Source organism: Cajanus cajan, chromosome 4 (assembly GCF_000230855.2).
Source record: "Cajanus cajan strain Asha chromosome 4, NIPB_CcT2T_4, whole genome shotgun sequence".
NCBI lineage: Eukaryota > Viridiplantae > Streptophyta > Magnoliopsida > Fabales > Fabaceae > Cajanus > Cajanus cajan.
The window spans coordinates 58,673,029-58,745,117 of NC_138520.1; the positions used below are offsets into that span (position 1 = coordinate 58,673,029).

A 72,089-nucleotide genomic window follows, 5' to 3' on the forward strand; every position below is an offset into this window, starting at 1 on the left:
TGAAACTAGTAATATAAAAATAATAGTTCAAATATTTTTTCCCATTTACCTTGCTTGTTTTATATGTAAATATTTATTTTTTTGGCTTTGATATCTGGATGTTTGTTTAAATTTTGCACCTGTTTGAAATAAACAAGTGTACATGAACTTGTGCACACAATAGTTTCCCCTATACTCAAGGGCATGAGCATATAAATCATAGGGAGTGATTGACATACAGTCAACCCTAGAATGGCCTTGAGCCTGTAGATCTTGTTGAAAATCACACTCAAGGTGATAAGTGGTTACTTTAGCCCAAAATATTGTGTTAGACCCTAAAGTCTACCAGGTGACAGTGACAAAGATATTGGGTCTCTATAATGGAGGCACCTTGGGGGGCTTTAAATACTAGTGAGAACAGTTAGAGCCGTCTTATACAACGCACTTTCTTTGACAGGGACCCCAACCCATGGATTAGAACGTGACAGTCCATGGATTTACATTGCTTGAGCATTTGTTTGTTGCATTTGTTTGTGCACATTGATTGTTTCAATAAGGAGCGGATTGGAATTTTAAAACACGCAAACAAATAATAAAGAAAGAACAAATAATAAATAAAGAAATTAATACCCTTTTGTATATTCTTAGGTCATCATCTCATTAAGCATCATATAGTTAGTTTTTTTTAATAAAAAAAATATTCACACCTTTATCATGCATCATCTCTCCATAGATAATAAGAACATGATAAAGTATAGGCAAAAAAATGTGATGCATTCTTAGGCTAGCTCATTACTCCATCATGCATTTATTTTTCATAAGTTATGGAAGGATTAGGTAGTGACATGTATAGAAAGTTAAGAAAAGTGAATGTTCTAATATATGATCCGCACTCTAAAGAAAAGCCTAAATCAATTTTTAAAATACTATGGTTGGGCCCTCACTTTGATATGTCTGGTGAAATAAGTCTTCTTAGAATCTAATATGCACTATTTGCAAAATTCCAACTATGACAAAAAAATGTTTTATTAATAAAATTTTTTGGGGCAAACTACAAGTCCACTAAGACGAAAATCTTGAACAAAAAAAAAATAGTGCAGACTTAGGCATTTATAAGACGTGTTTCATACAGGCATCAACCACCTTAAAATTTCTTTAGATTCTCACTTGATACTGTCAAAATCTATTTAAGCATTCACCGATAAACAAATCAATGAATTCTTAAATTTCTCTGCATGACATTTATCTAGAGCATTATTCCTTCCTTGTAAATAAATAGATAAGAATAAAAAAGGGAAATTGACCTATGCACGTTAATTATGGAAAGTAAGACACTGGTAATTAAGCCTGCACTTTGGAGCGAGGCATGTTTAAAAAGTTAAATTAGCTACAATCCAAGTGGGTAATGGGAAAGAAATGTCGAAATAGTTAACTATCAAGACATCAAGCCTTTCCCCATATGACAAGGATAAAGTCGTGTCACGAGTCTACGGAATCAAGGTGTCATCAATCAAAGACCTATCTGACATCACTAGGATAAAAGGAATAACTAGGAGCGGATGGATCCACACTCCTAGTAAGCTACAAGATAAAATCTCTAAAGAGAAGGAGAAGTCCAAAGAAGAAAGGAAAAGAACTTGAGGAGGAGCATGAACTTCTCAAATGTGCAAGGTGGAGTGAATAGATCTTTCTAAAGATAAGTCCAAGATGGGGAAGAGGCATTATAATTGGAGGCATTGCTAAAAGCTTGCTAGGATGAAAACTCGCAAAGGTGTTCTAGGAAAAAAATTAGGGTAAGAACAAAAAAAAAGGCTAAAATCCCGATAGGATATACATCCTATGTAAGAGTTAGGGATAAAAAGACAAAAAAAAAATTTAACATAAGGAAATGCTACTGATTTGAAAAATGAAACAACCAATCCTAAATAATGTTTTTAACATGAGATTAGTAATGGAATTAATTGATAATGATATTGATTCGTAATTTAATTATTATTTTTATTTGTTTTGATACTATGATGTTAATAGAAATATTTATTGATTTTGTCAAAAATTAGTCTACCTTGAGATCTTGAATAGTAAAGCTATTCTTTCTAGTATCATTTTTTTTTATCAAATCCAAAGTTTGAGTTGAGACTTGAGAACCAACCATATAATTTAATGATATTGATTTCCAATTTAACTATTTAATAACCACAATTCAATATGATGAAATTAATGGTGATTAAATATATATAATGTATATGTTTAATTAAAAAAAACAATTTCCTATATACATCATAGCGTTTCCATTTAGCAAATTTAAGCATGATATTTTTTTTTTGTTCGTCCCTGGAGTATTCACCGCCGATAGCAGTGATTTAAGCATGATATTTTGCCCGTTCACGGAATATATAAAATATTTTATATATTAGAAATATTTTAATGTAATATAATATTAAAGTTTTAATTATAATAAAATGGTTTTACATAATATTCAATAACTAATGTATAATATGCGATTTTTTTATATTGTATATACAAATATAATTTTTTTTACAACAAATAAAGAAAAATAAAAATACGAAAATAGAACAATTAATATAATAAGAAGAAATAAAAAAATTAACATAGTTGAATATGTATAAAATAACATTTTTTTACACCAATGTATAAAACAAACTTGTAAATATACGATAAAATAAAAGTTTTAGACACAAATTTTTTAACATCAAGGGAAGTACATAAACAATATAGAAATTAAGAAACGAAAATAAGGTCACGAATAAAAGTATCGAACATAGTAAAAGGTAGAACTACATAAACATGAAAAAATAGTCGATGTTCTGTTCTCAGCCCTACAAGTTTATCAGCTGCACACTTTTTTAAAAAACTACTTATTAATAGTAAAATTTTATTTAAAATTATAAAATTTAGATGTCTCGTTTCTTATTTAGTGTGATTTTGTAATTTTAATAACTTTTAATCGACCATAAAAAATGAGTTAAAAATATATTATTAAATAATCATGTAACTTATCCATACTTAGATTCAGGAGTTACATATTTCGATTCACATTACAGTTTTTTTTTTTATACTAACTATTAAATATGATTGCGCAATAAGTTGATGTTTTAAAATGAATTATGTTGAAATTAGCGACCTAATTTAATATTATGTTAAAAAATATTTTTTTAATCTCTATATTTTTATTTATTTAACCTTTTATTTTTTATAATTTAAATTAGACATTTTTGGTCCTTATATTTATTTATATCAATAAGTTTTAATTTCTGTATAAAATTTAAAATATATCATTTTAACTTTTATACATACCTTTTTTTAATCTTTTTCAATTTTTATTGTTAATTCTTTTATAACATCATCTCTTTTGTGTTAATATGATAGAGGTTTTTAATTTTGTAAGGGTAAAAATATGTATTTCAATAATGGGCATCGAAGGTGAGGATAAAAAAAAAGTGTCAAAGCTAAGTCTAACAAAAGCAAATTCAATATTAAAACCACAAAGTTGAATATACCTCTATTAGGTCAATATAAAAAAGACAGTGTTAAAAAAACGAATAACAACATTAGCTAAAAAGATTAAAAAAATTATATGTATAAGAATTAAAAAGATCTATCTTAAATTATAGAGACTAAAAAAATTAAAAAGATAAGTATATGAACTAAACATGTCTATTTTAAATTATAAAGACAAAAATGTAAAGTAAGTAAAATTATATACATACTATAAAAGTATTTTAACCTTTATTTATTTATTTATTTATTATCAATGAGTATCAACACAAGGACTCATCTTTTTTAGAGATTAACAAGTACTTAATAGGCAGACATCTCTTTCCGGCTTGCATTTCCTGATACATAAGAATCTAAATTTAAAGCTGAGCCACTTGATTATGTAACTATTTGAGAGCACACTTTTATAAAAACACAAAGCAACTGATAAAGAATTTTTCTATCCTATGTTTTCATGCAAAGCAAAACCATGACACACATGCTACCATCATAATATAATCGTCACTATCAACATCACCATCTCTACTATCATCACATTACTGTAGCCATCACCATCACCATTACACTTTTCTACTCTGAAGGATTATAAATAAATATTTTAAAAAAACCAATTAAATTAAATAGATATTATAAGATAATTAATCATCACTTTAAAGCAAGAGGATTGACAATTCTTTTAAAATAAAAAATATTTAATAAAAGGTAACCAAATAATGTATAAATTCAAAAACAAGGCACAAATCATTTATTTACACAAACTTCCAACTTAAAACATAAAATGACATAAAAATGGAATAAACGCTATTTGTAACTAAGGAATGCATAAATCTCTCTAATTGCGATGTAACACCATCAAAGCAAGATCACGAAACAACCGTCAAAGCACTAGACTTCACCTTTATCAAACTCATTATGACACCCTCTACCCCAACATACATATAGAAAAATTATAAAAAATAAAATAAAATTCTTCATCATTAATAACCAAATCTCCAACCACATAAGGTAAAGAGTTCACATTCATAAACTTAATCCAAATAACATGTCAGGGAAATTACAAGAAAATAAAACTGAGTTTTCAAATAGTTTAATGGAAATAGCATCCTGAACTAAGCCTAGCTATGCCCCGATGTCACATATCCTATCAGAGCATGCCCAACTGAAGCCTAAGCCTCATCACCAACATCCTCATGCTGATAATCACCTGCAACACAATTTAAACACAAACAAAGAACAACAAGGGAGTGAGAAACATCTCAGTCGGTTCCAGATGTAGAAATAACAGTTAGGTAACACACACATAAATCATACATACACAGTCATTCATTATGCAAGGATGTCATGGACTCGACTCATAAATATATATGCATGTGGCGCTAGTCACGTATCTCATGATCACATTTATCATCATATTATCTCATCATATCATCATGTTACATCGTGGGTGACCCTAAGGTATACCTTGTTAGCATGTTACATCACCAGTGATCCTAAGGTACACCTTGTTAGCATGTTACGTCGTGGGTGACCCTAAGGTGCAACTTGTTAGCATGTTACATCAATAGTGGTCCTAAGCTACACCTTGTTAGCTTGTTACATCACCAGTGACCCTAAGGTACACCTTGTTAGCATGTTATGTCGTGAGTGACCCTAAGGTACACCTTGTTAGCATGTTACATCACCAGTGACCCTGAGATACACCTTGTTAGCATGTTACATCACCAGTGACCCTAAGGTACACCTTGTTAGCTCATATATGCACATGATGCATGTCACGCGTTGACAAACTCATGGACTCATCACTTCACTTGTCATGGAATTTCATGTCTTATCACATTTCACATTCTCATGGTCATAACTTATCTCATCTCATCACATTTCACATCCCCATAGTCATAAAGTTCACATTAGCACATTCTCATTCACATCATGTCTCATGTCATTTGTTCATATTGCACACAGTCTTATTCATAATTTTTCCTTATAGGGTTTCGCACAGGAACCCACAGAGCGTTATAATTCATATCAAAACATATTTTCAAAATCAATCTCATATTCATACATCACATCCAATAAGGAACACAACAAAAGAATCAGAAAGCAAAATAGAAAATATTCCTATTTTGCTTGTTTCTCCTAGGGTTTCCCGAAGGAACCCATAGAGTACTCTAATACATATCAAAACATGATCATTATCAAAATCAATCACATATATACACATCACATCTAACAAGAAGCCCAACAGAACAATAAGGAGGCAAAACAGAAAACGTTCATATGTTGCCTGTTCCTAGAAGTATGCATGCAGGAAAGGGATTGGGGGCCAATCCTACTACCCAACAATTTTTCCACACCCGCGAGTGAGGTTTCTCACTCCCTCCTTACCTGGATAAGTAGAAGATGAAGCTAGAGCGAAATCTGGTCGATCTCCTTCTCCTGGTTATCCTTGGTCTCTAGAGAGTGTGTCTAGAAACACTGCCAAAGTGCTCTATTTATAGATTTCAGGAGTGGCCAGAACGGCCAGTTTCAAATCTGGAATGACCCATTCTGGATCCTTTCATCATATGTTAAATTCTCATCTGGAACGGCCCGTTCTAAAACCAGAACAACCCGTTCTGAAGTTGCACTTTAACTCACAACGGCCATGTTTGGAACGTCCCGTTCTAAATCCAGAACGACCCGTTCTCAACTAGGATTACAAGCCTTTTGGGTGGTTTGGAACGCCCCATTCCCATCTAGAATTTGTAGGCCATTTTAGTAGTTTAGAACGGCCTGTTCCAATTTGTGAACGGGCCATTCTGGGCTACTAAATCACGCTTGTTTTAGTAGTTTGGAACGGCCCCTTCTGGCTACTAACTCACACTAAAAATCACTAAATTACCCTCATCAAAAAGCATGAAAACTGGGGTGTTACACTCATCTTTTTGTACATGGTCTACTCTTGCAATGACAATCAGCACAAGCAAAACACAACAACAAACATAGGGAGTAAGAATATATTTCATCCATGTACAACACATATAAGGCATAAGGATAGTACTAAAAGTACATACTTCATACTTAAACCTCATACATACACCTATATTCATCTCCAATATCCAAGGAAATAATCATCTCAATAACAATAATCCTTCTACATGGATATGGTATCAATCTCCTCATCATTGCCAACTTAAGGCAGCCTAGGACTCATGGACTAGTTCACCACATATTGGATGACCCTCTCAATCCACTCTTAACTAGGGGATATCTACCAAAATCCAATTGAAGCATTATAGTCGACCATGGTTACCTCACACCCTCCATTAGAGGCTCCTTATCATAACACTATCAAGGTCTAAGTAGATGACTATAGAGATCCTCGTACATAGATTCAAACTACCTTTCCAAAAAGGTTTGAATGCATGGAATCCATACATAACAATGCCACATTACAACAAATACAATGACCACTTGGTGATTTTATTGCTAGACTGAATAGTCTAAACTTCTCTACAACAAATAAAGCTTTACTTGGATTTCATCATTTTCATTTGTAGCTTAGTCTTACACATCTCATCTTATCATCACCATCATCATCATTTCATACATCATACTATCACATACATCATCATCATAACATCATCTCACATCATAACATTGTATATTACCATTATTCAAACTCTCATCGTCATCAATGATTATCATCTCACATATTTTCATTCGCCAACATGTCAAATATTACACACAATATTCTAAATTCAAACATCAACATTATATATCATATCATTTACAACCACCTCATACCACATAGAGGCAATTAAAGAATAAAACAACTCACCAGTATAACTCACAGAATTATCTCTTATAATCTTAAGCTTTTATGACGTTATGTGGCCTAAACCTGATATTTACAATTGTACCTATGTTATCAAGTTAATCTTAATTTGATTAAAAAATTGAGATAATTATCTAAAACTTCTATGTTGACCTCAAGTGTTTATTTTACCATCTACTACTTTTAAAAATTAAAAAATTGTAGTATTTAGGCCTAATTATGACAACTTGACCTTTACTCACTAATTTGATCATAATATATGTTCTATACCTCATTTTTGATGATTTCAATTGTAACACCCCGATTTTCACAAATTATATGAAGGCTCAAGGCCCAAATAATGGTGATTTAGTAGCCTAGTATAGGTCGTTCCCAAACTGGAATGGGCTGTTCAAAACTACTAAAAAGGCCCATAAACCCTAGTTGGGGACGGGCCGTTCCCAAATTCGAATGGGTCGTTCCAACCCAGGCTGTTATGAGTGAAATTCGAACCCAGAATGGGTCGTTCCACTTTGGGAACGGGCCATTCCAAACATGGCCATTATGAGTTAAACTCAACCCGAGAACGGGCCGTTCTGGCTTAAGAAAAGGTCATTCTAGATATGAATTTTACACATGACGAATGAGTCCAGAACGACCCGTTCTAGATCTGAAACGGGCCGTTGTGGCCACTCTTGACATCTGTAAATAGCATGCTCTGGCACTCCCAAAAGCATATTTTTCACTTCTGACTTCTTTTTCTTTTACACTCTCTAAAGACCAAGGGGAACCTAGAGGAGGAGACCAGCAAGATCCTGCTTTAGTTTCATCTCCTACTTATCGAGGTAAAAGGGGAGTGAGAAACCTCGCTCTATGTGTGGGAATGTATGTTGGGTAGTGGGATTGGCCCCCAATCCTATGTTTGTTATATGCTCATGTATGAGGGGTTTTTCCTAATTGTATCTGTTTCATCTCTGTTTCTCCCTGAATGTTCTAATTGATGTAATTAGTATGTATGTATGTATGAGTAGTGTTTGTGTTTGGATTATAATTGCAGACTTTGGTGTTCCTATGGGTTCCTATGGGAAACCCTAAGGGAATGCATTGGTGATTGTAATAGGAGATTGTTTGAAGAGGCAATTATATGAGTAAATTGTATTGTTTTAAATGTTTATTGTATGAATTAGAGTGCTCTGTGGGTTCTTGAGAAACCCTATGACAAACAGGAAAAATATGAATATTTTTTGTTTTGCTTTCTGATTGTTCTGTTATGTTCCTTGTTGGGTGAAATGTACGAATATGTGTTTAATTTCGCAAAAAAAACACGTTTTGATATGAATAAAAGTACTATGTGGAGACTATGTGAATATGATGAGATAATGTAAAAGTGAATATGAGACATGAGATATGAGGATAAGTGATAATGAGACATGATAATGTTATATGATAATGAGACATGATAATGTTATATGATAATGAGACATGATAATGTTATATGATAATGAGACATGATAATGTTATATGATAATGAGACATGATAATGTGATATGAGTTTGCATAGAGTCTTGATTTACATGCATCATTTGCCTAAATTTTTTTAAGGGTACGATATGGAATACACCGCTAGGGAAGGCCCCTTTGTGTAAAAGCTTGGGGATTAGTCCTTGAGGATAGCTTCATTTGGAAGTCCCAGTCTCGCCCATTGTGTGCATGGGATGTATCTTGCGTAGGCTTAGCTATCCCGACTAAACCCAGGTAGTATGTCCTTCTAGTGAGAGTGCGTAGAGGGTGTGACTCGGCATGTACTCCTAGACTACTCTCATGTATTGCTAGTGGCAATACACCATATGATATGTGTTATTGGTGCCACATGCATGATATTATGTAGTCCGTGTCCATTGCATGTGCATTTTAATGTTATATATTAAAGTGGTTTTTTAATGTCTTTGATGAGTGGAATGATTGTTGTTAATCTATCTATGCTATGTACATATATACATGTTTGTTTTTGTTTGGCTATCCGGTGTGTATTCCTACATCGTGAGCCAGAATGAAATATTTCTCACTCCCTTTTCTTTTGTGTTATTTTCCTTTGATTGTTATACAGGTAATTATCAGCATGAGGCCGATGATGTTGGTGAATAAGCTTAGGCTTCAATGTTGAGCTTTGCACTGATAGGACATGTGACATCGGGGCATAGATAAGATTAGATTAGGATGTTGTTCTTATTATTTTGGAAACTTTGGCATTATATCTTTGCAATTTCCGTTGATTAAGTTATTTGTTTAAGTCATGGATGTGTTATTCAAATTTTATTATTTATGTGTTATGGTATGCGGGGTAGAGGGTGTCACATCAGTGTCATCGAAAAGCTAACGTCCAAGGCTACATTTCTTATAAAGACATAAAAAGGTAATTCATATTTTAAAAGGATGCACAAGCGTGCACAAATTAAGCATAGGTGTGCTTTACTAAAATCAAGCATGCACGAGCATGGTTCATTAAGCAAAAGTGTGGTTATTCCCTCAAATTTGGCCACGCACAAGTGTGCTTTCTTAAGCATAGTTGTGGTGCTTCCTGCACTGGCATGTTCCCTTAACCATGGTCATGCTTATCAGTCTAGAGTCATATAATTGCATCAAACTCAACTAATTCCCACACAATTATTACCCTCTTCTTCTCTATCTTGCATCATGAAATTATCGATTTGATACTAATATAATCATTTCAAAATTAAACATCATATTGCAATAAGTTTTAGAGTTTAAACAAATCACACCAGAACCCTAAATCATACATATAACCTTAACCCTCAAACAATTAAATTTCACACATGATCAATTTGGCCAAAAATTCATATTATAGGTGTTAACTAAAATCCAACCAACAACTTAAAAGGCTTAGGGACTATCTTACTACCCATTCCCTCATATGTGCTCATAAATGAGACATTCTCTCCCTTTTACATAGAGTGACAATCTTCGTAGCACTCCCACTAGGTTTTCCTTTATTGTTGCTCTTAGGATTTAGAACAAATGCACATGAATGACCTACCCCTTATTTTTTCTTGTTTTTAAATAAGCTTTCAGATTGGACTTAAGAGTCCAACCCAAACCTCCTTTTTTCACTACAACCCCCTTTTAGTTTATTTTAGTTAATAAAATATTTTAATTATATTAATAATCCAATTAATTTAATTAATTAAGTTAGAAAATATAATTATTTTATTAAACACTTGTTTTTATTTTATTTATGATTAAATTAACGTAATATTTTTATTGTAGTAAAATATTCTTTTTAACTCAAGAATGTTAGATTACCACCTATCCCATAAGAACAATTTGATGGAAAACTTGTATAAAAAACATTTATGAAAAATCATGTTTCCTAGGAATGTTATTTTTTAGATGATATATCAAATGTGAGAAGCTAACATTCTCAACTTCAGATTTTTGACAAAGTAAAAGCAGATAGTGTACAAACCATCGCCTATATTTTGTGAAAATGATTATGAATTTTCTATCTTTAGAAAACCCTTATATGTGTTCTCTATTCTTAGTTAATTTTGATCTCAACTCTAATAACCCTAAACAACTTAATTTTTAACTTGATATATTACATCGGTTATTTCATTACCAAAGTTGTATAACACACATTATAAGTGGTTAAAAGTTATAACATAAATTAACACCTAAACTTTTAACCAATGTATAGTATGGAACTTTTGACAGGAGTTCTTGTTAACTCAGTTTCAAATTAAGGTAAGTTGTAGTTCATAAATGTTTTATTTGAATTTGATACATGTTTAGCATATACAAGTGCTCATTTGAAACAACAACACTGGACTTCCTCGAGATGAATTATCTCGCATGAACCTCCTTTCTCAAAACCTTTTTTACGACAACTGTCTGGGCATGCCCACGGATCAACTTGTGCGCATTCGTCTGATCCTTTTTGGCATATTTGTTTTTCTCCTTCTCCTACATATTCAACATAGTTAAATAAATAAATAAAAACATATCTTTGGTTTTTTTTTTTTTTTTGCAAAAATCATTCTTTAGATATACATTATTCATGAGATCTATTTATCTGAATGACATCTATCTTTATAATTTAAAAAGAAAGTTATAATTTTTTAGAGAAAAAAAAAACTTGTTTAATCATATCTAACGACTGAAAACCATGTTTACCCGATCAAAAATAGATATGCAACTTAACTATTTTCTTTTTACCTGAATCCAAAAGCAATGCGATGCATAATAGTCCCAAAAGGAAAATTTGATTGGTGCGGGAAGCCATTTTGCAATTTTCACCTCCTGTACTTTTGAGAAGATTGATATGGGAATATTTTGAATTTTTATCAATTGTTGTAAGGATATATATACCTGTTAAAATTAAATAAAATTAATTAATTATTTAAATATACCATTTAATATATTGAATACTTTTAACATTTTCTTAATTCTTTTTATTTTTGACCAAGATTTAATATACTGAATAATGTTAACCACTTAAAGTTTTCTTAATTTTTTTTTAATAGGCAACAATGTTTTAAAATCAATAACAAATATTTAACAAATAAAATTATTTATTAAAATACAACATATAATACATTGAATATTTCAATATTTTAATGTTTTCTTAACACTTTTTATTTTTTAAATAGTCAATAAATGTTTTAAAAACATTTGTTAATGTTTATCATATATTAATAAAATATTTCAATTGAAAGCATGTCATTATTTTCTAGAATGATTTGACCGAGTGATATTAACTTTATATAAATACATTATTAATATAATAATAATAATAATAATAATAATAATAATAATTTGTGTTAATGTATTTAATACTTATTTTTATAAACCACTAATAAGTAATTTTTTTGGTGTGTACCAAAATAAAATGATTCTTTTTTTTGTGATCGTGAACAATGAACACAAAATTTACAATCTCAAGTAAATTGTTCAAATTTCACAATTAATTGTAAATTATCCAAATTTCACAATCACTAAAAGGAAAATTCACTTTTGGTAGTTTTGGTAGTTATTAATATGTCCTTTAGTGATCTTAAAGTATATCTAATTAATAGTGATTGTGATTTGATGGTGTGATGTATCTTATTAATAAGCAATATGATGTTTATTAACATCTTTTTATTGGAATGTAATAATATAAAATATTATTTAAAAATTAGTAGCAATTCTTAAATAAGTTTTGTTGTTTATGAATTAAAAAATAATATTTTTTGGTTTTGATTCTTTCAACAAACAATAGAGAACACAATCTCACAGATAAAAAAAGTACTTGAGTCATCAATCTTTCAACACCCATGAATATAGAAAATTAGTTATCCATCATCGTTATATATTTTTCATGAATGTAATTTCTTTACTTTTATTATTTAATATTTTATATATGCACTAAATTAATTATGTAATTTTTTTATTAGTTAAAATATTATTTATTATATTTAATTAAATTAATATTGAATTATAATATTTAATTTAATTTTTTAAGTTGTAAAACATGAAGTGTATATAAAAAATTATAAAAGTGTGGGTTACTTATAAGATCTCACTATCAGAGTCAAATTTGTAAAAATATAGTATAAATTCCTTATGAATGATGTGACAAAACGAATCGTATTTAAAATAAAAAAGAACCGTAATAAATTACTTATAAGAACTACAATAGAAGAATCTCTAAACAACTGTTTATGGTGGAATTAGTTTTTATGAGTTCTTTTTATTTAGACTAGCACAGAAATATTTCAATTTAGGTATTTATTGCTTTGAATTTTGCAGAAATGAGAAAAGAAGGAGCAGAAAGATTAATAATTACTTGTTTCTAAGACTTCCTCGATAATTAACAAGTAGCAATTTCCACACATGTAAATACTCAGATGAACAGAATGAACAATATATATGTTTGCAATACAGATCATGGTTCCATGTATTTAACATTCAAACGTTACAAGATGAAAGTCTAAAGCTATAAGTAAAAGAAGACCTACACTAATCCTAATCCTAAAAAGAGAACAGAAATGTGGCCGAGAAGTAATCATACCCAAAGATAATTCCTCGCGCAGAAGCCATGTGTGCAGGCAGAGAATGCTTGAAGGTTAAAGTTGAAGTATGAGTTTTCCGACCTCGTTCAAGACTGAAATTGATGTATTTATAGAGTTCTTCAAGGGCAGTTTTTCTTTACGTGTAAGCATCGTGGGTGTGCAACCGCTTCCCATATTATACACGTGTTTATAACTTCCACCACCAACTCCTGATAACTGTCGTTCCCACGTGTTTTATTCTTGAATTTTAATAACCGCTCTAGCGCGCCATCTTCGAGCACTTTTAACTGTTTCTAAAGAAATCACTTTATCTGGCATTCTACAGCAATTTCCACCTATTCGAGCACCTCTGGATTCGACTTGGCTCCTTGATTCAAGTACACCTCGAGTACAGATGACTTAAGTATTTGATACCTTGAACCTCATGAATGTGCCCCATTTCAAGTTGTTTGCTTTTTTTCTGAGTCATCACAGATCTTCGAGTAAGCCTAACAGATGCCCCCCTAGGAATTCAATCTTGATATTCATTTTAGAAAGATTCGAGTTCCTATCTAGGCATATTCCCTCTCGATGAAACCTTATTTTGCCTGGTACTCAAATTTGCATTTAATTCACATGACCGTTGAGGCGACATTAATGGCATATACGGCGCGTGTTTCTGTTTTTTTTACTGTTACCAAAATATTTTGGCGACTGTTACAATCATTAAATTTTGAATTCATTTAGTAGGCCCATTTTACTTCAAACCCATTAACCCGTTAACCCTCTTCTCTCTTTTTACCCTAGAGTTAAAACTACTTTCACTGTTTATTCCCTTCGCGCTCAAGTCTCCTTGCTTTCTCTTCTGTTACCTTAACTATCATGGCCTCCTCTGCTGCTTCAACCTCTGCCGCCGTAGCTTCAACTGTGTCTCCTACTACTGATGCTGCGTCATCTCCAGTCTTGTCCACGATTATGGCTACTTCTGCTATGACCACCATGGCTACTGCAACTTCTACTCAAGCAGGATCTTTGTTGATGGCTAACGCACAAGTACACACTATCCCGGAGGGCAGTGAGACCATTGTGCCCATTCCCGGCATGGAAGAAGCCAGCCTCAAGATTTTCAATTCTCAGGTACTCCTTCCCTTCTCTCTTGAGAATGGTAGTATGCATGCTTTCCTAGGGCCGTTCATGGGTCAAAACAAGAAAAAATTTGGTAACACTTTACTTCCTGAGGATTCCTCTACTTTGCCTTTCATCCATTCGCCCTCAATAGATCTTTCTTTGTTTAAAGATACAACTAAGATTTTTAGAGCCTTTCCACCCACCAAAGATAGACATCTCCAATGGTTATTGCGCGTGGAAAATGCCATGAGTTCTTCTTGGGTCGAAACGGGTATTTTGGAATTTATCCAGCTTGCGAAGTTCGATTTACATCTTTTCGACCCTCAGATGCTCCTTTCTGCGATTTTCTTCTAGAACAGAGAAACGAGGGCTTTCGAGTTTCCTTGTGGGTTTGTTTGCCCCACTCTATTGGATATTGCTGCTATAACTGGTTTGTCCCCGTTAGGAGATAGATTTTATCCTGATGTTTTTGAAGATGAAATTTCGATCAAAGATCTTTCTATTACCTGGGACAAGAAAACCTACCTAGCTTTTATAAACGCACACGTAGGACAACCTGGGACCCCTGTTTCACCTTCCGAACACATTGCCTTTTTACTATATTGGTTATCTGCCTGTGTCTTTTGCACGCCCTCTCTTCAAGTGCCAAAGTATTATTATGCTCTTGATCAGGCTTTACATCTGAAGAAAAAGGTTTGTCTAAGTAAATTATTATTGGCTTCCTTGTACTCCTGCCTCGACGAAGCTTCAGAAAGCTTATTTCGTGAATCGGGTCCTCGAAATCTCTCTAGTCCACTATGGTTGCTTCAGTTATGGCTCAATGCTATCTTTGAGAGAAAGCTTTCTCTTTCTTCGATCTTCAATTCTCCTTGTGAACTCGAAGGAGCTCGACTGACAACTTTGACCCCTCGAAAACGTTCTGTAGATAATTTTGGAACCTATGTAAACGCCATTCTTAGCTTCAAAGAATTTAGTGAAGATTTAGCTCCTTTTATTCGACCTACTCTAATAGGTCCCTCCTGGCTTCGACAGAACAACCAAGTTGGGAATATTGCCTCAGATATGATAGACATTTGGCTTGGATTCTTGTCATGGGACTTGATTTTTTCTGGTATGAGGCAAAAAGATGTTCGAGTTTACCCTTACCACCCTCAACTATTTGCTCGACAATTCGGGCTATGCCAAATGAAACCTCTCCCTCTTCGTCGAAAAGAAGGCATCGATGCTGATATCTGTGTCAAAACTGGGAACTATGAAGAAATTTTAAAGTTTATTTTGCGTCCCGACAAAGAACTCACGCTCACCCCATGCAGTTTCTCACCCTCTTTCTTAGTTTCTCGATGCTACCTTCGATGGTGGTGTCAGTACTGCACTGATAAACTTCTCTCTTTCGATGTGTTTTTGAAGAAGCTGATCAATTCTCCTCTCTCTTCTTCGTAGGGGCCCAAGCAATCAGGTACTTTCAAGAATCAACTTATAATTTATCAATTTGAAAATTTTTTTAAGGTTTGTTATCGACCTGACAATGTGCACCGAACCATCTTTGACGCTTCGGTATCCTTATCGAAAATGGTACAACAGAATATCCGCGCGAAAAAGGTAGTAAACCCTCAAGGTAAAACTGATTTCGAAAATTTTTGTCCAAAGCACATACCTCCCCTTCCAAATGCTCTTTTTGGTCTAGTTAAACATTTATCTCACCCTCCTTGGGTGAAGACACTCGACCCGTTTTACCTTGAGCGCAAAGAGGTTCCTGTAAAGAATCGGGTTACTTACGCGAGATGTTTTGTGTATGATTTTCCCCGAAGAAAATGGTGGCCATTATGTTGGGTCAATAACGTTAACCCTCCTCCTGGTAAATGTCTTTTCGCTTATCCCTTCTTCGAGTTTGTCTTAACTGGTCTCATCTCTTTTCTCGAATTTTGCAGCTGCCATACCTCAGCGTGTCCCACAACATGCTGAGCAAACTCCCGACTAGGAAAGTGAGGATGATGAAGACAAGGAGTCTTCTAAGAAAGGCCGAAAGAGAAAGACTGCTGCTGAGAAGGTTTCTCTTCGCTCTAAGGTACATTTCTTTTCGACTTTTCTTTTCTTAAACTCGAAGTATTTTATTTTACGCTCTTTTATCCTTGATTCTTTCCTCGCAGAGCCTTGAGACTTCGAAAAAGCAAAAAGTAGGTTCAGAAAACACTAAAACTGTAAGTGAATTACCAAAATATCAAAGTTATCTTCTTATTCGTAATTCATAACCAATTCATTATCTTCATTGTCAGGTCTCCACTACGAAAAAGCATGACAAAGGGAAAGGAAAGATGGTCATTTCCTTTTCCAAGAAACCTCCAAAACCTTCTGGCGAGAAACTCCTCAAGGATGCCATGAAGTCTGTCCCCAAGGTATGTCGAACTTTTCTTTAATCTAGTACTTCCCTTGTGCTTTCTTCTAGCACACTATCTTAATAGGATGTTGAGGTCATCCAATTAGACTCCTCTAGAGAAATATCTCGAGAGGTGCAACAAGACGTTCCTCCGGTTATCGAGGCAACCCAACAGGTGCATTATCTCGCAATATTTTTCGATTTCAGTTCACTTAGATTCTCTCTTGATATCTAACCTTACTTCTTTTTTTTCATTAGTTGTCTACTCCTCAAGTAGATACTGTGGTGCTTGCCTCAGTTATGGCTTCAATTGAAATTCCTCCTCAGGTCGAAGGGCAATCAAAGCCTTTGGTCGATATGGAGGCGCAGCAAGATTCTGCTCAAGGTGAACTCTCTTTTGAGCTACAACCTCCCTTGAGTCTAAACAAGGGTATATTCCTTTCGACTTCATGCTCTGTGATAATTTTTTAGGGAATTTTCTCATCTATTTTCTTTTGTGTAGGTTCAACTGAGTCTCCAAAGCCATTTACTACCTCTCCTTCGACCCAAGGGGGTGCTACCTCTTCAGTCCAGGGTCTCTCATCAATCCCCTCTCCAGACCTGGATTTGGTGAGCTTTTTTAATGACGAGGGTGAAGATCTTTCCAGTATCTTCGAGGTTTTGGATAACTGGACCAGTGGCCCTTCTGGGTCAGAGCTAGACAAGGATAAAGTTATCGAGCAAGTATCCAAGGCCTCATCCTATTAGCCCTTGCTCGAGAATTTTCGGTCGAGGGCATATGTTGATGTAGACCCCTAAAATTGTCCGGGTCGGAAATAAGACTCGAAGACTATCAAAGATCAATGGAAAGTCAGCCAGAAGGACTCTCAGAAGACCATAGGATGACTATCTGTAGGTTTAGAGGTCTTAGAGTAGCTAAAAATAAGAAAGTGAGAGGAGTAGAGCTCAATACGGCCTCTTTGGAGCTCAGTACGGCCCGTATTGCATTTTTGAACTGCAATACGGCCGTACTGAAACCAATACGGCCGTATTGATGTTTTTGAAACTCAATACGGCCGTATTGAATTCAATACGGCCGTATTGAAGTTCAAAACTTCAATACGGGCCGTATTGACACCAGGGACCGTACTGCGCCTCATTCCTATAAATAGGATGTCATTTGGACGTCATTACACACTTTTTCACACTTCTTGGACTCTCTTCTTGAGTATTCTGGGGTTTTTGAGCAGTGTTCTGCCCTAGAATTCTCTCCGAGAGCCGATCCGACGAAGTTCTTGAGTTCTAAGCATTTAGCTTGAGAATTCGAACTAGTCGAAGGGAAATCTTTTTGATTTCTATAGTAAAGATTAATTTTTAGGGAAGGAGCGAGCGAGCGTGTAGTGCGAGGGAGCGCCAAAAAGCCTCCTAACATCTGTTTAGATATATAAAAACACGCTTCAAAAGGTTTTTCTTAAAATCCCTTCTTTTATTGCTTTCTGATTGTCGCATATTTAATTTTGTCATCATGTAGATATTTAATTTATAATCGTTTATAATAAATAGGGGTAATTTAGTAATTTTACACTGTTATTTATGAAATAATCCGTCATAGGGAACCCTAATGGGGCGTTGTGGGGTGCTAACACCTTCCCCGCACGTAACCGACTCCCTTACCCAACTCTGGTTGTAATGGCCAAGGTTGATTTATAAAATCAATTGCCTTAAATCTTTTTCCAATGTTTTGAGTAAAACATTGGTGGCGACTCCAAGAACCCTACCTTTTGCGAAAACCACTAATCTATGGAGGGTCCCGCTTGGGATTAACATGGATTAGTGAATCATTTAATAAAATTGTTAGCTCGACAAGGTCTCAGTTTGAGAATAAGTCATTCTAGCAATCCACCACTTTTTAAAAATTAAAACGAGTCTTGACCATCGTCGCGAATGCCAAGGTCCGTTTCGGCGGGTGGCGACAGATGGCGACTCTGCTGGGGAAGCCTCGAGAGTCAGTCCCATTTAGTGATGGATTATTTCTAAAAATAATAGTTTAAAATTACTTTATTACCCCTTGCTTGTATGATAACATGTTTTATCTATTTGGCTTTAATAACTGTTGTATGTTTAAATTCCGCAATTGTTTGAAATACAAACTGCACACGAACCTTTGCACACAACAGTTCCCTCTATACCCGGGGGCATGAGTGGAAAGCCATAGGGAGTGGATGTTAGTACGGCCGGTTGTCGAATGGGTCTATAGGTGCCCGTAGACCGTTGTCGGAAAGCATCACTCAAGGTGATAACCATGAACTCAAGTCCGACAGTGCGTTGGAACTTTCCATCGACTTACGACGAGAGGAATTGGGTCCCTATAATGGGGGCACCTTGGGGGCCTCGGACCGGTGAGAACAGTTAGAACCTCCTTGAATATGCACTTTTCTGCAGGATACCCCTACCTCGTGATTCGCTCATGACTGTTCGTGGATGAGTGAATTGTGTGTGCATTGTTTATGTGACATTGTTTGAGCATACATTGCATTATTTAAACATACAACATTCCCTTTTTAAATAAGAATAAATGGGAATAAGAATCTTCCATTACATGGTGTTAACATCTACCATCATCACATTCATGTAGGTAGTTTCCCTTTTCACCCAAAAAAAATACAAAAAACAAAATACCCAAAAAAAGAAAAAAAAAAGGGTTATTTATCCAAACCAAGCAATATCATGCATCATCTTAGGAACATCCTAAAAACATGATAATGCTTAGTTGAATAAACACAATGCATGCATATTCATCGCCATCATCTCATATCATGCATTCTTATCAAAGATCATGGAGGGATCTAGTTTTGCATTTCATACATCCCTCCTAGTAATTCATTAAAAAAACATTAATAAAAAGAAAGGATCAATCGATGCGTATGTTCAGAATGGATCGCACGCCGTTTGTTATTAAATGGAAGCCAACAACCGCGCCAAGCGAGCGCACATCAACTCCGTTGTTGGTAATCAAGACGAATAAAGGGGAAGGTCCGACACCATTAAGGATCACTGCTCCAAGACCTTTCCCCTACGAATCAAATAAGGCTGTGCCGTGGATATACGACATCCATTCTTCTGCCGACAGCGATATCTCTAACATCGCTGGACTTGGGGGCATGACTAGGAGTGGCAGGATCTACACTCCCGATGATCTTCATGATAAAGCTCCCAAGAATAAAGAAAAGGAAAAAGAAAAAGAAAAAAAAAACCGAGGAAAATAAAGAATCCGAGGAGGAGACTGATGAGCTGTTAAAATATATCCGACAGAGCGAGTACTCCATCGTGGATCAACTTCATAGGACGCCAGCAAAGATTACGCTGTTGTCGTTGATTCTAAGCTCCGAACCGCATCGGCAAGCTCTGTTGAAAGTCTTGAACGAGGCATACGTGTCGCATACTATCTCCCAAGACAAGTTTGAGGGGATTGTTAGTCACATCACGGCTAATGATCACCTCACCTTCACCGATGAAGAAATCCCCGCTGGGGAACCAAATCATAACAAGCCCTTGCACATCTCTGTAAAGTGCAAGGAGTATCACATCGCTAAAGTCTTGGTAGATAATGGATCTTCCTTAAACGTAATGCCAAAAAGAACGCTCGAGCAAGTGGCAATCAAGGGAATCCAAATGCGCCCGAGCAACATGATCGTCCGAGCTTTCGACGGTTCTAAAAGAGAAGTGGTGGGAGAAGTCAATCTTCCAATCCAAATTGGACCCACTATCTTCAACGTCGAATTTCAAGTGATGGACATTACTCCCGCGTACAGCTGTCTCCTCGGCCGACCTTGGATTCATGATGCGAAAGCTGTTCCTTCGACGCTCCACCAGAAAGTCAAATTCATTGTGGGTGACAAGCTGGTGACTGTACAAGCTGAAGACGATATACTCATCAGCAAGCCATCCACCATACCTTACGTGGATGCAGCGGAGGAAGCTCTAGAAACCGCCTTCCAAGCATTGGAAATTGCCAATGTTGAAACATTTCCCCGAGAAATGAAGAAGGTAGCCTCCATGCTCACCAAGAACGGATACTTGCCAGGACAAGGACTTGGCAAGGATTCCCAAGGAATTCCCGAGCTACCTATTATCAAGGATAATCCGGGGAAACAAGGGTTAGGATACAACCCTAATAAAGATCAAAGGACGAAGAGGAACCAAGATCCTTCTCGACGTTCTTTAAGCCAGATCTTTAGGAAGGCCGGTTCACAAGCGTTAAGGCCGGTCGTCGTCGTCAAGTGTTTTTCTCCTTCCGATAGGGATGTATAGACCTGATGACTATTAGAGATTACTCCTCGGGGACAGCCCGACCCCCGAGCCTCGATAGGGCACATGTTTCCATTATGATTATAATAAAATCATTCTTTATTAATTCTTTATTGCTTCTTTTCTTGCTTGCAATAAAATTCTAGATCACATTATTTTAACCTTGTTTGAATAAGCATGAATGAGGTTAAAATTATCTTAATAACAATAAACCCGCATCATTTTTATGTGGAAGTGTGTGTGACAACTTAGAGCACCTTTCCTTGGCCTCGACAAGTGCCATCATGGATAAAAAAGAAATCCTAAAAACAAAAAGCTCGGCAGGAAACCCAAAAAGGGGGCTGCGCAAAAATAAGAGCAAAAGACCCGCTAGGAATCCCACGAAAGGGTGACCTAGGCAAAAGTTAGGGTTGAAAAAATGAACAAAAACAAAAGTCCACTAAAACGCCACAAAAGGGTGTTTTAGGCAAAAATAAGGACAATCAAAAAACAAAAGAAATCCATGATGGTACCATGAGCCGAATTCAAAAAGAAAGGTTCAAGGGAAGCTATCTAAGTTGTCAAAATCACAACGTCAATAACAAGATTTTCTTAACTTCATAAGTGTTTAATCAAACAAGCCTAAACACATAAGCCTACCTTGGCCAACCATTCTTACAAAAACCATTTTAAAAATAAAAATAATCCCCTCTAAAACACAAACTTTCGAATAAAAATATCTTTCCCTTCTTTTCTCTTGTCCCAAACGATTTTAGGATAATCTAGTGGAAACATGGAGATATAGTGGTCAATAGGAGGGTTGACACGTCTTCTAAAGGAAGGGAAGGATCACTTGGTTGATGACGCCAATCTCAATATAACATGCATCATTCCTCGGTTACAGAAATCGGCAGCGCACAGCCCGTCTAGAGGAATGACAAAATCCAAAAACACATCGGTTAATTCTTTTGAAAAATGAATCAAATAGAATTAGGTGCATCATACCGCATACATGCATACAGATGATAGGTGTAATGGAAAATCACTTATTCTCTGTTTATAAAAAAAAAATCAAACTTCAGAAAAAACTATGCGCCCGTACCATGTTCAGCACACCCGTACTAAAATTGGGGTTATGAACAAATTTTCAACTCAATACAGGCGTACTGAAATGGATGCGGCCGTATTGGCCATAAAGAAATTTTCAAAGACCTCGTCATGAGGCAATCACATAAAATAGAAAATAGGAAAAATTGCTTGTGTATGACAGCAGAAAAAATCGCAAAATCAACAAAAAAGACAAAAATACAGAAAAAGCCGAAATCAACAAGAAGGCAAAAATACAGGAAAAAGCCGAAATCAAAAAAGACAAAGACTCCCCAGTTGTACAGAATAATTGAGCCTGGAGAGGCTTGCCGAAATAATACTCATACAGAATAATTGAGCAGAATAATTGAGCCTGGAGAGGCTTGCAGAAATAATACTCCCCAAGGGACATCTCAGTTTGCACTCTTGGGTTGAACAGAAAATACTCAAATAGAATAATTGAGCCTGGAGAGGCTTGCCGAAATAATACTCCCCAAGGGACATCTCAGTTTGCACTCTTGGGTTGTACAGAAAATCAATAAAACGTACAGAATAATTGAGCCTGGAGAGGCTTGCCGAAATAATACTCCCCAAGAGACATCTCAGCTTGCACTCTTGGGCTGAACAGAAAATCAACAAAATCGTACAGAATAATTGAGCCTGGAGAGGCTTGCCGAAATAATACTCCCCAAGAGACATCTCAGCTTCCACTCTTGGGCTGAACAGAAAATACAGCATTGTACAGAATAACTGAGCCTGGAGAGGCTTGCCGAAATAATACTCCCTCATCAGAATAATTGAGCCTGGAGAGGCTTGCCGAAATAATACTCCCCAGAGATATCTCAGCTTCCACTCACGGGCCAAATTCCCCAGTGAGAGCTATCAAACCAAGATCAGCAGGATTCCCCAAGGGAGGTCTGATCATCCAAATAGAATATCCAAGTCGAAAGGACTTAAACTTCCCCAGTGGAAGATAGCTTTCCAACTCAAGCGACGAGTGAAGCTAAGCCTGAAGAGGCTTTCTAAATAATACTCTGGGATACATAAAATCCTCAATCCACATTTGCCTACTCAGAGGCACTCCTTCAAAAAGAGGAAAAATCAAAAAGATTAATAACCAAATACAATGGCCAAATAAATACAATGGAAAGGAAAAATTACAAGAATGAAAATGAGCCCAATATTGGGTACCAAAAGCCCTAAGGCCCATGAAGCCCAAAGATAGGCCCAACAAGCCTAAAGCCCAAAAATGCTACTCTATGTGGTCCAAAATACAAGACCAAAATATATGGAAACTATACTAATAAAACATAAGAAGAATGTTCATAACAAGATAGGCCCATGTGAAGTTTGACTTGGGCCTTCCAAGCCCATCGGGCCCATTGGGCCTTGACTGGCCCAATCCTCCATGCCTAGCCCACTCCTCTTGGATCTTTTAGGTTATCACCTCTTGCCTTCCTAAGCATGATTCCATCAATAACTCACAAAATTATCTCTTCTAATCTTAAGCTTCTATGACGTCAGGTGGCCTAAACTTGATATTTACAATTGTACCTATGTTATCAAGTTAGTTTTAATTTTATTAAAAAATTCATATAATTATCTACAACTTCTATGTTGACCTCAAGTGTTTATTTTACCATCTACTATTTTTAAAAGTTACAAAATTGCAGTATTTAGACCTAATTATGACAGCTTGACCTTTACTCACTAATTTGATCATAATATAAGTTTTATACCTCATTTTTTATGATTTCAGTTGTAACACCCCGATTTTCACAAATTATATGAAGGCTCGAAGCCCAAATAAGGGTGATTTAGTAGCCTAGAATGAGTCATTCCCAAACTGGAATAGACCGTTCCAAACTACTAAAAAGGCTTATAAACCCTAGTTGGGGACAGGTCATTCCCAAATTGGAACGGGTTGTTTCAACCCAGGCTGTTATGAGTGAAATTCGAACCTAGAATGGCCCGTTCCACTTTGGGAACGGGCCATTCCAAACATGACCGTTATGAGTTAAACTCAACCCTAGAACAGGCCGTTCTAGTTTAAGAACGGGCCGTTCCAGATGTGAATTTTACACATGATGAATGAGTCCAGAACAGGTCATTTCGGATCTGAAACATGCCATTTTGGCTACTTCTGACGTCTCTAAATAGCACGCTCTGGTACTCCCAAAAGCATATTTTTCACTTCTACTTCTTTTTCTTCTACACTCTTTGAAGACCAAGGGGAACCCAGGGGAGGAGACCAGAAAGATCTTGCTTTAGTTTCATCTCCTGCTTATCGAGGTAAAGGAGAGTGAGAAACCTCGCTCTAGGTATGGGAATGTATGTTGGGTAGTGGGATTGGCCCCCAATCCTATGTTTGTTGAATGCTTATGTATGAGGGATTTTTCCCAATTGTATCTGTTTCATCTCTGTTTCTCCCTAAATGTTCTAATTGATGTAATTAGTATGTATGTATAAGTAGTGTGTTTGGATTATAATTACAGACTTTGGTGTTCCTATGGGTTCCTATGGGAAACCCTAAGGGAATGCATTGGTCATTTTAAGAGGAGATTGTTTGAAGAGGCAATTATATGAGTAAATTGTATTGTTTTAAATGTTTATTGTATGCATTAGAGTGCTTTGTGAGTTCTTGAGAGAACCTTATGAGAAACAGGCAAAATATGATGTTATCTGTTTTGCTTTCTGTTGTTCTGTTGTGTTCCTTGTTGGGTGAGATGTACGAATATGTGTTTAATTTTGCAAAAAAAAAAAACAAGTTTTGATATGAATTAAAGTACGTTGTGGAGACTATGTGATATGATGAGATAATGTGAAAAGTGAATATGAGACATGAGATATGAGGATATGTGATAATGAGACATGATAATGTAGAGCTGTTAAAGTGGGCCGGTACCTGTGGGCCAACCCGGCCTACCTTGAAAACAGGCCAGGCCGGGCCAAAAAAAAATTGAAGTTTTATAGTAGGTGGGTATATCTCAACCCGGCCCACTTTGACCCGGCCCACCCGAGCTAAACCCGTGGTGGGCCGGGTATCCCACCAACCCACCATTTTTTTTTGCAATAAAAATTTAAGTATGATTTGTAGTTAATTTTGTATGATGGTATATTGAAAATTTTTATTTTAGACTTTTATCATGATTTGTATTTAATTTTGTATGATGAACTATGACTTATGACTATTAATAATGTTAATTTTATGACTATTATGTTAATTTATAATTAATTTTAAATTTTAAATTTTGTTGATAATTTTTTTTTTAATTTTTGGTGGGCTGGTGGGCTGGCCTGTATAACCCTCCAACCCGTGGTGGGCCAGGCCGGGCCAAATTTTTTTTGAGAAAATCACAAGTGAGCCGGGTTGGGTTGGCTCGTTTTTAGAGTGGGTTAAGGTGGTGGGCCAGGTTAGCCCGTTTTGACAGCTCTATGATAATGTTATATGATAATGAGAAATGATAATGTGATATGAGAATGCATAGAGTCTTGATTTACATGCATCATTTGCATAAATGTTTTTAAGGGTACGATATGGAATACACCGCCAGGGAAGGCCCCTTTGTGTAAAAGCTTTGGGATTAGTCCTTGGGGATAACTCAATTTGGAAGTCCCAGTCTTGCCCATTGTGTGCATGGGATGTATCTTGCACAGGCTTAGCTATCCTGACTAAACCCTAGTAGTATGTCCTTCTAGTGAGAGTGCGTAGAGGGTGTGACCCGGCATGTACTCCTAGACTACTCTCATGTATTGCTAACGACAATATACCATGTGATATGTGTTATTGGTGCCACATGCATGATAATATGTAGTCAATGTCCATTACATGTGCCTTTTAATGTTATATATTAAAGTGATTTTTTATGTCTTTGATGAGTGGAATGATTGTTGTTAATCTATCTATGCTATGTACATATATACATGTTTTTTTTGTGTTTGGCTATCCGGTGTGTATTCCTACACCGTGAGCTAGAGTGAGATGTTTCTCACTCCCTTTTCTTTTGTGTTGTTTTCCTTTGATTGTTATACAGGTGATTTTCAGCATGAGGCTGAGGATGTTGGTGAACAAGCTTAGGCTTCAATGTTGGGCTTTACTCTGATAGGACATGTGACATCGGGGCATAGATAGGATTAGATTACGATGTTGTTATTATTATATATTTTCAAAACTTTGGCATTATATCTTTGTAATTTTTGTTGATTAAGTTATTTGTTTAAGTCATGGATGTGATACTCTCTATCTAAACACGTTTGGTTTTCAATTATGAAAGATTGTGTTATTCAAATTTTATTATTTATGTGTTATGGTATGCGGGGTAGAGGGTGTCACATTAGTGTAATCGAAAAGCTAACGTCCAAGGCTACATTTCTTATGAAGACATCAAAAGGTAATTCATATTTTAAAAGGATGCACAAGCAAGCACAAATTAAGCATAGGTGTGCTTTACTAAAATCAAGCATGCACGAGCATGGTTCATTAAGCAAAAAAGTGGTTATTCCCTCAAGTTTGGCCACGCACAAGCGTACTTTCTTAAGCATAGTTGTGGTGCTTCTTGCACTGGCATGTTCCCTTAACCATGGTCATTCTTATCAGTCTAGAGTCATATAATTCACTACTAGAAAAATTAATATTTGTGACGAATTTTGTGACGGAAAAAATAGCATCGCTAATAGTGATGCATTTTGTGAGGGAATTTTAAGTTTTGTGACGGAAAAGAATTTATTGACTTTTGTGACGGATTTTGTGACGGAATATATTCCGTCTCTAAAAATCCGTCACAAGTTTCGTCACTGAATCAAAAAAAAAATATTTGTGATGGATTTTGTGACGAAAAAATTTTCGTCTCTAAAAATCCGTCACAAATTTCATCACTAAATAAAAAAAATGTTTGTGACGGATTTTGTGACGGAATGAACTTCGTCTCTAAAAAATCCGTCACAAATTTTGTCACTAAAATGAAAAAATTTAGTGACGGATTTTTCCCTCTCAAAATTCCGTCACAAATAGGTTAAAATATTTTGTGAAAAAATTTGTGACAAATTGTTCCCTCTCAAAATATTAAATTTTATTTATGAAACTTTTATATTTAAGAATTATGCATAATTAAAGAAAATATGTTAAATTTTTTTTAAAAAAATAATAAAATTAAAAATATTTTATTTCATTAAAGGACTGAAAAAATTATGAAATTCATTTAATTAAATAAAAAATTGTCAATTTTGAACATAAGAAACTAAGACATTCATTAAAAATATTTTAAAAAAAACTTGTGAAAATAAAAAAAAAATATTAATTTAATTTTGACTTAATTACATTTTTGATCCCTCAAGTATTGTAATTGTGCAATTTTGATCCCTAAGATTTTAATTGGATAATTTTAGTCCCTAAAGAATTGTAATTGTGCAATTTTAGTCCTTTAATTTTTAATTGAACAATTTTAGTCTCTCAAAAATCATAATTGTGCAATTTGAATCTCTCCCATTAAAAATTTAAAAATTTTAAAATTTCAATATATATATATATATATATATATATATAATAATTTAAAATTATACCATTATTTGCTTATTTAAGTTAACATATACTATAATTTTAGTTAATTCATTATCATTCACTCACTTGATTAAAAAGTGATAAAATATAATTAATTTTTAATTAATTTAATAAAATATATATCTAAAATCTGTAACAATTTCTTAAATACAAATATTTAATTAATTAATTTTAATATATACTAAATTTAATATTAAAAAATTTATAAATATTTTAGTTATAATTTTTATTATCTTTTGATTTAATATTGGATTTCTTTTGATTATGAAAGATATTTACCTGGATTTGAGTTATGATTGTTATAATCTTTTGATTTAATATTGGATTTTATTTATTATAAAACATAATAAATAAAATCTAAAATCTAGAGCAATTTCTTTGATTCAAATATGTAATTAATTTTAATATATAATAAATTTAATATCAGAATATTTATTATAATTTTAGTTATGATTTATATAATATTTTGATTTAATATTAAATTTCTTTTGATTATAATATTTTAATATATTTTATTTAAAATATCAGTTAACATATTTTATTATATTTTCATTTTTATTTATTATAAAATAATTAGAATATTTAATTTAGAATTATGAAAAAAATAACTATTATAAGATTTAATTTATTTAATTTCATTATTTATTATAATACTTTTTGAATAATATTTTGTAGATATGTGGTTGATTTTGAGAATGATCATGTTTTGATATGTATTAAAGTGCTCTATGGGTTCCTACGGGAAACCTATTTATGAGAAAGAGACAAAATAAGAGTGTTTTGATCATGTTTACGGAAACCTGTTTAATGATAACGAGAAAAAACATATTTTTATCATGTAAATTAAAAAATACTCGTAGTAATATATTTGAAAATAAATTTGTTAATTTTTTTAAAAAGTTAAATTTATTAATATCATTAATATATAATAGACTTTTATTAGGGTTCAGGCTTCTTGCTTCATTCGTTCCTACTGGTCTTCTTCGTTCCTTCATTCATGCTTAGGGTTTCTACTGGTCTTCTTAGTTCAGGTTAGCAAAGAGACAGCTCTCCGTTCGGGTATGCAGAGAGGTTTGCGAATATTGAAGAATCTCCATCACTGCAATAGCACATAGACCCATATGCTTACCCGCGTTGCAGCCCCTTCTCCTTCTCCGTGAACAACATTAGGTGCGGGAACCAGATCGGCGCCAAGTTCTGGGAGATGATATGCAACGAGCACAGCATCGACCACACCGGCAGGTACAGCGGCGACTCCGACCTCTAACTCGACCAGCGGCGGAAGGTACGTCCCACGCGCCGTCCTCATGGATCTGGAGCCCGACACCATGGACTCCGTCAGATCCGGCCCCTGCGGCCAGATCTTCCGCCCCGACAACTTCGTCTTCGGCCAGTCCGGCGCTGGCAAAAACTGGGCCAAGGTCCACTACACCGAAGGCACTGAACTCATCGACTCCGTCCTCGACGTCGTCCGCAAAGAAGCCGAGAATTACGATTGCTTGCAAGGTACTGATTCATGATCCATTCATTCGCTCCTTCTTCATTCGGTTGTTAATCGGTGATTGTTATTGTTGTTGTTGATGTAGGGTTTCAGGTGTGTCATTCGCTTGGGGGAGGGACTGGCTCCGGCATGGGGACGCTGCTGATCTCCAAGATTCGACTAAAATTTTACATAATCATAGGTAAAATATACAAGAAATGTACAAGAAATGGCGAGGATCTGAATTCGAGAAAGCTCCTGTTCATTGCCCGTGCTTTGATTTCTTGTTAGCATGGATAGCTAGCTCTTTGTTCCCTGCAGTCGTGTTGCTTTGTTTAACACTTGGCTCAAGTTATTTTCCCTTTTGTTCTTACAGGGGTATTCTAATCATCATTCACGGGCTTAATGAACACATGTAATCTTGCTTGGTCTACTTTTTTTGTGAAACTGCATTCTTTCTGGGCTTAATAGTTGTTTTTCATTGTGGGACTAGTGTAGTCTGCTTTTTGTTTTCCAAGTTTGATTTTTCAGGTCATTGTCAAAACATTAAAATCTTTTTCCTTTTGTTATTTCTAATGTAAGATAATAGGATTTATCCCACAACTTCTGACTTGGTACTCATTTTTCAATGGCAGATATGCAGAATTTGCAAGGCAATTAACCTCATGCAACTTTGGTGTCTATGCGATGGACTGGATTGGTAATTTGAGATTTCTTTTTCCATTTACTCCCACTGTGATCCTCATTGGTACACAATACTTTTTAATCTAATGCATTCCTGCCCTTATCATTTTGTGATGAATTTGGGGTGATTTGTCTGTTTGTTACAAGTCATGGTGGTAGTGATGGATTACATGGTTATGTTCCTTCTCTTGATCATGTGGTTGCAGACACAGTAAGTAATATATATACTTTCTTCAATTTGTATGAATATAGACTCGTTCGTGGCATATGTTTTTGTTGGTGATGGTAGTTCTTAGAATGGAAAAATGTTTTAGGCGTCGATAGTTTTCCTACCATTTCAAACATTGAGACGTAAGAATTGAAATAAGCTATTGCGTAAAGTTCAAATGCATGTTAATCTTTAATTCTTAAGAGTATAAGGTAGTGAAGGTGTCTCAGTTAACTTGCTATTTTTTTTTCTTGCTAGTTATATTTATTTTGACGTTGTCTCAATAGTATAGTAAGTATGTATCCATCGTTCAAATATTCTGTGCTATTCTTTGCTTGTTTTCCTTGGGAGATATATTATATTATTGCATTTCAAATGTCAGTCAGTGATTTTTGCTGTGTAATTTACATACTGATTGTAATGCCATGGATAGGGTGCTTTCCTGGAAAAGATTAGATCAGATAATCCTGGGATTCCATGCTTTCTCTTTGGTCACTCCACTGGTGGGGCTGTGGTCTTGAAAGTAAGGGCTTAAATCTTATGTATTATACCTTTTGCGATTAAATTTGTCTTTGATGAATTTTGAAGTTTAATTTCTACAAATTCTGTGTAGGCGGCTTCTCATCCTCATATTGAAGTAATGGTGGAAGGAATTATACTAACCTCGCCAGCTTTACATGTGAAGCCAGCTCATCCAATTGTTGGTGTAAGTTTTGCAATTGTAGGTTGTGCATGATGTTTGAAATTAACGTGTTTCTGATTTGTTACTATAGTGCTAGCTATGATCACTTGGACTTATGTCAGAATATGAATATCTAATTTTATTTTATAAAAGATGTTCTGTCTTTACAACTCTTTTATATTCTTCATTGGATCTTCAATTGTGGAAAAATTTATGATCTTAAGGAAAAATGATTATTTTTGTTTTTATTTTATTCAGTTCCTATGCATATTCAGTTCCTATTTTATTCAGTTAATTATTTTAAATTTTAATGTATATTTGAAATGTGCTTTTATATTCTTCATTGGATCTTTTAAATTTGATTCAGTTCCTATGCATACTAGAATAAATTTGCATTCATATTTCAAATTTGAGAGTTAATACATGGTTATTTTAATATCATTTATGCTATTTATTCTCTTTTGAGAAATAGATGAATTATCTGATTTTGTTTGTTCATGCCAAATATATAGAGGGGAGAGAACTAGTGCAGATATTGCTTGCAGCTGGAGCTGATCCATCTGCTCAAGATTCATAGAATGGCAGAGACTGGCAGTGAGGATGACGGTCTTTTGGATCTGAGTGATGATGATTTTTTCCTTGCTGGGAGTTCTAGTGATGAAGCAGATGCAGATGATGAATGGACAGACAAAAGCACAAGGTCAGTGGGGATGTTTTAATCCTTTAGCAATTCTAACAATGAGAATTTCATATATACCCTGCGTGCATTAAGGTAAAGGAGAATTAGAATGTTAAAAGAAGAGTAGCGGAATCAACCCTCACTTGTGATGTTGGTATTAATGAAGTCGAAGCCACATTTATTTATGAAACTTCTGGCGTTTGTCCAGCATTATGCTAGGAAAATATTCCAAATGCATTTGTTTTTGGAAATTTGCATTAATGATTAAGATGCAGCAAACATATTTTATTTTGACGGAATTTGCTATATAAAATTTTCTATTGGTTGCAGGGAGCAGGCTTCCAGTGCTTCTGGTAAAGGCGTGTCTGGCATGTCCAGTGATGAAAAAAATCAGGTCTGACAGTAAGAGTAGCAACTGTGTTTTAATTCCCAATATTCTATGCTATGAAATATATAGTCACAAACTATTTTGCAAATTTTGAATATCTTCAACCTTTTTATAGAGGCTGATTTCTGCTAGAGCTTTGATGCCTCCACCTCGTCCTTCAAACATGAAGTTGTCAAGGTTTGGGGTCATCTTCTGGTTAAAATTCATCTATGCAGAGATCTGAGGTTTCTACATCGAACAACACTCAAATAACAAAAGCAGCTCAGACTTCAAAGTAAGGGGATCCTTAAGATCAGGGACAAGTCATGGTAGTAGTCTAAGTTCCAACTTTGATGCTCACAAACCTCGGAGGAAGAGAAGACCCAAGAAGAAAAAGAAGCAGGTTTATTACCTATGCTCTGTCTTGGATTTTATTAATTTTAAGAATTTTCCCCCTGTATATGAATTTTTGTTAGGCCGGGAAAAAAGGTAATCAATTTTAAGAATTTTTTCCCCTGTATTTGAATTTTTGTATGATTTGATTTGGAATTTTCAACATGTTGCCTCTATTAATTGTATGTTTGGTAGATAGGTATAAGGTCATTAAGCAATCCAGCTTAGTAAAATTAGGTTGCTTCATGTGTATTGTTTGAAGGGTTTAGGGTTTAGGGTCTACGGATTTTCATCATTATCTACGGATTTTTTTCGTAGATAATGCTGATTTTTCTTGTAGTGTTTAGCCTAGAATAATAGGCTCTGGTAATCGATTACTGTGACACCCTTCTACCCCATAATAGATAAGTAACAACAATAAGAATAATTCAATAAATATAACATCAAGAAGGGTCCACATATTTTAATAAAAACTCATAGGTTCACAAGTCTTGAAATAAATAGAAATAATAATAATAATAATAATAAAGTTTTACTCTTAAAAGAAAATTATCAAGGTCTCTAAAGAAAAATGAAAGGGATCCAGAATTTACAAATATAAGGTGAATATAAAACTCCTAAAAATAAGTCTCCTCAAACGACAAATAACAATTCATAACTAAAGCATCCTAAATTCCCAATGTCACATCCTATCAGAGCAGAACCCTTTCCCTTTAGAACTCAACACTATGAGTGCCTTCATCTTCACCTAAAAGAAAACCACATAAAAACAGGACGGTGAGAGATAGATAACATCATATATAAACATAGAGCTACCCAATTCCCACCCCACACCGTGCACCAAAATATCATCATTAACTATAAACAACAAATACATCTCATATAATTACCAAACATCATTTTTTTTCAATCATACAAGCTTTCATACACATGCTCACTATATGCTCATACACATCTCCTCTCCTAAGAGTCTCAACTTGGCACTCCGCACAATGGGCGTACCTCGTCAATTCCCTTAGTTGTTGCCAATGTGGGCATACCATTCTCACACCCTCCCAGGGCCGGTATGTTGCACGGTTAAACACCCAGCGGCCCGTGCAAAGGCAATCCACCCACCGTTAAACCCTCTATGGCCAGTGAGCTGCGCAGTTAAACACCCAACGGCATGGAATGCCTCCCGTCATGGTCCCCCCTTGTCTCAACCCCTCTCTGGGCCCAGGGTCCAATGCGATATAGCCACGTCTGGCTTCTCAAGCACCACATGCAACTCATAAGTCTCATGCAACTCATGCATCCCACGTAACTCATAATTAATGCATCTCCATTATATAACATCATCACATGTCAATAGCAATCCATGCAATATCATCCTCACATGCTAGGTACCTATCATTAAGTTATCAACATCATAGACCACAAATTTCACATAATTCTTCACACACATCACAATATCTATGACATTCAGTTAATAATTTAACCATAACTCGAGATATACATATCCTTTCTAAGTGATCCCAACTCCATTAGAATCCTAACATCAATATCTACAACTTTCATGAAGAACACAAATCCTAATAAAGTCGTTTAGGTTACCATTCAGGGCTCACAAAAATTGATTTTGTGGTTCGCACACAGATTGGAAGGCTCAAATTTCAACTCACATAACTTGATCAAATATTAATATTTTTACACGATTATTGTGACTAAATGGTAGCCCCAGATGTCTAGTTTCTAACAAAACAAACGGAACTCGATTTGGATAACTACACAGAAAGATATCGCAAAATTACAAACGTATGTCGGGATCCCGACGCCCGACGCCCAAAACTTGCGCTGAGCGCCCAAATCTCTGCCCAGACTCCCCTCTGTGAAATTAAACCTGCGTTTTACGAGTTTCAACAAGGTTTTTACCAAATTTCACTACTTCTACACCCCGTTGGTTCAGTTTAACTCCATTTATATTCTTCATACGTTCCAAATCAATCCATACACATCTCAAGCCTCAAAAATTGGTTTCCATTGGTTTTACAAAAAAAAAATCTAAACTCTTCTTAACACATAAAATTCAAGTCATCAAATTTAAGGATAAAGAATTAACAAGAAAGCCCCAATGGAATTCAAAGACAATTCAAGAAATAAGTTCTTCCAAATGAATTAAGAATTTAGAACATCGATTGCACAGATAATCGTTCAAAATTTTAAATAGAGTTCCTAGAGGGACTTAGGGATTGCCCTCACTACCCGAACACCCCTATATTCACATATGAAGAAACTCATCTCCCCCGTACCTGGATGAGCAGAAGATGAATGGTCTTGGTGTGATCTAAGATCGTTCCTGAGTACTCTTCCTTAGAGCTCTTTGTTTCTCCTCTTTTTTTCCCTAACCCTTCAGAACGCAAATGAGGCAGATAGGGTTAACACCACCTGACTCCTTTCTTAAAATTAATCCATTGGACTGGGTCAACCCAACCCATTTTCCTTCTCTTCTAACCCACTTCTAATTTTCCTCAAAATAATTAAATAAAATAAATACATGTATATTATAAAATATTTTTCTCTATAATAATAATATATTTCTGACCCTAAATATAATAATATAATTTCAATAAAAAAATATCATATAAAATCAACCTTCTCTTAAAACATAAATATTTATTTAAAAATGCTAATAAAAATACTTATTTAATACGTACAAAATAATTGTCCAAAATAATAATTATTTAAAACGTACAAAATAATATTCCTCTATAATTATTAAAATAATTATAACCAAATACCATCTAATAATAATAATAATAATAATAATAATAATAATAATAATAATAATAATAACCTTTTTGGAAATTGGGGTGTTACAATTACAAGACTTGGTAATCGATTACAACGGTTTATTTTCAAGTTCTAAAGTTTAAATTCAAATTTGGAATTTTCATCTTCTGGTAATCGATTACAAAGAAATGGGTAATCGATTACCAGAGAACCTTTTAATAAGTAAATTTCGAACATATGATTTTCATTGTCTAGTAATCGATTACATGTGTAGGTAATCGATTACTAGACTATTAAAAACAATGGTTTTCTCAAATTTAGTCATCAACAGTTAGTAAGGGATTCATCCCAGTTAGTGACGGATAAAATCCGTCGCAAATTGTGACGGCATTCTGGCGTCGCAAATTGTGATGGCATTCTGGCGTCGCAAATTGTGACGGATTCTACTTAATTAAAGTCATCACAGTTTGTGACGGATTTAATCCCTCACAAATTGCGAATGATTAAATCCCTCGCAAATTGTGACGGATTCTACTTAATTAAAGTCATCACAGTTTGTGACGGATTTAATCCCTCACAAATTGCGAGGGATTTAATCCCTCACAAATTGCGAGGGATTTAATCCCTCACAAATTGCGACGGATTTTTATTAATTTCTAAACATTTATTATTAGAAATTAGTGACGGAAATTATACTATTTGTGAAGCCTTAATTCCGTCACTAATTGTGACGGAGAAAATAATCCGTCGCTAAATATTTTGTGACGCCAAATTTTGTGACGGAATCATTTCCATCACAAATTCCGTCACTAATTGATTTGTGACGGATTTTATCAAAATTAGTGACGGATTTGTTCCCTCTCTAATTTTAATTTTTCTAGTAGTGAATTGCATCAAACTCAATCAATTCCCACAAAATTATCACCCTCTTCTTCTCTATTTTGCGTCATGAAATTATCAATTTGATACTAATTTAATCATTTCAAAATTAAACATCATATTACAATAAGTTTTAGAGTTTAAACAAATCACACCAAACCCCCAAATCATACATCTAACCTTAACCCTCAAACAATTAAATTTCACACATGATCAATTCGGCCAAAAATTCATATTATAGGTGTTAAACGAAATCCAACCAACAACTTAAAAGGCTTAGAGACTATCTTACTGCCCATTCCCTCATATGTGCTCATAATGAGACATTCTCTCCCCTTTACATAGAGTGACAATCTTCATAGCACTCCCACTAGGTTTTCCTTTATTGTTGCTCTTAGGATTTAGAACAAATGCATATGAATGACCTACCCCTTAATTTTTTTTGTTTATAAATAAGCTTTCAGATTGGACTTAAGAGTCCAACCCAAACCTCCTTTTTTCACTACAACCCCCTTTTATTTTATTTTATTTAATAAAATATTTTAATTATATTAATAACCCAATTAATTTAATTGATTAAGTTAGAAAATATAATTATTTTATTAAACACTTGTTTTTATTTTATTTATGATTAACGTAACGTAATATTTTTATTGTAGTAACAAATTCTTTTTAACTCAAGAATGTTAGATTACCACCTATCATATAAGAACAATTTGATGGGAAACTTGTATGTGAAAAAAATTTCTGAAAAATCATGTTTCCTAGGAATGTTATTTTTTAGATGATATATCAAATGTGAGAAGCTAACATTCTCAACTTCAGATTCTTGACAAAGTAAAAGTAGATAGTGTACCAACCATCGCCTATGTTTTGTGAAAATGATTATGAATTTTCTGTCTTCAAAAAACCCTTATATGTGTTCCTTATTCTTAGTTAATTTTGATCTCAACTCTAATAACCCAAAACAACTTAATTTTTAACTTGATATATTACATGGGTTATTTCATTACCAAAGTTGTATAACACACATTATAAGTGGTTAAAAGTTATAACATAAATTAACACCTAAACTTTTAACAAATGTAGTATGGAACTTTTGACAGGAGTTCTTGTTAACTCAGTTTCAAATTAAGGTAAGTTGTAGTTCATAAATGTTTTATTTGAATTTCATACATGTTTAGCATATACAAGTGCTCATTTGAAACAACAACACTGGACTTCCTCGAGATGAATTATCTCGCATGAACCTCCTTTCTCAAAACCTTTTTTACGACAACTGTCTGGGCATGCCCACGGATCAACTTGTGCGCATTCGTCTGATCCTTTTTGGCATATTTGTTCTTCTCCTTCTCCTACATATTCAACATAGTTAAATAAATAAATAAAAACATATCTTGTTTTTTTTTTTTTTGAAAAAATAATTCTTTAGATATACATTATTCGTGAGATCTATTTATCTGAATGACATCTATCTTTATAATTAAAAAAAAAGTTTAATTTATTAGAGAAAAAAAAACTTGTTTAATCATATCTTACGACAGAAAACCATGTTTACCCAATCAAAAATAGATATGCAACTTAACTATTTTTTTTTTACCTGAATCCAAAAGCAATGCGATGCATAATAGTCCCAAAAGGAAAATTTGATTGGTGCGGGAAGCCATTTTGCAATTTTCACCTCCTGTACTTTTGAGAAGATTGATATGGGAATATTTTGAATTTTTATCAATTGTTGTAAGGATATATATACCTGTTAAAATTAAATAAAATTAATTAATTATTTAAATATACCATTTAATATATTGAATACTTTTAACATTTTCTTAATTCTTTTTATTTTTGACCAAGATTTAATATACTGAATAATGTTAACCACTTAAAGTTTTGTTAATTTTTTTTGAATAGGCAACAATGTTTTAAAATCAATAACAAATATTTAACAAATAAAATTATTTATTAAAATACAACATATAATACATTGAATATTTCAATATTTTAATGTTTTCTTAACACTTTTTATTTTTTAAATAGTCAATAAATGTTTTAAAAACATTTGTTAATGTTTATCATATATTAATAAAATATTTCAATTGAAAGCATGTCATTACTTTTCTAGAATGATTTGACCGAGTGATATTAACTCTATATAAATACATTATTTATATAATAATAATAATAATAATAATAATAATAATAATAATAATAATAATAATAATTTGTGTTAATGTATTTAATACTTATTTTTATAAACCACTAATAAGTAATTTTTTTGGTGTGTACCAAAATAAAATGATTCTTTTATTTGTGATTGTGAACAATGAACACAAAATTTACATCTCAAGTAAATTGTTCAAATTTCACAATTAATTGTAAATTATCCAAATTTCACAATCACTAAAAGGAAAATTCACTTTTGGTAGTTATTAATATGTCCTTTAGTAATCTTAAAGTATATCTAATTGATAGTGATTGTGATTTGATGGTGTGATGTATCTTATTAATAAGCAATATGATGTTTATTAACATCTTTTTATTGGAATGTAATAATATAACATAAAATATTATTTAAAAATAAGTAGCAATCCTTAAATAAGTTTTGTTGTTTATGAATTAAAAAATAATATTTTTTATTCTTGATTCTTTCAACAAACAATAGAGAACACAATCTCACAGATAAAAAAAGTACTTGAGTCATCAATCTTTCATCACCCTTGAATAGAAAACTAGTTATCCATCATCGTTATATATTTTTCATGAATGTAATTTCTTTGCTTTTATTATTTAATATTTTATATATGCACTAAATTAATTATGTAATTTTTTTATTAGTTAAAATATTATTTAATATATTTAATTAAATTAATATTGAATTATAATATTTAATTTAATTTTTTAAGTTGTAAAAAATGAAGTGTATATAAAAAAATAAAGGTTGGTGTATCAGAGTTAATAAAAGAATTACCAACTTTTATATTAAATGTTGGTATAAGTCCACTAAAACTAAAAGAATTACCAATCTTTAATTTTTTTTTTAATTACTCATTTCCACCGACTTATAAGCCTTTATTTATTACTAGTGAAAGTTACTTGAGGGCGTATGTGAAATTCTTAGTGTCTCCCATATACACGATCACCTTAGTATATAGATTCTTGCTAGTCAAGATTATTTAGTTTGAATATTAGGGTATGGATGTTAGTCTCATACTTCCAACTTATAGCACAAGGTAACTATACAAAGATATTTAATATTTTGACCTTTTTTTTTCTTCATTTTTTTGGATTAATATTAAGTATATCCAACCACAACATGTTAATTGGACAAAACATTTCAATTAAAAACATTTTAGATGTTTTAAAAACATTTGTTAATATTTATCAAATATTAATAAAATATTTCAATTAAAATCGTGTAATTACATTTTTAGAATAAAGAATTGACTGAGTGATATTAACTCTCTACATAAATACATTTTTAATATATAATAATAATGTTAATAATTTATGTTAATGTATTTAATACTTTTTATTTACAAACATCTAGCAAGTGATTTTTTGGTGTGCACCAAAATAAAATGATCCTTTTATTTGTGATTGTGAACAATGAACATAAAATTTACAATCTCAAGTAAATTATCCAAATTTCATGATCACTACAAAAAATTAACTTTCAATAGTTATTAATATGCCCTTTAGTTGTGACACTCATATACCTTCAAGTATGATACCATTTAAAAGATAAAAATATAGCTTCAAAATTCTCATGAGTGGTTCATAAATCTCCTTTGAATCCTCACACAAACATAAAAATATAAAGACAAGCTAGGTCATCAAAAGGTAAGTAAACGAAGTAGTGATAAACAATTACAATTCAAACTTTTGAAACTAAAACAAAAAAAATAACAAAATCCCTAACTACTTCAATCCCCGGTATCACATTGGCAGCAGAGCTACACACACCTAGACCACCCCTTTGCTCCTCCCAAGGCTGAGGGTCCTCGTCTGGAAAATATACAAAACATGCCAACAACAAACAGTGATTGAGAACAATCTCACTCTAGCTATAAGGAATGGGTCGCAACCCTCGACATCCCATCCCTTCGTGATAAACAATTAGGATGATAATAGTTCATACTTCGAACTATAGAAATCACAATTCATACTTCGAACCATAATAGCAACAATTCGTATACATCAATTTCACACTAGTACACAATAAGCATTTTACGTCAGAAAAACTTCCGACGTAGAAGCGAGAGACGTAAATTTTATGTCGGGGCACGAAAACCGACGTAAATTTACGTCGGACATGCCAATGTCCGACGTAAAAAGTCATACAAAATTAAAAAAAAAAAAAAAGAAAACAAGTGCAGCAGAACGACCCGTTCTGCTTGATAATCCCAGGAGTGCGTTCTGCGAAACTGGACTTCATCACTTCCTTCTCCTTCTACAGCTTCAAAAACTCGAACCTACCAGAAAAAAACATCACAATAACTTATACCCACAAAATATGCGTATTATAAAGAAAAAAACATCACAAAAAACACAATCTTGATGGAAGATGCTACCTCATAGAACGCCATGAAGGAGAAGGTGCGGGAGAAGCCCATGACCACGCGAAGAAGAAACAGAAGAAGGTGCAGATGAACGCCATGAAGGAGGAGGCGCGGGAGAAGGAAGAAAAATAGAAGAAGGAGGAGGAGGCGCGGGAGAAGGAACAACCATGAAAATTTTGAAATTAACTAGTGCGCCTCACCTTTTAACAGCTTATGGGGGTTATTTACGTCGGCCCTAATTGGGTCCGACGTAAATTTTAACATCTACGTCGGACACAATGCCTAACCGACGTAGATGTTAAAATTTACGTCGGACCCAATTAGGACCGACGTAAATAATTCAACAAAATTACGCTACATGCCACCGCACTTTTATAGCGTCGGGTTTTCGTGTTTCCGACGTAAATTAGGTGACGTAAAAGCCTATTTTCGCACTAGTGTCAATAGCAACATCATCCATCTCATTCACAACACATGCACATAAATGTAATGCAATGTGCATCTACGTCTAAACGCATGGGGTACTCGACCATCATCATCATTGTTATCTTAAATATACAGTTGGTACCTAAGTCTCGAGTTAACCTGAGGCTATCAACACACTAGTGTTCCCACTAGAACACCAATAGGCTCCTACCAAAACCACAAATATGCAAGTATGATGCATGTCACCATCATGCAAATGCTTTTATAATATCACACCATGATCATCATAACATCTATGTCTATCCACATCAAGGTCATCCATTAATATAAAAATCATCTATCACAAGGCATGTACGTTCATTCATCATCATATCATCATCCATCATTCGTCAACATCTATACTCATGCACATCAATTCTCATCCATCAAGATAGAAATCATCATTCATCAAGCCCATATATATATATATATATATATATATATATATATATATATATATATATATATATATATATATATATATATATATATATATATATATATATATATACACACATACACACACACACATTCATCATCATATAAATCAATCATAAACATCATAAAACACCATTTGAAACACCAAAATAAACTTTCAGACCATCCACACCAGGCTTGGAAACCCACGCCTGGTGACTAACCACAACAGAGAGCATTACATATCTCTCACGCCCAGCGCAATACCTCACGATCAGTGAATAACTACAAACAATTATACAATTTATAAGTGGTTAGAATTAATTTTAGATCTAGAAAGTCTCCAATTTTAACGCCTATGACTCTTATCCCTTTAATTAAAAAACTAAGATCCTTTCTCTATAATTCATTGAATTCATCTCCCTTAGGGTTCCAACCACTTCCTATAGAGCAATCAATTAATTATATAGAAACATATGATTATCAAATAAACCACATATTCTGAATACACTCATCAAATCAAATCAAACGCACACAACATCTCATCAAACAAAAAACTTATGGGATTGGGGGCCAATCCCTATAGGGTTCTAACTCCCTCCTACAAAGAACTCAATTCATTATCTAGAAACATCTGATCTTCAATTAAATTACATATTTGGAATCTACTCAGTAAATCACATCAAACGCACATCTAATTTCATCAAATAGAAAACTTATGGAATTGGGGCAAATCCCTCTAGGGTTTTAACTCCTTTCTATAGAGCACTTAACTCATTATCTAGAAACATTTGATCATCCATTAAATTGCATATTTGAAATCTACTCATTAAATCACATCAAACGCACATCTAATTTCATCAAATAGAAAACTTATGGAATTAGGGGTCAAGGGTTCTAACCCCTTCTACAAAGAACTCAATTCATTATCTATAAACATCTGATCATCAATTAAATTGCATATTTGGAATCTACACATTAAATCACATCAAACGCACATCTAATTTCATCAAACAAAAAACTTATGGAATTAGGGGCCAATCTCTCTACCCTTCATGCATACACCCAATCCTCCAAATGAGTGTTCTCACTCTCCCTTACATGGAGTTAAATGTTTTTGAAGAGGATATGCGAGATTGTCATCAGATGTTTGATACATTGACAAGTGAAGCTATTGTCATTGTTCATGTTAATTTTAATCTTTACACTTGTTTTTATATTGTATCTAGTTGATGACATGTAAATTTTCTTTTTATTACATGATTAATTAGACATGGAGTATTCTAAGACTATGTTAGGTTGATATATACATTACCTATATATACACTATTTCTAGTTATGATTTGTTTTGTTACATTAGCTATTTTGGTACAACAACTTTGGTTTTGGCTTGATGGAGCTATTGGTCCTTAGTTCTAGTTTTTTCTGTTTTTGATTTACATTAAGTTTGCCAATATAGAGCGCTTGTGTAAGAAAGTGTTATTTATTGGACGCAAATACAGAAAGCACTTATTCTAGAATGTGCCATCTATTGGAGGGTAGATAGAAAACATTTTTTTATAGAAAACTTTGTTTATTGGAGACAACATACACAACAATTGAAGAGAAAAACGCCTTGTACTGAATCTAACATACATAGTGCTTGCTTCAATAAGCCCTGTCTATTTAATGTCATTAGATAGTGTTTATTGAGAAGCGCTTTCTTTTAATAGACATCGCTCACATAGATAGCGCTTAAAAAGTGTTATCAATTAGCAAAATAAGCACTATCTATTAATGAATTTGGCATAGTGCACACATTGGATGCCCCTCTCAATCCAATTGAAGCATTAATATAGTCGACCATGGTGACCTTACACCCCCCTCCCGTTAAAGGCTCATTACCATAATACCATCAAGGTCTAAGTAGATGACTATAGAGATCCTTGTACATAGATTTACACTACCTTACCAAAAAGTTATGAATGCATGGACTCCATACGTAACAATGCCACATTCCAACAAATACAATGAGCACTTGGAGATTTTTTCACTAAACTGAAAAGTCTGGACTTCTCTACAACATAAAGTTCTATTTGGATTTCATCATTGCTGTTTGTAGCCTATAGTCTTACACATCTCATCATATCATCACCATCATCATCATTTCATACATCACATTATCACTATACATCATCATCATAACATCATCTCACATCATAACATTGCGTATTACCATTACTCATACTCTCATCATCATCAATGATTATCATCTCACATATTTTCATTCACCAACATGTGTCAAATATTACACACAACATTCTCAATTCAAATATCAACATTATATGTCATATCATGTACAACCACCTCATATCACATATAGGAAATAAAAGAATAAAACAACTCATCAATATAACTAAAAAATTATCTCTTCTAATCTTAAGCTTTTATGATATCTTGTAGTCTAAACTTGATATTTACAATTGTACCTATGCTATCAAGTTTATCTTAATTTTATTAGAAAGTTAAGATAATTATCTAAACCTTCTATGTTGACCTCAACTGTTTATTTTACCATCTACTATTTTTAAAAATTACAAAATTGTAGTATTTAGGCCCAATTATGATAGCTTGACCTTTAGTCACTAATTTGATCATAACTTAAGTTCTATACCTTATTTTCGATGATTTTAGTGTCATTGAAAAGCTAACATCCAAGGCTACATTTCTTATGAGGACATCAAAAGTTAATTCACATTTTAAAAGGATGCACGAGCATGCACAAATTAAGCATAGGTGTGCTTCACTAAAATCAAGCATGCATGGGCATGCTTCATTAAGACAAAATGTGGTTCCCTCAAGTTTGGCCATGAAAAAGCATGCTTACTTAAGCAAAGTCGTGGTGCTTCCTACACTGGTATGTTCCCTTAACCATGGTCATGCTTGTCAGTCTAGAGTCACGTAATTGCATCAAACTCAACTAATTCCCACATAATTCTCACCCTCTTTTTCTCTATTTTGCATCATGAAATTATACGATACTAATATAATCATTTCAAAATTAAACATCATATTGCAATAATTTTTAGAGTTTAAAAAAATCACACCAAACTCCCAAATCATCCATCTGACCTTAACCCTCAAACAATTAAATTTCACACGTGATCAATTCGGCCAAAAAATTTATATTACAAGTGTTAAACGAAATCCAACCAACAACCTAAGAGGGTTAAGGGTCCTCTCACTACCCATTTCTTCATATGTGTCCATAAATGAGACATTCTCACTCCCCTTTACATTGAGTGACAATCTTTGTAGCACTCCTTCTATGTTTTCCTTTGTTGTTGCTCTTAGGATTTAGAACAAATGCATAACAATGAACCACCCTTTATTTTTGTTTGTGTTTAAATAAGCCTCCAGATTAGACTTCAGAGTCCAACTAAAACCTCATTTCTCCATTACTACCCTTTAATTTATTTTATTTAATAAAACATTTTAATTATATGAATAAAAAAATTAATTTAATTAATTTAGGAATATAATTATTTTATTAAACACTTGTTTTTATTTTATTTATGAGAAATGAGATTTTACAATGACACTTTTGTAGCCCGCACCATAACCATCGTCATCGTTGCCAACACCTCCACCATTCTCAATTTTAGGAGAAGACAAGGTAGATCTTCGTGGAATCAGAAGACAAATTTCTTTAGCTCCAAAGCACATCTCTTTAACTTCCCTATAAAACTTCACTTTAAGAGAGCGTTTGGTAAAAAGAAAATTTTTTCATGCCTAAGAATCATGATTCTTGGGAATCATAAATCTTATAAATCATGATTTGTAGGAATGATTAAATTCGTTTGGTTGGTTATAAATATTTTTGGGAACCAAAGATTTTGACTACATTAACTAGGAAAATTAAGGTAACATATTTACTATAGTAAAACATTCTTTTTAACTCAAGAATGTTAGATTACCACCTATCCCATAAGAACAATTTGATGGAAAACCTGTATAAAAAACATTTTCGAAAAACCATGTTTCCCATGAATGTTATTTTTTAGATGATAAGTCAAACCTGAGAAGGTAACATTCTCAACTTCAAATTCTTGACAAAGTAAAAGCAAATAGTGTACCAACCATCGCCTATGTTTTGTGAAAATGATTATGAATTTCCTATCTTCAAAAAACCCTTATATGTCTTCCATATTCATAGTTAACTTTGATCTCAACTCTAATAACCCTAAACAACTTAATTTTTAACCTGATATATTATGTCAGTTATTTCATTACCAAAGTTGTATAACAAACATTATTAGTGGTTAAAAGTTATAATATTGGTCAACACCTAAACTTTTAACCAATGCAGTATGGGACTTTTAACAGGAGTTCTTGCTAACTCAGTTTCAAATTAAGGTGTAGTTTGTAAAAGTTTTATTTGAATTTCATACATGCTTAGCATATACAAGTGCTCATTTGAAACAACAACACTCGACATCCCCAGAATGAACTATCTCGCATGAGCCTCCTTTCCCAAAGCCTTTTCTACGACAACTCTCACTACAAGCCCACGGTGAGACATGTGCGCATTCGTCTGATCCTTTTTGGCAGATTTGTTCTTCTCCTTCTCCTGCATATTCAACCCAGATAAAATAAATAAATAAATAAATACATATATTGGTTTCTTTTTTGCACAAATCATTCTTCATATATACATTAATAAAAAAGAAAGTTAAAATTTATTAGAGAAAAAATACTTGTTTAATCATATTTAATGATTCAAAACCATATTTACCTAATCAAAAATAGAGATGCAACTTAATAATAATAATAATAATAATAATAATAATTATTATTATTATTATTATTATTATTATTATTATTTACCTAGCTGAATCCAAAAGCAAAGCGATGCATAATAGTCCCAAAAGGAAAATTTGATTGGTGCGGGAAGCCAATTTGCAGTTTTCACCTCCTGTACTTGTGAGAATATTGATATGGGAATATTTTGAATGTTCACCAATTGTTCTAAGGATATATACGCCTCTTAAAATTAAATATAATTAATTAATTCTTAAAATATGACATTTAATATACTGAATACTTTTAACATTTTTTCTTAATTCTTTTTATTCTTGACCAAGATTTAATATACTGAATATTGTTAACCACTTAACATTTTTCTTAATTTTTTTGAAATAACCAACAATATTTTAAAATCAATAACAAATATTTAACAAATAAAGTTATTTCTTAAAATACAACATATAATACATTGAATATTTTAACATTTTAATCTTTTCTTAACACTTTTTTTATTTTTTTAAATAGTCAATAAATGTTTTAAAAACATTTGTTAATGTTTATTATATATTACTAAAATATTTCAATTAAAATCGTGTCATTACTTTTCTAGAATGAATTGACCGAGTGATATTAACTCTCTATAAAAATACATTATTAATATATAATAATAGTAATAATAATAATAATAATAATAATTATGTTAATGTATTTAATACTTTTTATTTATAAACCACTAATATAACATCCCGAATTTTTTACTAGTATAATGGTTAATTATTATTTATTTTTATATTTATGGAGACTATTTTTTTATAGTTATTTTAATGGGTTTTATACGATGTTTTAAAAGTTTTTAATAATTATTAGTATTTTAATAATAAATATTTATGAAAATTATTTTTGGATAATATTTTGATTTTTAGTAGCCTAAAATTGGCGGTTCTCAAACTGGAACGGGCCGTTCCAGACTACTAAAATGGCCTATAAAAACTAGACTGGAACAGGCCGTTCGGATTTGGGAACAGGCCGTTCCAGATATGGCCATTGTAGGTAAAATGTGATTTCAAAACGAGTCGTTCTAATTTTGAAACAGGCCATTCTAAATGTGAAATTTACGCATGACGAACGAGTCCAGAATGGGCCGTTCTGGATTTGAAACGGGCTGTTCTGGCGACTCCTGATGCCTATAAATAGAATGCTCTAGCACTCCCAAATGGACATTTTTTCATTTTTGATCTTTTTTCTTTTACACTCTCTGAAGACCAAGGGGAACCCAGAGGAGGAGACCAACAAGATCTAGCTTTAGTTTCAGCTCTTACTTATCGAGGTAAGGGGGTGTGAGAAACCTTGCTCTAGGTGTGGGAATGTATGTTGGGTAGTAGGATTGACCCCCAATCCTATGTTTGTTGTTTGTTGTATGCTCATGCATGAGGGATTTTCCTTAATTATATATGCTTCTTCTGTTGCTTTTCCTATATTTAAATATAAATGTATAATTTTGAGATCTCTATGGGTTCCTATGAGAAACCTTAAGGAATGCATTTGTAATTGTAAGAGTCAATTATATGAGTAAGATGTTTATTGTATGAATTAGAGTGCTCTGTTGGTTATTGAGATAACCCTATGAAAAACAGGCAAAATATGAATGTTTTCTATTTTTCTTTTTGATTGTTCTGTTGTTTTCCTTGTTGTATGAGATGTATGAATATGTGTTTAATTTCGCAAATAGATGAGTTTTGATATGAATTAAAGTGCTCTATGAAAATTGTGAATATGATGTGATAATGTGATATGACAATGAGATGTGATAATGAGATAATGTAATATGACAATGAGATGTGATAATGTTATATGAGAATGAGACATGAAAATGTGATATGAGAAAAACATCTAAGGGTACGATATGAAATACACCGCCAGGGAAGGCCCCCTAGTGTAAAAGCTTTGGGGATTAGTCCTTGGGGATAGTTCGGTTTGTAAGTCTCAGTCTCACCCATTGTGTGCATCGGATGTATCTTGCGCGACTTAGCTATCCCGACGAGACGCTGGTAGTATGTCCTTCTAGTGAGAGTGCGTAGAGAGAGTGACCCAGCATGTACTCCTAGACTACTCTTTATGTATTGCTAGCGACAATATGCCATGTGATATGTTATTGGTGCCACATGCATGATAATATGTAGTCCGTATCCATACATATGCATTTTTAATGTTATATGACCAATTGATGTTTTTATGTCTTGAATGAGTGATATGTGATATTATTGTTAGTCTATTTATGCTATACATGTTTTGTTTGTGTTTGGCTATCCGGTGTATATTCCTACAGTGTGAGCTAGAGTGAGCTGTTTCTCACTCCCTTTTCTCTTGTGTAGTTTTTCTTTGACTATTACACAGGTGATCATTAGCGTGAGGCTAAGGATGTTGGTGATGAAGCTTAGGCTTCTATGTTGGGTTTTGCTCTGATAAGACATGTGACATCGAGGCGTAGATAGGATTAGATTAGGATGTTGTTCTTATTAAATTATTTTGGAAAACTCATTTTTATTTCTTTGTAATTTCACTGACATGTTATTTGGATTAAGTTTATGAATGTGAGCTCTTTAACCTCACATCAGAGCAAATCCCAACATAGAAGCCTAAGCCTCATCACCAACATCCTCAGTTTCATGCTGATAATTACCTGTAAGACAGTCAAGGAAAAACAACACAAGAAAAAGGAGTAAGAAACATCTCACTCTGGCTCAGAGTGTAGGAATATACATCGGATAGCCAAACACAAACAAAACATATATAACACAGATAAATTAATAATAATATCACATCTCACTCATTCAAGACATCAAAATATCAATTTATCATATAACATTAAAATGCACTTGGATGGACACGGACTACATTTTATCATGCATGTGGCGTCAGTAACATATCACATGGCATATTGCCGCTAGCAATACACGAAGAGTAGTCTAGGAGTACATGCCGGGTCACACCCTCTGCGCACTCTCACTAGAAGTACATACTACCAGAGTCTCATCAGGATAGCTAAGCCGTGCAAGATACATCCCATGCACACAATAGGCGAGACTAGGGCTTACAAACCGAGCTGTCCCTAAGGACTAATCCCCAAAGCTTTTACACTAGGGGGCCTTCTCTGGCGGTGTATTCCATATTGTACCCTTAAAAATATTTATGCACATGATGCATGTCAATCAAGACTCTATGCATTCTCATATCACATTATCATGTCTCATTCTCATATCACATAGTCATCATCACATCTCATCATCACATTTCATCACCACATTTCATCATCATATCTCATCATTATATTCACATTTCATTGTCATATCACATTATCACATGTCATTCACAATTTTCACAGAGCATTTTAATTCATATTAAAACTCATCTATTTGCGAAATGAAACACATATTTACACTCCGCAAACATCAAAGAACACAACAGAAAACTCAGGGGATAAAACAGAAAACATTAATATTTTGCCTGTTTTTTCATAGGGTTTCCCGTAGGAACCCACAGAGCACTCTAATTCATATAAAAACATATTCATTTCCAAATTTAACCACATACTCATGCATCACATCCAACAAGGAACACAACAAAGTAATCAGAAGGCAAAATAGAAAACATTCATATTTTACCCGTTTTCTCATAGGGTTTCCCGTAGGAACCCACATAAATCTCAAATCATACAATTAAAATTTTAAAACTGAAATTAATCATTCATTTAAGCAATTTATACAATTAATTACATACAAGAGGAATAATAGATGAAACAGATACAATTGGGGAAAACTCCTCGCACATGAGCATACAACAAACACAGGATTGGAGGCCAATCCCACTACCCAACATACATTCTCACACCCAGAGTAAGGTTTCTCACTCCCCCTTACCTGGATGAGCAGAAGACGAATGATCTTGGTGTGATCTAAGATCGTTCCTGAGTACTCTTCCTTAGAGCTCTTTGTTTCTCCTCTTTTTTTCCCCAATCCTTCAGAACGCAAATAAGGAAGATAGAGTTAACGCTACCGGACTCCTTTCTTAAAAATTCATTGGGCTGGGTCAACGCAACCCATTTTCCTTCTCTTCTAACTCACTTCTCATTTTTCTCAAAATAATTAAATAAAATAAATACATGTATATTATAAAATATTTTTTCTCTATAATAATAATATATTTCTGACCCAAAATATAATAATATAAATTCAATAACAAAATATCATATAAAATCAACCTTCCCTTAAGACATATAAATATTTATTTAAAAATACTTATTTAATATGTATAAAATAATTGTCCAAAAATAATAATTATTTAAAACATATAAAATAATATTCCTCTATAATTATTAAAATAATTATGACCAAATATCATATAATAATAATAATAATAACTTTTTTGAAAACTTGGGTGTTGTAATATTACTCCAAGTCAAGCACACTTAACTGTGAAGTTCTTATGAGATAAGCTACCGAAAAACAGGTGCATGTTGTTAGTATAAGTAGTACAAATTAATTCATTTAAGTCATTCTCAACTATCCAATCTCATACTTATATTATCTTTGGATCCTTATCATTTTGGTGTATCTAGACTGTTAGAAATATATAATAATATATATAATAATTATATTATATTTAATTAATCTTTATTTATATATATACTTACTTTTATAATTAACAATCTACTTATTTCTATTTAAAATTAATTTTATGATACAATTTAAATTATTTATTATAAATTTAAAAGTTTAAGTAATAATTTATAAATTTTAAAATGAGAAGGGTTATAATAGCACTAGTATAACTTTTACTAAGTATTACACCACTCAATAACTTTATATTAAATGTGAATTTTGTAAATCCAACCGTTAGATTGAAAGTTCATATCACTTTATATGTTTATATCAATTTTTGTTAAAATTGAACAACAACTTAAAAGTAATCAAAGTGCTCATATTTTATTTGAAATATATATATATTACGTCAATTTTGTTTTACAAGAATGAAGTATCAAATCATCTTGAATTCATATAAAATTTTGTATATATGATTTAAGAGTAAAAAACTTTCAATCTAACGGTTGAATTTATAAAATTCACATTTAATATAAAGTTATTAAGCAATGTAATACTTAGTAAAAGTTACACCGATGTTATTATATCCCTTCTCTTTTAAAATATTATTTTTATAAATTAAATTTTAACATTTTAAATAAATTATTAATTAACTTAATATATTTATTCATCTTAAATCTAAGATATAAAATTCAAAAAAAGTATTTATACTTGTTTTATTTTCTAATTATCAACCATTAATAAAATACTAATTTAAAATCTTATTTAGTTATATCATAATATTTTCATATCAAGTTTAAAATTAGATATTAGTTATACAAAAATATTAAAATCATATAGTAAATTATTAATAAGATTCTAGTTAAATAATTTAAAATAATTTAAAATAATCAATTTTATCACACAACAATAAAAAATACTAATAGTTAATAAGAAAATACATTTGTACTCTTCCTGTTAGAAAAAGAGAGGATGTTATAATTCTTTTTTTCCTTAAGATATCACATCTCTTCTATCAATAAAATTTAAATATAAAAATTTATTTAAAAATAAAGTTATCATAAGTTAGAAATATATATTATAAATATGGATCAAAATAAATAAGAAATTTTAAAAAATTCATATACTCTAATTAAAAAAATGCCTAAAAATCCTATCGTAAAAAAAACCTTTAAATATTTTTCACATAAATAACTATTGGTATTAATTATGTAAGAGTGCATATAAAGATTTTTTTATAAATTAATGTCTTGCTCTTACAAAAAAAGAAAATGGGATTGATACTCAACAACAATATTATCATCACTTTTAAGTAATTTATAAAATTTTTTAAGTTTTATTTAGCGACCGAATAGAATTTCGTTGCTAATTTAAACTAATATTTAGCGACCAAATAGAATTCCATCACTAATTGTAACTAATATTTAGCGACCGAATTTAATTCCGTCGCTAATTTTAACTAATATTTAGCGATTGAATTTAATTCTGTCGCTAAAAAAATCAAAATTTCTGATTTAGCGACTAAATTCAATTTTGTTGCTAAATTTAACTACTATTTAGCTACCGAATTCAATTCTGTCGCTAATTTTAACTATTGTTTAGCGACCGAATTCAATTTCATCGCTAAAAAAATCAAAATTTCTAATTTAGCAACCGAATTTAATTCCGTCGCTAAAAAATCAAAAATTTCTTATTTAGCAACCGAAATAGCGATCGATTTTCTAGCGACGACTTATTTGGTCGCTAAATCGGTCGCTATTTTGATTATTCATAATCGGTCGCTAAATAGCGACTGATAAATTTTGGTTGCTATTTTGCAATTTTCTAGTAGTGATCACTAGTATGCAGCCTAAGCGGCACACCTGGAATAAGTCATTTCATCACATAGCTTGTTACATCACTAGTATGCGGCTTAAGCGACACACCTGGAATAAATCATATATGCACATGATGCATGTCACACATTCACTATTTCACTGACTCAACATTTCACTTGACATAAAATTTCCATGTCTTATCTCATTTCACATTCTCATAGTCGTAACTTATCTCATCTCATCACATTTCACATCCTCATGGTCATAGTGTTCACATTAACACATTCTCATTCACATCATGTCTCATGTCATTTATTCATATTTCACATAGTCATACTCATAATTGTTCCTCATAGGATTTCGCACATGAACCCACAGAACACTCTAATTTATATCAAAACATATCTAATTTTGAAATCAAATACATATTTACACTCTACATCATACAAGGAACGCAACGAGCATTCAAAAAGCAAAATAGAAAACATTCATATTTTCCTGTTTCTCATAGGGTTCTCTTAGGAACCCATAGAGCACTATGATTCATATCAAAACATATTTATTCTCAAAATTAATTACATATTCACACATCACATCCAACAAGGAATACAACAGAACAATCAGAAGGCAGAATAGAAAACATTCATATTTTACCTGTTCCTAGAAGCATGTATCAGGCAAGAGATTGGGGGCCAATCCTACTATCCAATAGTTATTCCCGCATCCCCGACCGAGGTTTCTCACTCTCCCCTTACCTGGATAAGCAGAAGATGAAGCTAGAGCAGAATCTGATTGATCTCCTTCTCTTGGTTCTCCTTGGTCTCTAGAGAGTGTGTCCAGAAACAGTGTCAAAGTGCTCTATTTATAGATTTCAAGAGTGGCCAGAACGGCCTGTTTCGAATCCGTAACGGCCGTTCTGGGTCCTTGTAGCATGTGTAAACTTGGCATCTGGAACGACCGTTCTAAAACCTGAATGTCCCGTTCTAAGTTTGCGTTTTAACACACAATAGCCATATTTGGAACGGCCCGTTCCCAACTAGGGTTATAAGTCATTTTAGTAATTTGGAACGGCCCATTCTGGACTACTAAATATCAAACTTTTTAATAGCTTGGAACGACCCATTCCAATTTAGGAATGGCCCGTTCTAGGCTACTAAAATACCCTAAATAAATTTTATGAAAATTACTAAATTACCCTCAATAAAAAGTATGAAAACTGGGGTGTTACACCTAGACCCCACATGTGAAGAGAAATTTTATAAAACTCGCTTCAGAGGTATTACTATTAACTCTCTCTCTCTCCCTCTCTTTATCTTTCTCTCTCTCTCTCTCTCTTTCTCTTTCTCTCTCTCTCTCTTTCTCTTTCTCTCTCTCTCTCTCTCTCTCTCTCTCTTTTCATCACTACTGTTTCATTCAAATACCATTGTCATGAACAATAAATCATCATGTAGACGTACTATTTTCAAATGTATGGGGGTTTAAAATCCTATTTTATAAGTAATTGTAATTTAAAAGAACATGTAAATAAGCATTAAAAGGGGGAATAACATATTCAAACTATTATTCTTTATTATACTAAGTTCATTGTAGGGTACTGATTTGGGGCATTGTACGGTGCCTAATACCTTCTCTACACGTAACTGATCCCCGAGCCCAATTTTGGCTATGAAGACCATTATGGTAATTTTAAAAACCTTTTCTTTTTCTGATGTTTTGAGTAAAATATCGATAGTGACTCCTTCGAACCATTTCAAAAACCATTGATTAAAAATTAGTTTGGTTTCCGAGCATTCCCTAACCGATGAGATTTTCAAAACGGAGGTCCAAACCATCTGTGGGCTAGATCATAATTTTTTGGGTTCTGACAGATAATGACTCCATTGACGAAGCTTAAAGAGGGTCAGGCTCAATAAATGATGAAACTAGTAATATAAAAATAATAGTTCAAATATTTTTTCCCATTTACCTTGCTTGTTTTATATGTAAATATTTATTTTTTTGGCTTTGATATCTGGATGTTTGTTTAAATTTTGCACCTGTTTGAAATAAACAAGTGTACATGAACTTGTGCACACAATAGTTTCCCCTATACTCAAGGGCATGAGCATATAAATCATAGGGAGTGATTGACATACAGTCAACCCTAGAATGGCCTTGAGCCTGTAGATCTTGTTGAAAATCACACTCAAGGTGATAAGTGGTTACTTTAGCCCAAAATATTGTGTTAGACCCTAAAGTCTACCAGGTGACAGTGACAAAGTTATTGGGTCTCTATAATGGAGGCACCTTGGGGGGCTTTAAATACTAGTGAGAACAGTTAGAGCCGTCTTATACAACGCACTTTCTTTGACAGGGACCCCAACCCATGGATTAGAACGTGACAGTCCATGGATTTACATTGCTTGAGCATTTGTTTGTTGCATTTGTTTGTGCACATTGATTGTTTCAATAAGGAGCGGATTGGAATTTTAAAACACGCAAACAAATAATAAAGAAAGAACAAATAATAAATAAAGAAATTAATACCCTTTTGTATATTCTTAGGTCATCATCTCATTAAGCATCATATAGTTAGTTTTTTTTTAATAAAAAAAATATTCACACCTTTATCATGCATCATCTCTCCATAGATAATAAGAACATGATAAAGTATAGGCAAAAAAATGTGATGCATTCTTAGGCTAGCTCATTACTCCATCATGCATTTATTTTTCATAAGTTATGGAAGGATTAGGTAGTGACATGTATAGAAAGTTAAGAAAAGTGAATGTTCTAATATATGATCCGCACTCTAAAGAAAAGCCTAAATCAATTTTTAAAATACTATGGTTGGGCCCTCACTTTGATATGTCTGGTGAAATAAGTCTTCTTAGAATCTAATATGCACTATTTGCAAAATTCCAACTATGACAAAAAAATGTTTTATTAATAAAATTTTTTGGGGCAAACTACAAGTCCACTAAGACGAAAATCTTGAACAAAAAAAAAATAGTGCAGACTTATGCATTTATAAGACGTGTTTCATACAGGCATCAACCACCTTAAAATTTCTTTAGATTCTCACTTGATACTGTCAAAATCTATTTAAGCATTCACCGATAAACAAATCAATGAATTCTTAAATTTCTCTGCATGACATTTATCTAGAGCATTATTCCTTCCTTGTAAATAAATAGATAAGAATAAAAAAGGGAAATTGACCTATGCACGTTAATTATGGAAAGTAAGACACTGGTAATTAAGCCTGCACTTTGGAGCGAGGCATGTTTAAAAAGTTAAATTAGCTACAATCCAAGTGGGTAATGGGAAAGAAATGTCGAAATAGTTAACTATCAAGACATCAAGCCTTTCCCCATATGACAAGGATAAAGTCGTGTCACGAGTCTACGGAATCAAGGTGTCATCAATCAAAGACCTATCTGACATCACTAGGATAAAAGGAATAACTAGGAGCGGATGGATCCACACTCCTAGTAAGCTACAAGATAAAATCTCTAAAGAGAAGGAGAAGTCCAAAGAAGAAAGGAAAAGAACTTGAGGAGGAGCATGAACTTCTCAAATGTGCAAGGTGGAGTGAATAGATCTTTCTAAAGATAAGTCCAAGATGGGGAAGAGGCATTATAATTGGAGGCATTGCTAAAAGCTTGCTAGGATGAAAACTCGCAAAGGTGTTCTAGGAAAAAAATTAGGGTAAGAACAAAAAAAAAGGCTAAAATCCCGATAGGATATACATCCTATGTAAGAGTTAGGGATAAAAAGACAAAAAAAAAATTTAACATAAGGAAATGCTACTGATTTGAAAAATGAAACAACCAATCCTAAATAATGTTTTTAACATGAGATTAGTAATGGAATTAATTGATAATGATATTGATTCGTAATTTAATTATTATTTTTATTTGTTTTGATACTATGATGTTAATAGAAATATTTATTGATTTTGTCAAAAATTAGTCTACCTTGAGATCTTGAATAGTAAAGCTATTCTTTCTAGTATCATTTTTTTTTATCAAATCCAAAGTTTGAGTTGAGACTTGAGAACCAACCATATAATTTAATGATATTGATTTCCAATTTAACTATTTAATAACCACAATTCAATATGATGAAATTAATGGTGATTAAATATATATAATGTATATGTTTAATTAAAAAAAACAATTTCCTATATACATCATAGCGTTTCCATTTAGCAAATTTAAGCATGATATTTTTTTTTTGTTCGTCCCTGGAGTATTCACCGCCGATAGCAGTGATTTAAGCATGATATTTTGCCCGTTCACGGAATATATAAAATATTTTATATATTAGAAATATTTTAATGTAATATAATATTAAAGTTTTAATTATAATAAAATGGTTTTACATAATATTCAATAACTAATGTATAATATGCGATTTTTTTATATTGTATATACAAATATAATTTTTTTTACAACAAATAAAGAAAAATAAAAATACGAAAATAGAACAATTAATATAATAAGAAGAAATAAAAAAATTAACATAGTTGAATATGTATAAAATAACATTTTTTTACACCAATGTATAAAACAAACTTGTAAATATACGATAAAATAAAAGTTTTAGACACAAATTTTTTAACATCAAGGGAAGTACATAAACAATATAGAAATTAAGAAACGAAAATAAGGTCACGAATAAAAGTATCGAACATAGTAAAAGGTAGAACTACATAAACATGAAAAAATAGTCGATGTTCTGTTCTCAGCCCTACAAGTTTATCAGCTGCACACTTTTTTAAAAAACTACTTATTAATAGTAAAATTTTATTTAAAATTATAAAATTTAGATGTCTCGTTTCTTATTTAGTGTGATTTTGTAATTTTAATAACTTTTAATCGACCATAAAAAATGAGTTAAAAATATATTATTAAATAATCATGTAACTTATCCATACTTAGATTCAGGAGTTACATATTTCGATTCACATTACAGTTTTTTTTTATACTAACTATTAAATATGATTGCGCAATAAGTTGATGTTTTAAAATGAATTATGTTGAAATTAGCGACCTAATTTAATATTATGTTAAAAAATATTTTTTTAATCTCTATATTTTTATTTATTTAACCTTTTATTTTTTATAATTTAAATTAGACATTTTTGGTCCTTATATTTATTTATATCAATAAGTTTTAATTTCTGTATAAAATTTAAAATATATCATTTTAACTTTTATACATACCTTTTTTTAATCTTTTTCAATTTTTATTGTTAATTCTTTTATAACATCATCTCTTTTGTGTTAATATGATAGAGGTTTTTAATTTTGTAAGGGTAAAAATATGTATTTCAATAATGGGCATCGAAGGTGAGGATAAAAAAAAAGTGTCAAAGCTAAGTCTAACAAAAGCAAATTCAATATTAAAACCACAAAGTTGAATATACCTCTATTAGGTCAATATAAAAAAGACAGTGTTAAAAAAACGAATAACAACATTAGCTAAAAAGATTAAAAAAATTATATGTATAAGAATTAAAAAGATCTATCTTAAATTATAGAGACTAAAAAAATTAAAAAGATAAGTATATGAACTAAACATGTCTATTTTAAATTATAAAGACAAAAATGTAAAGTAAGTAAAATTATATACATACTATAAAAGTATTTTAACCTTTATTTATTTATTTATTTATTATCAATGAGTATCAACACAAGGACTCATCTTTTTTAGAGATTAACAAGTACTTAATAGGCAGACATCTCTTTCCGGCTTGCATTTCCTGATACATAAGAATCTAAATTTAAAGCTGAGCCACTTGATTATGTAACTATTTGAGAGCACACTTTTATAAAAACACAAAGCAACTGACAAAGAATTTTTCTATCCTATGTTTTCATGCAAAGCAAAACCATGACACACATGCTACCATCATAATATAATCGTCACTATCAACATCACCACCTCTACTATCATCACATTACTGTAGCCATCACCATCACCATTACACTTTTCTACTCTGAAGGATTATAAATAAATATTTTAAAAAAACCAATTAAATTAAATAGATATTATAAGATAATTAATCATCACTTTAAAGCAAGAGGATTGACAATTCTTTTAAAATAAAAAATATTTAATAAAAGGTAACCAAATAATGTATAAATTCAAAAACAAGGCACAAATCATTTATTTACACAAACTTCCAACTTAAAACATAAAATGACATAAAAATGGAATAAACGCTATTTGTAACTAAGGAATGCATAAATCTCTCTAATTGCGATGTAACACCATCAAAGCAAGATCACGAAACAACCGTCAAAGCACTAGACTTCACCTTTATCAAACTCATTATGACACCCTCTACCCCAACATACATATAGAAAAATTATAAAAAATAAAATAAAATTCTTCATCATTAATAACCAAATCTCCAACCACATAAGGTAAAGAGTTCACATTCATAAACTTAATCCAAATAACATGTCAGGGAAATTACAAGAAAATAAAACTGAGTTTTCAAATAGTTTAATGGAAATAGCATCCTGAACTAAGCCTAGCTATGCCCCGATGTCACATATCCTATCAGAGCATGCCCAACTGAAGCCTAAGCCTCATCACCAACATCCTCATGCTGATAATCACCTGCAACACAATTTAAACACAAACAAAGAACAACAAGGGAGTGAGAAACATCTCAGTCGGTTCCAGATGTAGAAATAACAGTTAGGTAACACACACATAAATCATACATACACAGTCATTCATTATGCAAGGATGTCATGGACTCGACTCATAAATATATATGCATGTGGCGCTAGTCACGTATCTCATGATCACATTTATCATCATATTATCTCATCATATCATCATGTTACATCGTGGGTGACCCTAAGGTATACCTTGTTAGCATGTTACATCACCAGTGATCCTAAGGTACACCTTGTTAGCATGTTACGTCGTGGGTGACCCTAAGGTGCAACTTGTTAGCATGTTACATCAATAGTGGTCCTAAGCTACACCTTGTTAGCTTGTTACATCACCAGTGACCCTAAGGTACACCTTGTTAGCATGTTATGTCGTGAGTGACCCTAAGGTACACCTTGTTAGCATGTTACATCACCAGTGACCCTGAGATACACCTTGTTAGCATGTTACATCACCAGTGACCCTAAGGTACACCTTGTTAGCTCATATATGCACATGATGCATGTCACGCGTTGACAAACTCATGGACTCATCACTTCACTTGTCATGGAATTTCATGTCTTATCACATTTCACATTCTCATGGTCATAACTTATCTCATCTCATCACATTTCACATCCCCATAGTCATAAAGTTCACATTAGCACATTCTCATTCACATCATGTCTCATGTCATTTGTTCATATTGCACACAGTCTTATTCATAATTTTTCCTTATAGGGTTTCGCACAGGAACCCACAGAGCGTTATAATTCATATCAAAACATATTTTCAAAATCAATCTCATATTCATACATCACATCCAATAAGGAACACAACAAAAGAATCAGAAAGCAAAATAGAAAATATTCCTATTTTGCTTGTTTCTCCTAGGGTTTCCCGAAGGAACCCATAGAGTACTCTAATACATATCAAAACATGATCATTATCAAAATCAATCACATATATACACATCACATCTAACAAGAAGCCCAACAGAACAATAAGGAGGCAAAACAGAAAACGTTCATATGTTGCCTGTTCCTAGAAGTATGCATGCAGGAAAGGGATTGGGGGCCAATCCTACTACCCAACAATTTTTCCACACCCGCGAGTGAGGTTTCTCACTCCCTCCTTACCTGGATAAGTAGAAGATGAAGCTAGAGCGAAATCTGGTCGATCTCCTTCTCCTGGTTATCCTTGGTCTCTAGAGAGTGTGTCTAGAAACACTGCCAAAGTGCTCTATTTATAGATTTCAGGAGTGGCCAGAACGGCCAGTTTCAAATCTGGAATGACCCATTCTGGATCCTTTCATCATATGTTAAATTCTCATCTGGAACGGCCCGTTCTAAAACCAGAACAACCCGTTCTGAAGTTGCACTTTAACTCACAACGGCCATGTTTGGAACGTCCCGTTCTAAATCCAGAACGACCCGTTCTCAACTAGGATTACAAGCCTTTTGGGTGGTTTGGAACGCCCCATTCCCATCTAGAATTTGTAGGCCATTTTAGTAGTTTAGAACGGCCTGTTCCAATTTGTGAACGGGCCATTCTGGGCTACTAAATCACGCTTGTTTTAGTAGTTTGGAACGGCCCGTTCTGGCTACTAACTCACACTAAAAATCACTAAATTACCCTCATCAAAAAGCATGAAAACTGGGGTGTTACACTCATCTTTTTGTACATGGTCTACTCTTGCAATGACAATCAGCACAAGCAAAACACAACAACAAACATAGGGAGTAAGAATATATTTCATCCATGTACAACACATATAAGGCATAAGGATAGTACTAAAAGTACATACTTCATACTTAAACCTCATACATACACCTATATTCATCTCCAATATCCAAGGAAATAATCATCTCAATAACAATAATCCTTCTACATGGATATGGTATCAATCTCCTCATCATTGCCAACTTAAGGCAGCCTAGGACTCATGGACTAGATCACCACATATTGGATGACCCTCTCAATCCACTCTTAACTAGGGGATATCTACCAAAATCCAATTGAAGCATTATAGTCGACCATGGTTACCTCACACCCTCCATTAGAGGCTCCTTATCATAACACTATCAAGGTCTAAGTAGATGACTATAGAGATCCTCGTACATAGATTCAAACTACCTTTCCAAAAAGGTTTGAATGCATGGAATCCATACATAACAATGCCACATTACAACAAATACAATGACCACTTGGTGATTTTATTGCTAGACTGAATAGTCTAAACTTCTCTACAACAAATAAAGCTTTACTTGGATTTCATCATTTTCATTTGTAGCTTAGTCTTACACATCTCATCTTATCATCACCATCATCATCATTTCATACATCATACTATCACATACATCATCATCATAACATCATCTCACATCATAACATTGTATATTACCATTATTCAAACTCTCATCGTCATCAATGATTATCATCTCACATATTTTCATTCGCCAACATGTCAAATATTACACACAATATTCTAAATTCAAACATCAACATTATATATCATATCATTTACAACCACCTCATACCACATAGAGGCAATTAAAGAATAAAACAACTCACCAGTATAACTCACAGAATTATCTCTTATAATCTTAAGCTTTTATGACGTCATGTGGCCTAAACCTGATATTTACAATTGTACCTATGTTATCAAGTTAATCTTAATTTGATTAAAAAATTGAGATAATTATCTAAAACTTCTATGTTGACCTCAAGTGTTTATTTTACCATCTACTACTTTTAAAAATTAAAAAATTGTAGTATTTAGGCCTAATTATGACAACTTGACCTTTACTCACTAATTTGATCATAATATATGTTCTATACCTCATTTTTGATGATTTCAATTGTAACACCCTGATTTTCACAAATTATATGAAGGCTCAAGGCCCAAATAATGGTGATTTAGTAGCCTAGTATAGGTCGTTCCCAAACTGGAATGGGCTGTTCAAAACTACTAAAAAGGCCCATAAACCCTAGTTGGGGACTGTAACAGCCCAAGCAACCCGCATGAGGATATTGTCCGCTTTGGCCCACGGCCTCACGGCTTTGTTCTCGGGAATGGCCAACACCACCCCAAAACGCGTCCTCCAAGGCAAGTCCTGCCAACCCCATCAGAGTAGCACAGCGACCCCACATGGCCAGATATTGTCCCCTTTGCCCTAAGGCCTCAGGGTTTTGTTCTAGGCAATGCCCCACGGCATCCCTAAACGCGTCCTCAAGAGTAAGGTATCCACACCCATATATATGGCATGCTTCGTTCACCTTACTAGCCGATGTGGGACTTCACAATCCACCCCCCCTCGGGGAGCCCAGCGCCCTCGCTGGCACACCTTCCCGGGTCCCGGCTCTGATACCAAATGTAACAGCCCAAGCAACCCGCATGAGGATATTGTCCGCTTTGGCCCACGGCCTCACGGCTTTGTTCTCGGGAATGGCCAACACCACCCCAAAACGCGTCCTCCAAGGCAAGTCCTGCCAACCCCATCAGAGTAGCACAGCGACCCCACATGGCCAGATATTGTCCCCTTTGCCCTAAGGCCTCAGGGTTTTGTTCTAGGCAATGCCCCACGGCATCCCTAAACGCGTCCTCAAGAGTAAGGTATCCACACCCATATATATGGCATGCTTCGTTCACCTTACTAGCCGATGTGGGACTTCACAATCCACCCCCCCTCGGGGAGCCCAGCGCCCTCGCTGGCACACCTGCCCGGGTCCCGGCTCTGATACCAAATGTAACAGCCCAAATGTAACACCTTACTCTGATGGGTTGGCAGGACTTGCCTTGGAGGAGGCCCTTAGGGATGCCATGAGGGCATTGCCTAGGACAAAACCCTGAGGCCTGAGGGCAAAGGGGACAATGATATAGTCCCACATCGGTTAGGAAGGGGAACGAAGCATGCCATATATATGGGTGTGGATACCTTCCTTGTGTGGAGGCCTTTTGGGGTGGCATGCGTGTCATCGCCAAGAGCAAAACCGTGCGGCCGTGGGCCAAAGCGGACAATATCCACATGCGGGTTGCTTGGGCTGTTACATTGGTATCAGAGCCGGGGCCCGGATCGGTGTGCCAGCGAGGGCGCTGGACTCCCTTGAGGGGGGGTGGATATAGTCCCACATCGGTTAGGAAGGGGAACGAAGCATGCCATATATATGGGTGTGGATACCTTCCTTGTGTGGAGGCCTTTTGGGGTGGCATGCGTGTCATCGCCAAGAGCAAAACCGTGCGGCCGTGGGCCAAAGCGGACAATATCCACATGCGGGTTGCTTGGGCTGTTACAGGGACGGGCCGTTCCCAAATTCGAATGGGTCGTTCCAACCCAGGCTGTTATGAGTGAAATTCGAACCCAGAATGGGTCGTTCCACTTTGGGAACGGGCCATTCCAAACATGGCCATTATGAGTTAAACTCAACCCGAGAACGGGCCGTTCTGGCTTAAGAAAAGGTCATTCTAGATGTGAATTTTACACATGACGAATGAGTCCAGAACGACCCGTTCTAGATCTGAAACGGGCCGTTGTGGCCACTCTTGACATCTATAAATAGCATGCTCTGGCACTCCCAAAAGCATATTTTTCACTTCTGACTTCTTTTTCTTTTACACTCTCTAAAGACCAAGGGGAACCTAGAGGAGGAGACCAGCAAGATCCTGCTTTAGTTTCATCTCCTACTTATCGAGGTAAAGGGGGAGTGAGAAACCTCGCTCTATGTGTGGGAATGTATGTTGGGTAGTGGGATTGGCCCCCAATCCTATGTTTGTTATATGCTCATGTATGAGGGGTTTTTCCTAATTGTATCTGTTTCATCTCTGTTTCTCCCTGAATGTTCTAATTGATGTAATTAGTATGTATGTATGTATGAGTAGTGTTTGTGTTTGGATTATAATTGCAGACTTTGGTGTTCCTATGGGTTCCTATGGGAAACCCTAAGGGAATGCATTGGTGATTGTAATAGGAGATTGTTTGAAGAGGCAATTATATGAGTAAATTGTATTGTTTTAAATGTTTATTGTATGAATTAGAGTGCTCTGTGGGTTCTTGAGAAACCCTATGACAAACAGGAAAAATATGAATATTTTTTGTTTTGCTTTCTGATTGTTCTGTTATGTTCCTTGTTGGGTGAAATGTACGAATATGTGTTTAATTTCGCAAAAAAAACACGTTTTGATATGAATAAAAGTACTATGTGGAGACTATGTGAATATGATGAGATAATGTAAAAGTGAATATGAGACATGAGATATGAGGATAAGTGATAATGAGACATGATAATGTTATATGATAATGAGACATGATAATGTTATATGATAATGAGACATGATAATGTTATATGATAATGAGACATGATAATGTTATATGATAATGAGACATGATAATGTGATATGAGTTTGCATAGAGTCTTGATTTACATGCATCATTTGCCTAAATTTTTTTAAGGGTACGATATGGAATACACCGCTAGGGAAGGCCCCTTTGTGTAAAAGCTTGGGGATTAGTCCTTGAGGATAGCTTCATTTGGAAGTCCCAGTCTCGCCCATTGTGTGCATGGGATGTATCTTGCGTAGGCTTAGCTATCCCGACTAAACCCAGGTAGTATGTCCTTCTAGTGAGAGTGCGTAGAGGGTGTGACTCGGCATATACTCCTAGACTACTCTCATGTATTGCTAGTGGCAATACACCATATGATATGTGTTATTGGTGCCACATGCATGATATTATGTAGTCCGTGTCCATTGCATGTGCATTTTAATGTTATATATTAAAGTGGTTTTTTAATGTCTTTGATGAGTGGAATGATTGTTGTTAATCTATCTATGCTATGTACATATATACATGTTTGTTTTTGTTTGGCTATCCGGTGTGTATTCCTACATCGTGAGCCAGAATGAAATATTTCTCACTCCCTTTTCTTTTGTGTTATTTTCCTTTGATTGTTATACAGGTAATTATCAGCATGAGGCCGATGATGTTGGTGAATAAGCTTAGGCTTCAATGTTGAGCTTTGCACTGATAGGACATGTGACATCGGGGCATAGATAAGATTAGATTAGGATGTTGTTCTTATTATTTTGGAAACTTTGGCATTATATCTTTGCAATTTCCGTTGATTAAGTTATTTGTTTAAGTCATGGATGTGTTATTCAAATTTTATTATTTATGTGTTATGGTATGCGGGGTAGAGGGTGTCACATCAGTGTCATCGAAAAGCTAACGTCCAAGGCTACATTTCTTATAAAGACATAAAAAGGTAATTCATATTTTAAAAGGATGCACAAGCGTGCACAAATTAAGCATAGGTGTGCTTTACTAAAATCAAGCATGCACGAGCATGGTTCATTAAGCAAAAGTGTGGTTATTCCCTCAAATTTGGCCACGCACAAGTGTGCTTTCTTAAGCATAGTTGTGGTGCTTCCTGCACTGGCATGTTCCCTTAACCATGGTCATGCTTATCAGTCTAGAGTCATATAATTGCATCAAACTCAACTAATTCCCACACAATTATTACCCTCTTCTTCTCTATCTTGCATCATGAAATTATCGATTTGATACTAATATAATCATTTCAAAATTAAACATCATATTGCAATAAGTTTTAGAGTTTAAACAAATCACACCAGAACCCTAAATCATACATATAACCTTAACCCTCAAACAATTAAATTTCACACATGATCAATTTGGCCAAAAATTCATATTATAGGTGTTAACTAAAATCCAACCAACAACTTAAAAGGCTTAGGGACTATCTTACTACCCATTCCCTCATATGTGCTCATAAATGAGACATTCTCTCCCTTTTACATAGAGTGACAATCTTCGTAGCACTCCCACTAGGTTTTCCTTTATTGTTGCTCTTAGGATTTAGAACAAATGCACATGAATGACCTACCCCTTATTTTTTCTTGTTTTTAAATAAGCTTTCAGATTGGACTTAAGAGTCCAACCCAAACCTCCTTTTTTCACTACAACCCCCTTTTAGTTTATTTTAGTTAATAAAATATTTTAATTATATTAATAATCCAATTAATTTAATTAATTAAGTTAGAAAATATAATTATTTTATTAAACACTTGTTTTTATTTTATTTATGATTAAATTAACGTAATATTTTTATTGTAGTAAAATATTCTTTTTAACTCAAGAATGTTAGATTACCACCTATCCCATAAGAACAATTTGATGGAAAACTTGTATAAAAAACATTTATGAAAAATCATGTTTCCTAGGAATGTTATTTTTTAGATGATATATCAAATGTGAGAAGCTAACATTCTCAACTTCAGATTTTTGACAAAGTAAAAGCAGATAGTGTACAAACCATCGCCTATATTTTGTGAAAATGATTATGAATTTTCTATCTTTAGAAAACCCTTATATGTGTTCTCTATTCTTAGTTAATTTTGATCTCAACTCTAATAACCCTAAACAACTTAATTTTTAACTTGATATATTACATCGGTTATTTCATTACCAAAGTTGTATAACACACATTATAAGTGGTTAAAAGTTATAACATAAATTAACACCTAAACTTTTAACCAATGTATAGTATGGAACTTTTGACAGGAGTTCTTGTTAACTCAGTTTCAAATTAAGGTAAGTTGTAGTTCATAAATGTTTTATTTGAATTTGATACATGTTTAGCATATACAAGTGCTCATTTGAAACAACAACACTGGACTTCCTCGAGATGAATTATCTCGCATGAACCTCCTTTCTCAAAACCTTTTTTACGACAACTGTCTGGGCATGCCCACGGATCAACTTGTGCGCATTCGTCTGATCCTTTTTGGCATATTTGTTTTTCTCCTTCTCCTACATATTCAACATAGTTAAATAAATAAATAAAAACATATCTTTGGTTTTTTTTTTTTTTTTTGCAAAAATCATTCTTTAGATATACATTATTCATGAGATCTATTTATCTGAATGACATCTATCTTTATAATTTAAAAAGAAAGTTATAATTTTTTAGAGAAAAAAAAAACTTGTTTAATCATATCTAACGACTGAAAACCATGTTTACCCGATCAAAAATAGATATGCAACTTAACTATTTTCTTTTTACCTGAATCCAAAAGCAATGCGATGCATAATAGTCCCAAAAGGAAAATTTGATTGGTGCGGGAAGCCATTTTGCAATTTTCACCTCCTGTACTTTTGAGAAGATTGATATGGGAATATTTTGAATTTTTATCAATTGTTGTAAGGATATATATACCTGTTAAAATTAAATAAAATTAATTAATTATTTAAATATACCATTTAATATATTGAATACTTTTAACATTTTCTTAATTCTTTTTATTTTTGACCAAGATTTAATATACTGAATAATGTTAACCACTTAAAGTTTTCTTAATTTTTTTTAATAGGCAACAATGTTTTAAAATCAATAACAAATATTTAACAAATAAAATTATTTATTAAAATACAACATATAATACATTGAATATTTCAATATTTTAATGTTTTCTTAACACTTTTTATTTTTTAAATAGTCAATAAATGTTTTAAAAACATTTGTTAATGTTTATCATATATTAATAAAATATTTCAATTGAAAGCATGTCATTATTTTCTAGAATGATTTGACCGAGTGATATTAACTTTATATAAATACATTATTAATATAATAATAATAATAATAATAATAATAATAATAATAATAATTTGTGTTAATGTATTTAATACTTATTTTTATAAACCACTAATAAGTAATTTTTTTGGTGTGTACCAAAATAAAATGATTCTTTTTTTTGTGATCGTGAACAATGAACACAAAATTTACAATCTCAAGTAAATTGTTCAAATTTCACAATTAATTGTAAATTATCCAAATTTCACAATCACTAAAAGGAAAATTCACTTTTGGTAGTTTTGGTAGTTATTAATATGTCCTTTAGTGATCTTAAAGTATATCTAATTAATAGTGATTGTGATTTGATGGTGTGATGTATCTTATTAATAAGCAATATGATGTTTATTAACATCTTTTTATTGGAATGTAATAATATAAAATATTATTTAAAAATTAGTAGCAATTCTTAAATAAGTTTTGTTGTTTATGAATTAAAAAATAATATTTTTTGGTTTTGATTCTTTCAACAAACAATAGAGAACACAATCTCACAGATAAAAAAAGTACTTGAGTCATCAATCTTTCAACACCCATGAATATAGAAAATTAGTTATCCATCATCGTTATATATTTTTCATGAATGTAATTTCTTTACTTTTATTATTTAATATTTTATATATGCACTAAATTAATTATGTAATTTTTTTATTAGTTAAAATATTATTTATTATATTTAATTAAATTAATATTGAATTATAATATTTAATTTAATTTTTTAAGTTGTAAAACATGAAGTGTATATAAAAAATTATAAAAGTGTGGGTTACTTATAAGATCTCACTATCAGAGTCAAATTTGTAAAAATATAGTATAAATTCCTTATGAATGATGTGACAAAACGAATCGTATTTAAAATAAAAAAGAACCGTAATAAATTACTTATAAGAACTACAATAGAAGAATCTCTAAACAACTGTTTATGGTGGAATTAGTTTTTATGAGTTCTTTTTATTTAGACTAGCACAGAAATATTTCAATTTAGGTATTTATTGCTTTGAATTTTGCAGAAATGAGAAAAGAAGGAGCAGAAAGATTAATAATTACTTGTTTCTAAGACTTCCTCGATAATTAACAAGTAGCAATTTCCACACATGTAAATACTCAGATGAACAGAATGAACAATATATATGTTTGCAATACAGATCATGGTTCCATGTATTTAACATTCAAACGTTACAAGATGAAAGTCTAAAGCTATAAGTAAAAGAAGACCTACACTAATCCTAATCCTAAAAAGAGAACAGAAATGTGGCCGAGAAGTAATCATACCCAAAGATAATTCCTCGCGCAGAAGCCATGTGTGCAGGCAGAGAATGCTTGAAGGTTAAAGTTGAAGTATGAGTTTTCCGACCTCGTTCAAGACTGAAATTGATGTATTTATAGAGTTCTTCAAGGGCAGTTTTTCTTTACGTGTAAGCATCGTGGGTGTGCAACCGCTTCCCATATTATACACGTGTTTATAACTTCCACCACCAACTCCTGATAACTGTCGTTCCCACGTGTTTTATTCTTGAATTTTAATAACCGCTCTAGCGCGCCATCTTCGAGCACTTTTAACTGTTTCTAAAGAAATCACTTTATCTGGCATTCTACAGCAATTTCCACCTATTCGAGCACCTCTGGATTCGACTTGGCTCCTTGATTCAAGTACACCTCGAGTACAGATGACTTAAGTATTTGATACCTTGAACCTCATGAATGTGCCCCATTTCGAGTTGTTTGCTTTTTTTCTGAGTCATCACAGATCTTCGAGTAAGCCTAACAGATGCCCCCCTAGGAATTCAATCTTGATATTCATTTTAGAAAGATTCGAGTTCCTATCTAGGCATATTCCCTCTCGATGAAACCCTATTTTGCCTGGTACTCAAATTTGCATTTAATTCACATGACCGTTGAGGCGACATTAATGGCATATACGGCGCGTGTTTCTGTTTTTTTTACTGTTACCAAAATATTTTGGCGACTGTTACAATCATTAAATTTTGAATTCATTTAGTAGGCCCATTTTACTTCAAACCCATTAACCCGTTAACCCTCTTCTCTCTTTTTACCCTAGAGTTAAAACTACTTTCACTGTTTATTCCCTTCGCGCTCAAGTCTCCTTGCTTTCTCTTCTGTTACCTTAACTATCATGGCCTCCTCTGCTGCTTCAACCTCTGCCGCCGTAGCTTCAACTGTGTCTCCTACTACTGATGCTGCGTCATCTCCAGTCTTGTCCACGATTATGGCTACTTCTGCTATGACCACCATGGCTACTGCAACTTCTACTCAAGCAGGATCTTTGTTGATGGCTAACGCACAAGTACACACTATCCCGGAGGGCAGTGAGACCATTGTGCCCATTCCCGGCATGGAAGAAGCCAGCCTCAAGATTTTCAATTCTCAGGTACTCCTTCCCTTCTCTCTTGAGAATGGTAGTATGCATGCTTTCCTAGGGCCGTTCATGGGTCAAAACAAGAAAAAATTTGGTAACACTTTACTTCCTGAGGATTCCTCTACTTTGCCTTTCATCCATTCGCCCTCAATAGATCTTTCTTTGTTTAAAGATACAACTAAGATTTTTAGAGCCTTTCCACCCACCAAAGATAGACATCTCCAATGGTTATTGCGCGTGGAAAATGCCATGAGTTCTTCTTGGGTCGAAACGGGTATTTTGGAATTTATCCAGCTTGCGAAGTTCGATTTACATCTTTTCGACCCTCAGATGCTCATTTCTGCGATTTTCTTCTAGAACAGAGAAACGAGGGCTTTCGAGTTTCCTTGTGGGTTTGTTTGCCCCACTCTATTGGATATTGCTGCTATAACTGGTTTGTCCCCGTTAGGAGATAGATTTTATCCTGATGTTTTTGAAGATGAAATTTCGATCAAAGATCTTTCTATTACCTGGGACAAGAAAACCTACCTAGCTTTTATAAACGCACACGTAGGACAACCTGGGACCCCTGTTTCACCTTCCGAACACATTGCCTTTTTACTATATTGGTTATCTGCCTGTGTCTTTTGCACGCCCTCTCTTCAAGTGCCAAAGTATTATTATGCTCTTGATCAGGCTTTACATCTGAAGAAAAAGGTTTGTCTAAGTAAATTATTATTGGCTTCCTTGTACTCCTGCCTCGACGAAGCTTCAGAAAGCTTATTTCGTGAATCGGGTCCTCGAAATCTCTCTAGTCCACTATGGTTGCTTCAGTTATGGCTCAATGCTATCTTTGAGAGAAAGCTTTCTCTTTCTTCGATCTTCAATTCTCCTTGTGAACTCGAAGGAGCTCGACTGACAACTTTGACCCCTCGAAAACGTTCTGTAGATAATTTTGGAACCTATGTAAACGCCATTCTTAGCTTCAAAGAATTTAGTGAAGATTTAGCTCCTTTTATTCGACCTACTCTAATAGGTCCCTCCTGGCTTCGACAGAACAACCAAGTTGGGAATATTGCCTCAGATATGATAGACATTTGGCTTGGATTCTTGTCATGGGACTTGATTTTTTCTGGTATGAGGCAAAAAGATGTTCGAGTTTACCCTTACCACCCTCAACTATTTGCTCGACAATTCGGGCTATGCCAAATGAAACCTCTCCCTCTTCGTCGAAAAGAAGGCATCGATGCTGATATCTGTGTCAAAACTGGGAACTATGAAGAAATTTTAAAGTTTATTTTGCGTCCCGACAAAGAACTCACGCTCACCCCATGCAGTTTCTCACCCTCTTTCTTAGTTTCTCAATGCTACCTTCGATGGTGGTGTCAGTACTGCACTGATAAACTTCTCTCTTTCGATGTGTTTTTGAAGAAGCTGATCAATTCTCCTCTCTCTTCTTCGCAGGGGCCCAAGCAATCAGGTACTTTCAAGAATCAACTTATAATTTATCAATTTGAAAATTTTTTTAAGGTTTGTTATCGACCTGACAATGTGCACCGAACCATCTTTGACGCTTCGGTATCCTTATCGAAAATGGTACAACAGAATATCCGCGCGAAAAAGGTAGTAAACCCTCAAGGTAAAACTGATTTCGAAAATTTTTGTCCAAAGCACATACCTCCCCTTCCAAATGCTCTTTTTGGTCTAGTTAAACATTTATCTCACCCTCCTTGGGTGAAGACACTCGACCCGTTTTACCTTGAGCGCAAAGAGGTTCCTGTAAAGAATCGGGTTACTTACGCGAGATGTTTTGTGTATGATTTTCCCCGAAGAAAATGGTGGCCATTATGTTGGGTCAATAACGTTAACCCTCCTCCTGGTAAATGTCTTTTC

The 72,089-nt window shown here is 33.5% G+C and overlaps 1 protein-coding gene, 5 long non-coding RNA genes and 1 pseudogene across 8 annotated transcripts; 4 read left to right on the top strand and 3 right to left on the bottom strand.

Moving 5' to 3' along the window:
* Positions 1-11,048: 11,048 nt before the first annotated feature.
* Positions 11,049-11,627, bottom strand: LOC145957081 (uncharacterized). Its single transcript, XR_014433501.1, has 2 exons — positions 11,525-11,627; positions 11,049-11,272 (listed from the first exon to the last, which is right to left on the bottom strand). It is a non-coding gene; the product is annotated as an uncharacterized LOC145957081 (long non-coding RNA).
* An 11,802-nt stretch (positions 11,628-23,429) lies between these two features.
* LOC145956882 (uncharacterized) lies at positions 23,430-26,489 on the top strand. 2 transcript variants are annotated; one of them, XR_014433212.1, is made up of 2 exons: positions 23,430-23,634; positions 26,230-26,489. It is a non-coding gene; the product is annotated as an uncharacterized LOC145956882 (long non-coding RNA). The 2 variants fall into 2 exon arrangements; XR_014433211.1 differs by lacking the exon at positions 23,430-23,634 and adding an exon at positions 23,641-24,487.
* Positions 26,490-26,657: 168 nt separating this feature from the next.
* LOC145957401 (tubulin beta chain-like) lies at positions 26,658-29,619 on the top strand (annotated as a pseudogene). Its single transcript, XR_014433559.1, has 3 exons — positions 26,658-26,759; positions 28,861-29,258; positions 29,339-29,619. The product of XR_014433559.1 is annotated as a tubulin beta chain-like (transcript).
* Positions 29,620-29,897: 278 nt separating this feature from the next.
* Positions 29,898-31,499, top strand: LOC145957403 (uncharacterized). The gene is made up of 4 exons (XM_083073652.1): positions 29,898-29,932; positions 30,064-30,127; positions 30,558-30,647; positions 30,738-31,499. Exons 1-4 carry the CDS (start codon positions 29,898-29,900, stop codon positions 30,858-30,860), a joined length of 312 nt encoding a protein of 103 aa, XP_082929778.1. The 3' UTR covers positions 30,861-31,499.
* On the top strand, positions 31,366-32,128 carry LOC145956883 (uncharacterized). Its single transcript, XR_014433213.1, has 3 exons — positions 31,366-31,506; positions 31,816-31,879; positions 31,989-32,128. It is a non-coding gene; the product is annotated as an uncharacterized LOC145956883 (long non-coding RNA).
* A 4,896-nt stretch (positions 32,129-37,024) lies between these two features.
* LOC145957082 (uncharacterized) lies at positions 37,025-37,694 on the bottom strand. The gene is made up of 2 exons (XR_014433502.1): positions 37,494-37,694; positions 37,025-37,248 (listed from the first exon to the last, which is right to left on the bottom strand). It is a non-coding gene; the product is annotated as an uncharacterized LOC145957082 (long non-coding RNA).
* A 29,099-nt stretch (positions 37,695-66,793) lies between these two features.
* LOC145957083 (uncharacterized) lies at positions 66,794-67,375 on the bottom strand. The gene is made up of 2 exons (XR_014433503.1): positions 67,271-67,375; positions 66,794-67,017 (listed from the first exon to the last, which is right to left on the bottom strand). It is a non-coding gene; the product is annotated as an uncharacterized LOC145957083 (long non-coding RNA).
* Positions 67,376-72,089: the final 4,714 nt, after the last annotated feature.

Excerpts from the sequence above, each read along its gene's own strand:
- LOC145957403 (XM_083073652.1), top strand. The coding sequence starts at position 29,898 with ATGCAACTTTGGTGTCTATGCGATGGACTGGATTG. Across the intron at positions 30,128-30,557 it reads ATCATGTGGTTGCAGACACA|GGTGCTTTCCTGGAAAAGAT; the intron begins GTAAGTAATATA and ends TGCCATGGATAG. Across the intron at positions 30,648-30,737 it reads GTGGGGCTGTGGTCTTGAAA|GCGGCTTCTCATCCTCATAT; the intron begins GTAAGGGCTTAA and ends AATTCTGTGTAG.